This window comes from Vulpes vulpes, chromosome 12, assembly GCF_048418805.1.
Source record: "Vulpes vulpes isolate BD-2025 chromosome 12, VulVul3, whole genome shotgun sequence".
NCBI lineage: Eukaryota > Metazoa > Chordata > Mammalia > Carnivora > Canidae > Vulpes > Vulpes vulpes.
This window is the reverse complement of record NC_132791.1, coordinates 85,225,888-85,297,976: the sequence shown is the minus strand read 5'-3', so window position 1 is coordinate 85,297,976 and position 72,089 is coordinate 85,225,888. Positions and strand designations below refer to the sequence as shown.

The following is a 72,089-nucleotide window of genomic DNA, read 5'->3' as shown; positions in this document are numbered from 1 at the left end:
AACCTCTCTACTTGACATTTTGCAAATGGTGATGACCATGACTGAAGGCATCATTGTCTTTTTATAATACAGGAGTACAATATTGGCATTATTATGTGATGCATGCTGCTTCATTTTAAATGATCATGATGCTTATAAAATAATTATAATAATTATAAATAATATTAAATTACTATATAAACATATATTTATTAATTATGTCATTATTTAAATATAAATTTACTTAATCTGTATTATTCAAATGTAAATATTGTTATTATTTAAAATGATAATGATGATGATGATGACTATAAATAACAAATGTTTGTTACAAGCTCTTAGGATGTCTCGAAGAGTGCTAAGCTTTTTTTTAAAAAATTTTTTTAATTTTAATTTTTTGGCTTTTTAAAAAATATAAATTATCTAATTGAATACCTTAGAAAAGTAATTTTCACCAGAAGGAGTGAGGGAGTACTCTAAAGCTTTGTACTTACCAACCAGGCCACTGGAGATCAGACACGTCAGGCAAGCATCGTGACCTAGTTTGTGTGTGCAAAGAAACTGGATACTAGTGTAGCCTCTTACTGAAGGGGTGTTTGCCACATTCCTGCAGAGTGGTTTAAGGAACTTTAAAATATGTGCTATTAGTGTCTCCACTTCATGGAAGAGGGTGCTGAAGGTCAGATCGAAATCACCTGTGTAGGTCATCCAAGAAACAAATGGCAGAGTCAAAATTCCAGGGCTGGCTGTTAAAGGAACTTCAAACTCAACCCAATTCGTTAGAGACAACAATGATTAAAAACTTAGACTTGGTGACATTGGAACATCTTCATTTTAATGAAGAGTTTTATGGAAAAGGTGAAGGTGAAGAAGCCGACCAGATTCACTCTGTATCAAGGCAGCAGGTTGTGAGCCACGGGGTCAAAGAGCGGCTTTTTCAATACCATTGGACAGGGAACGGGATCTGGACAATTTGGCCAGTGGCCTATCTGACCTATGTAATAATATCACAAGCATACACGGGATTTTATCCCAGTGAAACAATGGAAGTGGCTTCTTCCCCCATATATTTTCCCAGCCTTAATTATGTTTTACTAGTGCATGTCCCTCTCCGGGAAATTGCATATCACCTCCTAATCACATGTGTGATGATTGCTTTAGCTGAAGATAACATTATGCTCCTGTTAATTGCCTGCTTATCTGGGCTGACATTTCTTAGCCCACACAGAAAGCCCATAACTTTCTGCTCAAGAATATTTTAGTACCGCTAAATGAGCATATAACTGTTGACATACTAAATAAAAGGATTGACTCACACGTTACCCTGGAACCAGCGCTGTATTCTTAGATGGTGTCACCTTACAGAGCTCCTGTGTCCTTAAAAAGAATCTGCCTCCTGGACTCTCATGAACTTTTGCATCCCGTCCCTCTGAATCTAGAGGCATGCTAAATGGTAACAACGGAAAATGAGATGTTGTCACGTGGGAAAGCTAGCAGGATAGGCTAAAGAAAGCAGAGAACTTCCTCCCGGATAATTGGATTGAACATCTTCTGCATAGCGCCAACTTGAACGGGAGGGGAAGACAAAATTGATTTTTGTGTGGCTCGCTGGCTGGGCCCGCCGTGAGGTGGTGTGGAGCATCCTGCTGCTCTGATAGCTCTGCTTCTCCTCCTATGACAGTCCTCTCTCCCCTCTTTAGCTCTGGTTGTAGCACAGGCCACAAATAAATTGCTAACATTTAAGTGCATCTGTTGCAAAGACAGAAGCACAGAGGACACTGGGGAAATTTCAAACTAAATTTCAGGATTGAGCTCATAAAAGCATGCACCATCTGTGGGATTCTGCTCAGATGCATCAGTATAATGGAGGGGGCCACGGAAAAGAGAAAAGAGAGAGGGGGGATTGTTGTAGCTGGATTGCAGACTCGAGTTTCTCCGCTCACTTCGGTTCACAGGTGGCACTTGGGCCAGGGAGAATCTCTACGCCTTTCCTCACACCGCGGTCTGGCCCTTGGGGAGTTAACTTCACAGATAGGTAGGTTACTTCAAATTCCACTGTACCCCTGTGTCTCAACCCTGCACCCCCATACTCCACGCCTTTCCTGGCCCTGGGCAAATATCCAAGCATTCCCGTCTTTCTTCCTGTTGGTTTGGCGGAGGAGGCCGGTTGCCGAGTCTAGCTCTTTCTCTTATCATGCCTATGGGAAAACTGAAAGAAAAACAAAAACAAAACAACCCCCCCCAGATCATTTTTCTGATAAGCACTTTACATTTCTATAGTGCAGGAAAAGAGAAGTTCCTTCAGAATCCCTTTATAGATGATCGCTCTCATTGTCTAACAAGCTTTTCATTGTTTGTGGTTCCCATTTCCCTGAACAGTTCAGGGCACTTTGGAAAAAAAATTTCTATTCAGCACTTTTCCACTCATAATTCAAGAAAAAAGAGTCATGCAGTATAATAAGGATAATTAGCTCCAACGGAAAATTATAAGCTTGGCACGGCAGAGCCCCTCCACTGTGCACAGTATCCATTTATCGTTTTGTGTACTCTGTATCAAGGCTAATCGCTACTTCTGTAATTACTAACCTGTTGAAAGAACAAAGGAAAAATGCAATGCAGTACTTAAATAAATAACGCTGTTTCTTCCAATACCATCTCAATAAAACTCTTTTAGAACAGACGCTGTCTTCACCATCTTCCAGTTAAAAACTGCTGTTGTCTGTCCTCAAAAGTATGATCAGCTATTCTAAGAGTGATTTTCAGCGAGCATGTATGGAAGTGGGGCTTGCATTTCTTTCATTTAGATTCTTGTAAAACAAAGATAGCTCGGAGTGATGATCTCATGCTTAATGAGGTTCAACATTTACGCGGTACGCTTCCTTTTTATTAATTTGTTAACCTTGGCACTGAGTGGGAACAGGCACTGTGTGAATGACCATATGCTTCCCCTGTTAATGCGTCTTAATCCAGACCAGCAGACACTTGTCTTCTCCCTCACAGAAGAGATGTTGCTGATTATGCCAAACCCAAGTGGAGAAATACGGAGACAAATATAGTTCTCTCTCTCTTTTCTAGGGGCGTTGCACATTGGGAAGTTTTAAAACACAGGTTCTAATGTTCATTCATTTCATCCCTCATTTACTCGCCTAACCCTCTTGATTCTGCTCATGATTATTTCCTTTCTATGCATGCTGTGGACCCTGTCTACCGGGAAATAATGCATGCTCTTTGGGACCATGCGTGAACCAGGAGGGTTGTGGATTGTGGCTTTTCAAAGCAGTAGAGGACCCTGTCTCAACTCACCAGCCTCTCTGAAGAGAATTCTTGGACCTCAGAAGTAACAGGTTTACACAGAAAGTGCCTACCTCAGACACACACAGTTAGAGGCATTTATTCTTTAATCCAAATGGTGTTCTTCCCTTCGTCTCTTATCAAAAGATAAAAATGAGAGATGTTGTTAAAGAGATGGCTGGAACGTTGTCATTAATCTGGGAGGAGATAAAGAGAACAAGGAATGTCCAAAAACTGAGAACCCATTCTGCTTTCTAGAAAGAGAATGAAAATGAATTCTGGTCAAGATGCTAAAATGGCTTACTTTGAGAAGAAGCGGTGATCACCAGAAACCTGCATGGATTCACTAAGAATAAATCATGTCAAATAAAATTGATTTCTCTCATTGATAATGCACCAGGCTTGCAGATAAGGAAATAAGCTAGACTTTTGGGACTTCATTCTTAGTCTGTATTTGGACCTTCACTAAAAATTTCGCAAAAGCATCCATCAGAATCTTGTTGAGAAGTTGGCAGATTATTAGCTAAATGTCAGTACTGGCCATTATTAGTAGTACAATCAAGCTAGGAAGACTGGAGGTGGGTGTTTTGTTTTGCTTTGTTTTGGAGGTGTTTAAGAGAGAAGAAAACAAGGCAATGCAGAATTAGGCAGTATATCCACGAGAAACAACAGGAAAAAAAAAACAGATTTCTTTTGGGCAGAAAAGAAAATGTCTTTAAATATGTATATAATTATTATGCAGAATGCTGATAAGGTTTCTGTATGGCACCAATGAGTAGCACTTGAACCACACTGGAACCCACATTCCAGTTCAATCATTGGAGCTATCCACAGATGGAATGGTTGCCTCAGAAGGTTCAGCGAACACCCCAGTATTGTATAAACTATAAGGATCTTTTGGATTATCCATGAAAATGACCTTGGCAGTGGCCACTTTACAATAGATTATTGTAGAACTATACAGTCTACAGCACCTTCACATATCAACTGGTCCTAAATCCCTTCCAGGCAAGCTGAAGCCTGAGGCCATGTCCCTGTCAGAGTTTTAGGACAAGGGGTTGAGTATGATTGAACTGGTCTAGTCTAGAACTCTTGAGTGTGGATCAAAAAGGATCCGGACACTACATTTTGGCTGAAGGCCATCTTGGGAAGTTCTAAGTACTTGGAAGAAGATTATGTGGGAAGGGCAAGGGGAGGAGCAGAAGGTCCTCATCAGAGCAGTCTGTAATTGGGGTTGGATGGCAAATAGCAGAATGCAGGGAAGCACAGAGGTTCCATCTGTGAACACAAGGAGGGAGACTTGGGGGAGGTCTCCCTTAGACCTGTCTTATCAATGAGGCAGACACAGAGCTCTTAAGGACACTGAGACAGTTCCAAAATTACCACACATTATCCTCATGGCTACCATCTTGAGTGGAGGCAACACACTTTTGTCCTCATTTTCAGAATAGGAAACCCAGGAAGGGACTCAGAGATGATATAAAATTCCCCCAGCCACACAGCAAGGATAAGGCAAAGCCAGGCATATGATATAGGTCTCCTGACTCCACTGGACAGTATCAGGTAGAGGTAGATGTGAGAACACAGCAGACCAATAATTAGAGATAAATGAGTCTTACTTCTGGGGCATCCTCTTGTCCTGACTTCTATAATTTTTGCAGCTTTAGGTTACTGTAAAACCATATAGGCCTCCCTTTCGATCCACCCACAGGCCTACCTATCTGATATATTTTTGGGATAGAGTTCATTATGCTACCAGTTCTTTATGGGGATTCTTTCTTAATATCCTCCCAGATGGACATTCATTTGCCCCTGTTAATAATTACAGACGGAAGGAAATTGCCCTAGCCTCTGAGGAGTGGGGCATTTGCAACTACTCATTTGCAATTAGACAGCTTACAGCCATCAGTCTAAAAGTAAATTGAGGAGTCTTTCTGCATTTTGCAGCCAGAGTCCCAAGTGGAGGCTAGGCCCAAGTGTTTAGGAGTATCTTGGCTCACTAAGTCACCTGGGCACCGTCATAATTATTTTGGAAAGAAAACTCTCCCCTCACATTTACATTTACATCTTTAAAAGCAAACAATTTGCCAAATCACTTATTGAGGTTAATCAAATATTACCATGAAGAAGCCAGTGCTTATCCTTCTAAAAATGCTTTTTTTACAAAACTGGAAAAGGCATAGCTACAGATAATAGATTACACAAAGATATGAATATGTAAAGAGGGCAAACTAATCACTCCGAGGCATAAATTATTTCAAAGAAAAACCAAATTACTGTTTGTGATAATTAGAAGAGAGTTTCTGACTTTACAACCGTTCTAAGTAGGGCACTGTGCTCTTTGGAACACGAGTCTTAGCTTCCAAAAGATTGTTGAGGCTCATGTTGAGTTAGAGAGATGAGGAAAGAATTTTTGGCAGAGTTTTCTTCTCACCTTAGTTGAGCACTTCATGAGCTGTCAGAGGGGTAGGGAGGCACTAACTCTGAATTTCTGGGATTTAAAAAAAATTGTTTATTTATTTGAGAGAGAGAAAGAGCAGAGGGAGTAGCAGAGGGAAAGAGAGAGAGAGAGAGAAGCAGACTCCCCACTGAGTGCAGAGCCCTATCCAGGGTTCCATCCCATGATCCTGAGATCCTGAGATCCTGAGATCCTGACCTGAGCCAAAATCAAGAGTTGGATGCTCAGCCGACTATGGCATTCAGGTGCCCCTCCTAGGAGTTTTGTTGTGCTTGTTTTAGGGGGGCATTAGGAGCTTTTGGAAGACCCTTGCTGTATAATTTGTCTGGTGTAGGTAATTATGCAAAGAAGAAGATAATTCTGAAAGCCTTGAGGAACAAAGAAGATGGCAATGTTCAACTTAAACCAGACTCGGGAACAGATAGTTGAACTTCCCTTTTACCATTTTCATTCTGCCTCTAAATGTCTTCTTCTTCCTTTTCCATCAATTCTACTCAACACACATGTTCTATCTCAATTTCCAGTTCACTCAAATAGATATCTCATTGCTCCATGTCACACTAATTGGTGGAATTATGGGAATATTTCCTTGTTATTTTATTGTGGGAGATATAAACATTTTTAAGATAACACTTCTCATCTAGTTAGGAAGACTGTCCTGTGTAAAAATAGAGCCAAAGAGACCATCGGATAATCCAGTGAGAGACAATGGTAAGTTCCTGGCAGTGGGTGCAGACAACTGGAGCTATATAAATTTTAAAAAAAGGAAAAAAAAGAAGAGATTCTTTGGGCTCAGGCAGTCAAGAAAGGCTTCCTGAAGATGAGCATTGAGTTGAGCAATCCATGGTGGCTCAAGTTCATATACAAGGCAAGTTCATGAAACTATACCCAAGAGGCTTACACAAGTGTTATACTCAAATGTGGCCATTTGATTGCAAAATGACTCAGTCCAACTGCTATATACTTAGTCTATTTGTACATACTGGACATTCTTTGTTCTCTGCCTATGCCCCCAGCACACCTCAATGGACCTGTTGATATAGTATTTTCTGTAATTGTAGTTGGATTCAGGATGGGAGGCCAGATTTAGGTGAGCCAAGGCAAGATAGAACCAATGATGAGAGGCCATTTCTCTGAAAATAGTTGAGCTGTCAGGAGCACAGCAAAGTTAGAATCAAAACCAAAGCATGAGGATAGAACTCAGGTGGAACTAGGTGGAGCAGGGTGCCAGCAATCATGGAGACATATGGGCATCTCAAAACTAAGTCTGCCTTCCACAGACTTCTGTCTCATGAACTTCATGCTGAAGTAAAACCACAGCAAGAATTAAGTAGTCTAGATTCAGAAACAAGGAGTGATTCCTTAGAAGAGCAGCTATTTAGATTATGCTGATGTAGTGAAGTGTGTGGAGCAAAACATGGAGGCCAAACTTCAAACTCGCTTCTGCTTTTGGGGGTCTTGTAGTTTACTTAGTTCAATTCTAGAATAGTAGAGCCAGAAAATATGTGTTATATTTAAAAATTCGTTGTGGGGATTGGTCCTGACATCTGCTCATGGGAGCTCTCAGAGTGCTGAGGTATGATCTAATGGGCACCTCCCAACCCCCGCCCTCCAGAATCCCCTGTGCCCACTGGAACTTTCCAGATAGGCTAACTGCAGTATTCATGTTCTCAATGTATGCAAACCTTATGATTTTCAATGAAAGTGCTCGTGTAAGACCTTTAAAACCAAGACCTGCGTGTTCTTCATGAAAATGTAAGAGTCCATGACATTTAGGGTAACAGAAGGAGTTGCTCTGATATTCTTTGCTAAATTTACAAGACTTGGCTAAAACCCCAAGCGTCTGTCCCATCACGGTGGCGTATTAGTCACTCGTTAAGAGATTTAATGTACTGTATTCTGCAGTGTGAGTGTGATAAATGCCATGAACTATGGGACTGGTGGGCAGATCCGTTGCCCAGATTCAAGCTTAAGCCAGTTTTTAATTTTTTTTTTTCACTATTGACTATATGGAGTCACTTAGTTTAACTGAGCTGAGACCTAAGCATTCAGATCCTTTGTGAGAGGAACAGCAGAATCCCAGAAGGGAATCCTAGAGTATCCATTATAGTTAGAACAGTCTATTAAAGATTGTCTAGGATGGCATTCTCAAAACATTTTCTTGCTAGTTCTGAAGGCGGCAACATATGATCATAAGAAAGGTTCTCAGATCCCATGACTTGTGGGACATTAAGTTAAGCAGAGCCAAACAAGTTTCTTTGCTGTAGGGCTTCTTAGAACCTTTCATATACTAATACACCTTATGAATCAAGAGAGTCAAAACTTACTTCCCAGACACTTTTTTTTTTCAGTTTATGGACATAGTATTCTGAGAAATGCTGGTTTATTTTCTTTTCAGAAAAGAAAGCAAGAAGGATAAGGATCCTGGGGAGCTCAGTTGGTTAAGCATCCAACCCTTGATTTCGGCTTGGATTATGATCTCAGGGTCATGAGATGGAGCCCCGTGTCCAGCTCTGCGTTCAGCATAAAGTCTGCTTGAGATTCTCTCTTTCTCCCTCTGCCCTTCCCCCTGCCTTGTCTCTTTCTCTCCAAAATAAGTGAATAAATAAAATCTTAAAAAAAAAAGAAAAAGAGCAAGACCCAGGATGGTCCAGGGCCCTAAAGTTACAAAACTACCTACATGACCTAGCTGTAGAATGATTGACTTGAATGATAGACCACTGTGGTGGCGTAACACTGCACGGAGAACAGAAGAAAGGATAGTGGCCATTTCTAAAACGATTAATGGCTGAGGATTTGAAGTTTTGACACATATTTGGAAAGAAGCCAGGGACAGAAGAAGCGTCCCTACGTTGGCCAGACTGGAGCAGTGCATACGATCTATTGTGCCATGCAGAGCTGTTAGGTAAGGGCACAGAAGAGCTCATCATCAGGCATCTTCATACTGACCATGATCTGCATGGATATTTTGGTCCTGACAGTAGGACCGGATGGATACCGGGGAGAATTGTGGATCTTCATTGAAAAGAGAGCATTACTCTCAACCAATGAACATTTGTAGTGGCTTATAAATCTTCTGGAAAATGGATAATATAGTGTATATTAGTAATATATTTTTGTTTGTTTTAAATTTCGCCCTGGAATATATTTCAAAGCATGTCTGGAAACATACTATTAGAGAGGGACTTCATTTTTCATTAATAATTTTAGGAGGAAAAGTTTATAGTAGGATCTGTGACCCACAGATCCTACAAAGTGTTACATAAATAATACAGGAAACTGCAAAATGATCCTATGTGAAGTCACTCCACAAGATGCATGTTTAATTAGCACCTACTAATAAAACAGATGCGTGTGAAATTATTTAGGGTGACATGTACTATTCTGAACAATACGATATCAGCACAGGATGCCAAGGGCATGCAACATAACCTGTTTTTAATTGAGCATTTTATCACCAAACAGAATAAGAGACAGCTTGTGTTTTATATATTTCTGCAGTACATCATTATCCAACAATAAATGCAAAAATAAATTACCAAAAAAAAAAAAAAAAAGACAAACTTTAAGCAGGAAAAAATTTAAAGGCACAGATTTTTTTTTTCGTTTTGGATTTAGCTTCTCAAGGATTTTATATGAAAACTAGGAAGTGGCTCCATACCATACTAGTTATTTTAAAAGCAAAACTTTAGTACTTTGCTTTTAACTCAACTACATTATTTCCAATATATTTTAAGAACTACCTTTGAAGAATAGCCCAGAGCATTCTTAAAGATATGACTCTCAAATTCAGAATTTCTTTTGACTTTGTAAAAACTTAAAAAGGAAGCTTTCTTTTAGCTGAAATAAGTTATTTTTCCCTAAACACACACACACACACACACACACACACACACACACACACACAGAGTCAAAGAAATGACTGGCAAATCAGATGGTAAAAAAAAAATAGCTAAAAGAAAATATATAGCAAGACTGACCTCAGGAGGCTTTAGTATCCAGGACTATCCTGGCAACCTCCAAGTTACGGCTTTTTAATCACTCGTTGGTAACAACTCTGACGTTTATAATTAGAATGAATGTCAAAGGCAGTCCTGAAGGGAGAACAACCCTACAGAGTATTGCTTCTTGAGATATAAATATGGGAAGGTCAAAGGGCAGCTCCTCCCACTTGCCTTGAGACCATTCATGGCAGTGACTATGGTTTCTTGTTCCTATCTGACCCTTTTATCTTTTTTATCTCAGACCAACTGTGTCACCTCTTTCTTACCACATCTCCCTACACTTTCCACCTGTCCCTGCCCTTAGAAGTCACTGCTGAGCTGCTAGCTGTCTCAATCCTGCAGCATCAGAGTGCGGAGCCTGAAATTAATCTACTGCTGGGCTGAAATGTATGCAGGAATCTGAATCTTACTTCCTCTGACTTGTAAAACCTATGGATGCAGAAATGAGTAAGAAATTTGTTCCTTCCTTTCCCCATGCAAAATTCAGGAAATATTTTAGGTGCCTACTGTATTCACAGTGGTGAGCTGGGTGCTCTCAGGTGGATGGGCCTGTTCTCAAGGAAGTCACAACCTTATAAACATTATGATGGGACTCTTTTTTAGAGGATGAGGGAGGAGTTAGGATGAGAACCTACAGATGTGGGATTTCTTCCTGCAGTTGACTGGGGAAGCAGCGTCCTGGCCTTACTGGAGAGGCGTATGCTGTTGCTGGTGGTGGTTGCATACCATGCATGTTTTTTCTTAAGATTTTATTTATTTATTTGAGAGAGAGCACAAGTGAAGGGAGGGGCAGAGAGAGAGGGAGAAGCAGACTCCCCGCTGAGCAGGGAGCCTGATGTGGGGCTCCATCCCAGAACCTTGAGATCATGACCTGAGCTGAAGGCAGACACTTAATTGAGCCACCCAGGCACCCACCATGCATGCTCTGATTAAATAACTCTGAGGTAGTTGTCAGCACCATACCCTGCAATGTTTGTGCACTCACGCCCTTTGCAATAGAAATGATTTACTTATGTCTGTCATAGCAGAAAGGATTCAAAATGCCATATATAGATAAACTGGGGCCTTATTTACAACAATACAAATGAAAAAAAAAACAACACAAATGTATTTTAAATGCAAAATCATCACTAAATAGGAATATACAGGCACACCTCAGAGATACTGCAGGTTCAGTTTCACACTGCTGCAATAAAGAAAATATTGCAATAAAGCAAATCAAATATATTTTTGGCTTCTCAGTGCATATAAAATTATATTTGTACTATAGTCTATTAAGTGTGCAATAATATCTAAAAATGTACATGCCTTCATTAAAAAATGCTTTATTGCTAAAAAATGCTAAGTGTTATTTGAGCTTTCAGCAAGTCCTAGTCTTTCTGCTGGTGGAGGGTCTTGCTTTGGTGATGCTGGCTGCTGAGACTGATCAGGGTGGGGATTGCTGAAGGTGGGGTGGCTATGGCCAATTCTTAAAATAAGAGAATGATGAAGTTTGCCACATTGATTGACTCTTCCTTTTATGAATGATTTCTTTGTAGCATGTGATGCTGTTTGATAGCATTTCACCCACAGCGGAATATCTTTCAGAATTAGAGTCAATCCTCTCAAACCCTGCTGCTGCTTGGTCAACTAAGTTTATGTAATATTCTAAATCCTTCATTGTCATTTCAGCAATCCTCACAGCATCATCACCAGAAGTGGACTCAAATACAGTAAACCACATTCTTTGTTCCCCCATCAGAAGCAACTTCTAATCCATGTAGGTTTGATCATAAGAGAATTTAGCAGCAATTCAGTTCCATCTTCAGGCTCCCCTTCCAACTCTAGCTCTCTTACTGTTTCTATCACATCTGCAGTGACTTCCTCCACTGACATCTTGAACCCCTCAAAGTCATCCAGGAGGGTTGGAGTCAACTTCTTCCAAACTCCTGTTCATGTTGATATTTTGACTTCTTCTCATAAATCACAAACACTCTCAATGACATCTAGAATGGTGAATCCTTTCCAGAAGGTTTTCAATGGACTTTGTCCAGATCCATCAGAGAAATTGCTGTCTTTGGCAGCGGTAGCCTTATGAAATGAATTTCTTAAATAATAAGACTTGAAAGTCGGAATGACTCCTTGATCCATGGGCTGCAGAATGGATGTTGTGTTAATAGGCATGAAAACAACATTCATCTCCTTGTTCTTCCCCATGTGAGCTCTTGGGTGACCAGATGCATTGTCAATGGGCAGTAATATTTTGAAAGGAATCTTTTGTCCTGAGCAGTAGGTCTCAATAGTGGGCTTAAAATATTCAGCAAACCATGTTGTAAACAGATGTGCTGTCATCCAGGCTTTGTTTTTCCATTTATAGAGCATACATAAGCAGAGTAAATTTAGCATCGTTCTTAAGGGCCCTAGGATTTTTACTATGCTAAATGAGCATTGGCTTCAACTTAAAATTGCCAGCTCCTTAGCCCCTAGCGAGAGAGTCAGTTTGTGCTTTGAAGTTTTGAAGCCAGACGATGAGTTTTCCCTAGCTATGAAAGTCCTCACTGGCATCGTCTTCCGATGGACGTCTGTTTTGTCTACGTGGAAAATTTGTTTAGTGCAGCCACCTTTGTTAGTGATCTTAGCTTGATCCTCTGGAGAACTTGCTGTAGGTTCTCCATCAGCACTTGCTGTTTCACCTCATACCTTTGTGTTATGGAGTCAGCTTCTTTCCTTAAACCTCATGAACTAACCCCTTCCAGCTCCAAACTTTCCATCTGCAGCCTCCTCAGCTCTCTCAGCCTTTATAGAACTGAAGAGAATCAGGGCCTTGCTCTGGATTAGGCTTTGGTTTATGGGAATATGATGGCTGGTTTGATCTTCTGTCCAGATCGCTTGAACTATCTCCATATCAGCCTTCTTATCCCTTGTGTGTCCACTGGATTAGCACTTTTAATTTTCTTCAAGAACTTCTCCTCTGCACGCACAACTTGACTAAGTGCTTGGCACAAGGGGCCCAGCTTTTGACCCATCTTGGCTTTCAATGTGCCTTCCTCACTAAGCTTAATCATTTCTAGCTTTTTATTTAAAGTGATAGACATGCAGGACGCCTAGGTGGCTCAGTGGTTGAGCATCTGCCTTTGGCTCAGGTCGTAATGGCTCAGGTCATGACCCCGGGTCCTGGGATTGAGTCCCACATCAGGCTCTCCATGGGAGACCTGCTTCTCCCTCTGCCTATGTCTCTGCCTTTTTCTCTGTGTCTCTCATGAATAAATAAATAAAATCTTAAAAAAATAATTAATTAATTAAAATAAAGTGAGAGACACGTGAGTCTTTCTTTCACTTGAACACTTAGAGGCCACTGTAAAATTATTAATTGGCCTCATTTCAATATTGCTGTATCTCAGAGACTAAGGAGGGTCCAGGAGAGGGAGACAGGAGAATGGCCAGTCAATGAAGCAGTCAGAATATACACACAACCTTTATTAAGCTTGCCATCTTCTATAGGTGGTTCATGGTGCCCCCAAACAATTACAATAGTTAACAGCGAGGATCACTGATCACAGATGACCATAATAGATATAATAATAATGAAAGAGTTTGAAATATTATGATACTGCCCAAATGGGACACAGAGACACAAAATGAGCAAATCCTGTTGGAAAAATGGCATGAAAAGTCTTGCTTGGGACGTCTGGATGGCTCAGCGGTTGGGCGCCTGCCTTAGCTCAGTTTGTGATCCCGGGATCCAGAATCTAGTCCCATATCTGGCTCCCTGCGAGGAACCTGCTTCTCCCTCTGCCTATACCTCTGCCCCCCTCTCTCTCTCTCAGTCTGTGTCTCTCATGAATAAATAAACAGATCTTTAAAAAAAAAAAAAGACTTGCTTGATGTAGTGTTGTCACAAACCTTTAATTTGTAAAAGATTTTAAAAATACACTGTTTAATAACAGGAGGTATGCCTGTAGTGATGAATTCTTTTATAAACTGAAAAATACTTCTGAAATGTAAATATTAGCTTCATAAGTTCTCTTTTAGACTGGATTTGTGTGTGCTTGGTTCTCCGAAAGTAAGCCATACCTATGCATATTTCGTAGGTGAAAAATTCTGGCATTGACTTATGCATCTCAAACTCCATGTGCATTTTATATACTGCCCTCCTTTTCCTTTGGCTTTACTTTTATCACTTACTTCATCTGTTTTACTTTTCTTCTTATCCTGTAAGTCTTTAGGTAAGGTGCCTTAAATCCTTTCTGTGTCTAGATGGGATATTAATAAATAAAATATAACCATATACTTTCCTTCTCCTTATGATATAACATTTTCTTTTTCTAAAGATTTTATTTATTTATTTGAGAAAGGGAGAGCACGAGGGAAGGAAGGGGCAGAGGAAGAGAGAAAAGCAGACTCCCCACTGAGCAGGGAATCCAATGTGGGACTCTAACCCAGAACCCTGAGATCATGGCCTGAGAGGAAGGCAGATGCTTAACTAACTGAGCCACCCAGGGCACCCGATACAGCATATTCTTATGTTGATATGCCAGACCTGATTCAGAGGCAGAGAGAGCTCTACTTGATTCAATAGTACTATTAAAAACAGCCACTAACTGGGCACTGGCAAAGGCCCGTTTGGTTTATTGCTTATTAACAGTCGCTTTCTATTAAAGCCCAGTGCCTTTTGTGGCCAGTAAAAGCAGGCCATGCATTTTTACTCTTGAAGAAATGATTAACTTGTTATGTTGGAAGAGGGTTTCCCATATAGCTTTGCATATGAATCAGAAAAAAAAAAAAAAATCCAGCTAGCTGCCAGCTAGCCTCCCTGAACAGCAGAGGCCGAGAAAACAACATTTTCAAACCTTTTATGTATCAACAGAATAAAATATTTTGAAGACACAAAAGTCACATATGGCTATCCCAGAATATCACAATCCATGAATATGGGTGTTATTGTTTTTTGTTCTGCGAGAAAGCTTCACACGCTCTTTCCCAGATATGCCCAGTATAGCTTGATTCATAATAGATTCATAATAGATGCTGAAAGATAAATACACAAACTGACTGTAAAGTAGTTACCCGTGTTTTATTTGCTGTTGACAAAGCTAGCAGCATTTTCTTTGCCTTGGAGTGGGAATAGGGAGATTTAACTATTAGTCTGAAAAGCAAATGAGACAAGTGTTTGAAACTGAATGGAGCTGTGTGACAAGGTATCTTCACTATTCTTTACCTCAGCGAGTCCTCTGGGAAGCACTTTTAAAATAATAATAATAATTTCTCCCCACTGGAATATGAATGAAAAAAATCCTTTAGTATGCTTTGAAGGAAGGTAGGATAAAACACAGCTATTGTAAAGACAATGTTATATATATATATTTTTGCTTTTGTAATACAGAAAACCCAAGGAATCAAAAAAAAAAAAAAAAAAAAAAAAAAACGGAGTTCTGATTGCCACCCATTGACTAGCTGGGTGATCCTGGACTTTAGTTTGTTTATCTGGCTCATTCCATCCGTCACTATTTAGTAGGATGTTCAAGCACCATTTTGGATAGAGGATTCATAAGACATAGACCCAGTTCTCTTGGAACTTGCCGTCACTAGACTATAAGAGAGAAAGTGAGAAGATATTTACAAAGTCAGAATGTAGAGTTGTAAACCCAAGTACAATTGGAGTTTGGAAGTTTGAACAAAGCCAACTTGTAAGGGCTTTCTGAGCTCTGTGATGCTCCAACAATGTTGTCTTGACTAGGAAGAAAATTTCACTCTTTCTGAACAGGATATGTCTTAAGAAATGATTGACTAATGAATAGATGAATCAATCAGGAATGGATCATGACACTTACAAATGTCTTGATAGAAATGGGTTAACAAGAACTAGACCTGGGCCTCTATGTAGGGCCAGGGAGTGGGGCTGGAAATTGAAGCTCACCATCAAGGCCAGTACTTGGGGGCAGGGAATCAAAAAAGGTGGCAAAGCATCCCAGTTATTGGCCAACTCTGTGAAAAATTCAAGGCAGGAGACACAAATAAGCAGGACAGAGCATACAGAGGAGTCTTTGAGCTGGTTCTTGCCTCTGAATTCTTCCTCTGCCCATAGCATGTCACTCCAGCCCTCCCACTACCTCTCACTTCAGAACCTACCCTATCAGGGCACCTGGTGGCTCAGTGGTTGAGCGTCTGCCTTTGGCTCAGGGCGTGATCCTGGGGTCCTGGGATTGAGTCCCACATCGGGCTCCCGGCATGGAGCCTGCTTCTCCCTCTCCTTGTGTCTCTCCCTCTCTCTCTCTCTCTCTGTGTCTCTCATAAATAAATAAATAAAATCTTAAAAAAAAAAAAAAAAGGAACCTGCCCTATCTTTACTTCCCAAGAGCAATCATTGCTTGGATGGAGTCTTAGATTTTCTGACAAACAGCCTAGTGTTTAACATCACATGGCATTTGCTTTCACTTGCATTTTGCATTTGTTTCTCTCTCTCTTTTTTTTAAGATTTTATTTATTTATTCATGAGAGACACACACACAGAGAGACAGAGACACAGGCAGAGGGAGAAGCAGGATCCATGCAGGGAGCCCGATGTGGGACTTGATCCCAGGTCTCTAGGATCACACCCTGGGCTGAAGGCAGGCGCTAAACTGCTGAGCCACCTGGGCTGCCCCGTATTTGTTTCTCTTTTAAACCAGGCTTTTCCATTTGTTTCTCTTTTAAACCAGGCTTTTCCTCTGACCCTTGCTCCTGACTTCCTGTTGTAGTAAGCTGTCTAGTATTCTACTTGTCCCAGGACTGTGACTCTTTGCTTCTTCCTTCCCCAGGGGCTGTAACCATGGTCATGAATCCCCTCTCAGAAACTGTAAGCCTTCTTTTTTCTGATGATCCTTTTCTATGTCTATTTCTTTTAAATGTGGTAGATTAGAGTTCTCCGGAAAAATAGAACCAATTTGTTCACACACACACACACACACACACAACACACACACACACACACACACACACTCCGGGGTGTAGAGATTGAGAGAGATTATAGGAATTGACAAACTGGAGAACAGGGAAAGCTGGTGGTGTAATTCAGTCCAAGTCCAAAGACCTAACAACCAGGAAAGCCAACATCTGAAAGCAGAAGAAAATAGATGTCCCAGCTCAGGTGGAGAGAGAAAATTTGCAAACCCCCCCCCTTTTTTAGAGATTTTATTTACTTATTTTGAGAAAGAGAGAGAGCATGGGGTGAGAGGCAGAGGGAAAGAGAAAGAAAGACTCTCAAGCAGGCTCCCTGCTGAGCATGGAGTCCAATGCAGGTCTTAATCACGCAATCCTCAGATGATGACCTGAGCTGAAATGAAGACTCAGATGCTTAACCAACTGAGCCACCCAGGTACTCCTAAATTTGCCCCTCTTTCACCTTTTTGTTTTATTTGAGGCCTCAGTGGATTGGATGATGCCCATCCCCATGGATGAAAGTAATGCTCATTACTCAATCTACCAGTTCAAATACTAGCATCTTCTAGAAACACTCTCACAGACAAACTCAGAACTAATATACTGCCAGCTATCTGGACTACCCTTAGCCCATCCAAGTTGACAATAAATTAACCATCACACATGGTAAGAAGAAGTTTATTAAGGGGCTTCAGGTACATTTCCCTGACCTAATAGAGAGAGATACATAGGAAGAGATACCCTTCCCTTCCTTCAATCTTGTAGAGCACTGACAAGAGGCCTAGTACTATTATAACCATTTCACTGCCTGCTTAAGATTAAAGAACAGGGAGCAGAGCCAGAGGATCTCAAGGAAACAGCCTAAGAGCTGCAACATGTCATATGTAAGACCTGACTTACCTCTAGACTTCCAATTAAGTGAGCCAATAAAATTCTTTATTAAGCCAGTTAACTTGGATTTTCTGTCGCTTGCAGCCAAAAGCATTTTATCTAATATAGTGCTCTAAGTGGGGGCCATTTAATCATTTGCAAGCTAGTCTACAAATCACATCTGATCCTATATGATTCTAAAAGCAGAACTAAGTTATTAAAAGAGAGTCAATTTTAAACTATTGAGCCTGCTTCAGTTTTGAGGCTGTGGCATAGAGTTGTGGACCAGATGTGGCTGCTAGCCATGGCTCTGCCACTCACTACCTGTATATCCATGGACAATCCATCTGGTTCTTCTGCTTCTCCTTTGTTGAAGGCGGGGGTGGGGGGGCGGGGGTTGAGTTACATCCTCTGTAGATTCTCTCCAACTCTCCAATTTCTTTTTAAAAATGCATCAAATGCAACAGTACTGGTAAAAGAACTTCTGTTTCAGGCATTTTCTTGGGCACCAGGAATAGAACATTGACACATGGTTCCTGAGGCTATGGAGCTTGAAGTCTGTGGTGGTTCCACTCTGCCAAGGGCAACTAACCTGACAGATGGTTAAGAGAAGTCGGACTGAGCTAGAGGATGTTCTTGATGTTTCTGTGTGAAGTAGACTAAGACCATCAGGACTGTTTTGGTCTGAACAGATGAAGTTAGGGAGAAATAAGATTTACATGAGGAAAGTAAACGCAGACCAATTGCTCGTCTTTTTTTTTTTTTTCCTAAAAACAATTCTTGAAGCTCAAAATAGGAAAACTCAGGACAATTAAACAGAAAAGAAATTTAACTTTCTCCTGTAGCTGAGAATCTGGGGGCTAGGGCACTTTGGAGAGCCTTGTATTTTCCCCCAGCTTAAAATCAGGGTTTCTGGATTTTTGGTTATGGGTTTTCTGGGGGTGAAATTCTTAACCTTTTTGTACCTTCTCTGCATAAGACAGAGAATGAATAGACTGTGGTCACTAATCACCCACCCCACTATCCTTGAAGGGTACAGCATGGTGGGAGGTCTCTGAGAATGTCCCTAGCCAGTTCCTAGTGGGGCTCCAAGGATCTGTGGGGACCCTACATCTCTGCCTACAGCAGAGGACTCCTCTCTACAGCATTCCCTAGACATAATGGCTCTGCCCAGGGAAACTCCACAGGGCAGCTTCTAGATGGAATGCCTTTCTTTTTTGAGTTCTTAACAGTTCTTGCTGCAATTTACCACTCCAGAGGTTGCCTGTGGACAAAGCCAAGTGTGGTAGAAAGAACACAAACCTTGGATTAAGCAGACTGTAGTTTGAATTCCAGATCAATTACTTACACATTATGTGAACTTGAGCAAGTTATCTCACCTCTTTGAACCTCAATTTTTACACCTGCAAATTGGGAATAATATCTTATACTGTTGCTAGTACTACCCTAACGGCATATGCAAAGTATTGGTCATATGCCTGGCAAAGATGTTCAAGGTATACTGCCTCACTTCTCCTTCCCGGGATCCCTCATTAGCTGGTCAACCAGAAACTCTTGACCACCATTGGGGATCAGGAAAGAAAGCTAATAACAAGATTCTCCAGTGGCTACCTTAGCAGCTATTCTGGGATTGCCTGTCTTTTTAAAGAAATGGATCTTCTGAGGAACCCATTAAAGCATCCTGAAAGCTGCAGCTGGAAAGCAAACATGGGTGACATATCACGGTGTTCCATTCTTTGTGTCCTCTTCTTTTTTCTTTTTCTTTTTTTTCTGATTCCAATGTATTGAGTAACTCTTTCAAGTCTTCTTTATAGGGCCTTGCTCCCAGAAGAGAGTTGAATGTGCCTGTAGATCACCTCTCAGGGACAGCCATTTTTCCCAAGACAGGTATAAACTCATATCACTTGCATGGTGGCTGATCTTGGTTTAGGTTACATTTGCATAGGAAATGCTACAAATATGGTAACAGCTTCTTTTAAAAAATATTTTATTTATTTATTTGACAGAGAAAGAGAGAGAGAGCATGCACAAGCAGGAGGAATGTCAGGCAGAGGGAGAGGGAGAAGCAGACTCCCTGCTGAGCAGGGAGCCCGACTTGGGGCTCAATCCCAGGATCTTAGAATCATGACCTGAGCTGAAGGCAGATGTTTAACCAACTGAGCCACCAGGTGCCCCAGTAACAGTTTCATTCAAGAGAAAATACAGGGAAAACTATGATTTTAAGAGATTTAGCTGGATTCACTGAAGATGAAATTTAATAGGTTACTAAAATAATGTTTTGAGAAATAACTTTAACCTTGGAAGTTACAAATACAGCAGTAACTTCTCACCATTTCCTCAGAATGTTATCTCTGTGATATCATTATAACTCTGTGATGATATAGCAAAACTCCTGGTTTCCTGCACTGATTTTTATTCTAGCATTCATCAAAGATATACTACAAAATAGTGTGGTTAGAATTTCCACCTTCTGCTATGAAGACATAAAGATGGGTTAAAAATGGAAACTATTGTTAAGAAATTTCAAGGCAAATGATTTTAAAACATTGGGGTTCCATGACATGACAGGGTGGTTCAGTCAGTTAAGCATCTGCCTTCAGCTCAGGTTGTAATCTCAGGGTCCTGGGATTGAGCCTCACATCTGGCTCCCTGCACAATGGGGAGTCAGCTTCTCCCTCTCCCTCTGCTCCTCCTCACGGCCCTTCCACCCCACTCATGCTCTCTCTTTCTCAAATAAATAAATAAAATCTTTTTAAATCCCTCCCAAAACCAAAAAAACCCATTGGGGTTCCATCAGGTGTTTTGGAGACCTTACCAATGAATAAAAAATTGGATCAGTAATTGTCTTCTTTAACTCGGTAACAGTCTATAAGCTGTAGGAACTTCAGTCTTTCCATATATAAAGTGAAAACAAAGTAGAGAGCTATTGAGTGATAGTTCTTAGGATATAATTCATGTAATACTACTGAGAAATAAAAAAAAATCTTTGCTGTTATTTAATAACAGAGGTGTGTATTTCTTGGGCAGGAATATCATCTTCAGCACCTGTCACCATATGGGACATAGAGGAAGCTCTCCCTCCTGTTTCCAAGAAAAGAAAAATCATTGAACTCAGGCTGAGTGTCAACAGGTTGGCAGGTCTTCAATAAAAATATTGGAAGAAAAATCAACGCAAAAGAAATATGGAAATTATAAAATATTTTTCTATAGCATGGAGTCCTACTGCACCATAAGGTTTGTGTTTCAATAATGCATTGACAAGACAGGAAAAATATTTATTGGATAACATTTTTTTTTTGCAGTGAAAATGACAATTTGCTAGAGCAACAGAAAAACAAAATCACATTTTAGTTGGAAAAAATATATATCTGAAGCTACAATTATCCTCTGGTCTGTAACACCCAGAAATTTCAGGTGAGGTAAGAATAACTAGTCACATCCCATTCTGGAGTCCTGACAAAAAGAAGAAAATGAATTAGGGAGTAGAATAGAGGAAATGAATGAGGTCCACAAAAGACCAAAGCCCAGTGAGCTAGGAGCTGTCTTGAGCAACCTCTGCCAACCTTTCAGTGCTCCATGCTCATGTCATAACTATCTGCACATGGATCATAAGGAAATAAGTAATACCACAGCTGTAAATGTATGCTTAGTCACCAGTGGCCATAAAGAGTGGCATAAGGGTAAATTCTGTCCGCTTCGATCTCCAGCATCCTCCCTAACAGAATTCTAGAAATGCTCAATTGAGATTGTGTTAAAATATGGGTGATTGAGAATCTGCTCTTCCACAGTCTCATTGAAACTTAAAGGTAGCTCAACACCCTACACGTACTTGTCTGGAATTTACAAGGATGAATGTCCCAGGAACAGGTTTCTAAAATAGGGGTATACAGGGGCAACTGGGTGGTGCAGTGGGTTGAGAGTCAGAGTTTAAGTTTCAGCTCAGGTCATGAACTCAGGGTCACAAGACTGAGCCCTGCTTGTGGCTCTGTGCTCAGTGAGGAGTCTACTTGAGATTCCTTCTCCCTCCCCCCTCCTCCTAACCCTCTCACCCTCTCTCTCTCTCAAATAAATAAATAAATCTTCAGAAAAACAAAATAAAATAAAATGGGGGTATCTTCAGGGAGTAATGATGGGCTTAGGAGATACTAGCATCTGAAGGCATAAGATAAACTTCATGGCATTTGTCTTGCCAATTTTACTCAAAGATTTGATTGACAGAATATTTTAATTTTAATACAAACATAGAATGGAGTGTGTGTGTATGTGTGTGTATGTGTGCATGTGTGATAAAAAGTCTTGTAGCAATTTTGAAGATAAAACAAGAAACTAAAAATTTTTCAAGCTTGTCTGTGCCTACTTCAAGCTCTGACCTCAGACCCTAAGATGTATTCTTTTCATCTTTCTTTGCCATTAGGGGATCATTCGTAGAAATATTTTAAAAACCACTTCCCAGGGATACCTGGGTGGCTCAGCGGTTGAGTGTCTTCATTTGGCCCAGGGCATAATCCCAGAGTCTCAGAATTGAGTCCCCCATCAGGGCTGTATGGAGCCTGCTTCTCCCTCTGCCTGTGTCTCTGCCTCTCTCTTTCTCTCTCTCTCTCTCTCTGTCTTTGTCTGTCTGTCTCTCTCTCTGTGAATAAATAAATAAAATCTTTTAAAAATACACTTCCCAAAAGAATATAATTTCCTTTTTACCACCATGTCAGCCCCTGTTATACCCTCAAACACTTGACCCACCCCAATATTAATAAATGGAAAGTTGTTGCTGAGTTGTTTGAGAGCTGCAAGGTGAAAATGAGTTTTCTAAGGTGGATGGTGGTGAAGAGGGGAGGGAGAGGGAGGGATGTGAAATAATGGAGGGAAGTGTGCCCTCTGAGCAGTGAGAATAAAAACTGACCTCCTCACATCATTACAGTGAATAAAATTATATCTTCACTTCTCCGGGAAGAACTTTTGAGGTAGTTGGATAGCATTTTCCAATTCTGGGGAATTAAATTAGCTCCTCAAGTTTAAAACTTCATAGAAATCACTGCAGCGAGTAGAAGATGGAAGGGTGCAATGGGGAGACTTTTGTTCCCTTGATTTATCTGTTCTTTGTTTTGGTTTCTAACTGGGTCATTGTACTGGCAGGGGGCCCTCAGCTTCAAACTGAGTCTTTTCACTGTTTCCAGTCATCTTCATTGAAGGGGAAACCTTCCTCTTTAATGAAGGCTCCCAACAACCTGTTATCTCGAAGAAATCTTACTTAGAAATGGGTCATCCTTAGAAAGAATCTGAAGGAGGGGTGGGTGGGAGGAGGGAAAGTCTTCGTGAAAGGAGGTCAGATCACACTGGTAAAACTAGCAGTGTGTATGGAGATGAGTTGTCTCTCAGAATCTTTCTTTGCTCCCTAACACAACTCCCATCACGTGAGTCCCAGTAAATGTCATGGGGAGAACTGTGAGGCCACCATTTCTTCAATCTGTTTATGCCAGAAACACTTATTGAGCACCTACACATGCTGGCACGCATGCTGGAGATAAACAGATGAATGGAATATTTTTTCAAAAAAGCTCACTGTCTAGAGGGTAGCCAACACATAAACAGATTGTTATAAGGGGATAATAGGGTGATGAAAGAGGCAGACTCGTGCTTACTATGGGAGCTCCAAAAATGGTCACCCACCTGAGCTGGTAGTGATCATGGTGAATGTTTGAGATGGTGGCTTTCAGAAGGAGATAAAGGCTAAGAATGATGACTTCTTCATCTCACTTAATTCCATTCTTTCCCCATTCATTACACTGTAGTCATACTGGCTTCTTTTTTTGTTCCTTGAACATGCTATGCTCTTTCTCTGCTCAGAGCCTTTACTCTTGCTGTTCCCCCCTGCCAGGAGTGCTCCTGCTCTTGTCTTGGCTGTCTTCTTCTCATTCTCTATTTACATCCAACACTAGCTCCTTGGACAGAGGATTTCTGGGCACCATAGCTAAAATGTTCTGCATTTGCTCAAATTTGTTAGGCTATGGACACAAACTCCAAAGCATAGAGTAGCTGAAGTACAATGAAGTTTGTCACTTCTGCAATAGTCCAGTGTGGCCATTCCTAGTTGGCAAGTGGCTCTCTTGATGCAAGAATTCAAACAAAGATCCACCTTGTGGCCATGCCATCTCCTTGGGCCTCACTGTTGCTTACAGATGGGCAGATTGGAGGGGACATAGCCATGTCTTAAAAACTTTGACCCAGGAATTAACCACGTCACTTCCACTCATATTCCATTGGCTAGAATTGCCTTACCTGGATACAAAAAGAGGCTGGGAAAGGTGGTCTAGTTTTGTGCCTAGTAAGAAGAGGAAAGAGACATGTGAAGCCCTGCTAGTGCATTTGTAGGAACACTACCACACCCCCCCCTCCACATTAACCTACCTCCCATCATCCCACCATTCCCTTTGTAGCACTTACTACAGACATGCCATCATCTTGTTTATTGATTTCCTTTCTTGTTACATTGGTTCCCTCCATTAGAATGTATTTCATGAAAGTAAGAATTTTGCCTGTTTAGCTTAATCCTGGATCACTCCTAACATAGATTTGATGCCCAGTAGATAGTGAGTGAAAAACTATTAGCTGAATTAACAATGGGCTGAGTCTGGAGAGATAAGTAGGAGAGGAAAGTAGGGGAGCTTGGGAGTGTGTATGAGGGAAGAGAAGGAAAGAAGGGCCTTGCAGACAGAGGGGATAGTTTTAGCAATATCACAGAGGCAGGAAATAACACAATGTGTGCACATGATTACCTGCATTGGATAATAATACCTGTGTCAAGGAGTGGTTGTTGACAGTGCTAGAGATGTAGGGAGGAGGCCACCTTCTGCTCCTCTCCTTCTTTAAGGACCTTTGATACTTGACTTTAGTTCTATAATTTCCATACGTCACAAGCTTCAAGAGGTTCCTCCTTTCTGTAATAAGCTCCAAAGTTTGCCTTCTGTTATTGACTTTCTATTTTCATTTCTTGTTTCATTCCATTGTGGTGGAAGTAGATACTTTATGCTTTTTGTCAGTCTTTTAACATTTATTAAGACTAGTTTTATGGCCTCAGATATGGCCTATACTGTAGAATGTTGAATGGGCACTTGAGAAAAATGTGTATTCTCCTGTTTGGGGATGGAGTGTTCGATAAATGTCTGTTAACTTGAATTATTTATACTATTATTGATGTCCATGATCTCTTCATTGACCTCCTTCTTGGTTGTTCTATTCATTATTGAAAGTAAGGTTTTGAAGTTTTCAACCATTGCTGTAGAATTGTGTGTTCCTCCCTTCAATTCAGTCAATGTTTGCTTTATATATTTGGGGGCTATGATGTACTGATATGTTTATAATTGTTATATCTTCTTGAGGAATTGACCTTTTTAACCAACATATTATATCTTTTTTTGGCTCTTGTAATATTTTTTTTCCAAAGGAATTAAAGCCCATTTTGGCTCATATTAGTATATCCACCTCAGGTTTCTTTTGGTTACTATTTTCAGTGATTATCTTTTTTTTTAATATTTTATTTTATTTGTTCATGAGAGACACAGAGAGAGAAGCACAGACACAGGCAGAGGGGGAAACAGGCTCCCTGTAGGGAGCCCGATGTGGGACTCGATCCCAGAACCCTGGGATCATGCCCTGAGCTGAAGGCAGGCACTCAACCACTGAGCCACCCAGGCATCCCAGGGACTATCTTTTTCTATCCTTCATTTTCAATCTACTTGTGTCTTTATTTTTAAAAAATATTTATTTTAGAGAAAGTGCATGCACAAGTGGGTGGAGGGCAAAGAGAGAGAATCTCCAAGCAGACTCCTTGCTGAGTGTAGAGCCTGACTTAAGGCTCGATCTCACTACCTATGAGATCATGACCTGAGTTGAAGCCAAAAGTTGGATGCTTAATCCACTGAGCCACCCAGATGCCCCTATTTGTATCTTGAAATTTAAATTGTGTTTCCTATAGATTGCAAAACATTGTATCTTGTATTTTCATCCAGTCTGACAATCTCTGCCTTTGGATTACAATATTTAATTAATTCACATTGAATATTATCATCTGTCCTTTTACTATTTATTTACTATGTTTCTTATATCTTGTCCCTTTTTGTTCCTCTCTTTCTTCTTTCCTGCTTTCTCTTGTATTAAATGATTATTTTCTAATGTATCATTTAATTCTTGTAATGATTTTTTTCACTAAAGTTTTTGAGTTATTTCCTTGTGATTGCTCTAGTATAACTAACTATATGCATCTTACCTTATCAGAATCAGTTTCAGATTTATAATAAATCCCAATGAGATGTACAAATATTACTCCTATATAGCTTTTTTACCTTTCCCTCTTTTGTGGTATTATTGTTATATATGTTACATACATAAGTGTTACAAACCAAAAGAATACATTATTATAATGATTGTTTTTTATAATTTGATGTCTTTTAAAAAAGAAAATAAAGGAGAGCAAATTACATAGTTATAGCTTTAAAAATATTAGCCTTATTATTTATTACTTCTGATTATCTTCATTTGTTCTTGTGAATTCAAATTACCATCTGGACTCACTTCCTTAGTTCAATACAGCTTCATTTCCACCCACTTCCTTTGTGATTTTATTGGCAAAGATATTACATTTGTATGTGTTATAGGGCCAACACTATATTATATACATGTTATGTATAAATCAAAAAATTGCTGTCAAAATCAGTGCAAAAAAGAAAGAAGACATTTGAAGACATTGGAAAGGTGAAGACTGTCTTCTATAATTACATAATGATATTTACTGGTGCTCTTTGTTTATTTATGTGGATTCAAATTACCATCTGGGGTACCTTGCTTTTAGCCTGAAGAATTTATTTCAGTATTTTTATTTTTATTTTTGTATTAATGAAATACTCAGTTTCCCTTCATATTCTTCTGTCAAAAATTTCTTCTTTTGTTTATCTGGGAACTTCTTTCTTTGCACATTCAGTTTTGAAAGATAGCTTTGCTAGATATTGGATTCTCGGTTGACAATTTTTTTTCTTTGAGCACTTTGTATGTATTATTTCATTAACTTTTAACCTCTGTTGTTTCTGGTGAGATGTTCATTATAAGTCTTGTTGAGGTTCCCTTGCAAGTGACAAGACATTTTTCCCTTGCTGCTTTCAAGATTCTGTCCTTGGTCTCAGATTTTCAGCATTTTTACTAATATAATGTGTTTGTCTGTGAATGTTTTCCCATTTAGCCTACTTGGAGTTCATTGAACTTCCTGGATGATAGATTAATGTTTTTCAATAAATTTGGTGAGTGTGGGCCATTATCTCTCCATAATTCTTTCCTCTCCTTGTTCTTCTATCTTCCTCTAGTACTCCTATTGCATGTATGTTGGTGCACTTCATGGTGTCCCATGTTTCTCAGAGGCTCTGTTCCTTTTTCTTCATTTTTTCCTCTCTGTTCTTTGAATTGCATACTCTCTATTGATCTCCTTCAAGTTAGCTAATTCTTTCTTCTGCAAGTCCAAATCTACTGTTGAGTCCCTCTAGTGAAATCTTCACTTTGGTCAATTGTACTTTTCAACTTCCATCATTTTTGCTTGGTTCCTTTTTGTAATTTCTATCTTTTTACTAATAGTCCCTATTTTGTGTGACACTGTCCCCAGACCTTCCTTCATCTTTTAAGATTTTACTTATTTATTAATGAGAGACAGACAGACAGAGAGAGAGAGAGGCAGAGACACAGGCAGAGGGAGAAGCAGGCTCCATGCAGGGAGCCTGATGTGGGACTCGATCCTGGGACTCCAGGATCATGCCCTAGCTGAAGGCAGGTGCTAAACTGCTGAGCCATCCAGGGATCCCTCTTCCTTTATTTCTTTAACTATGGTTTCCTTTAGTTCTGTGAGCACATTTATAATGGTTACTTTGAGGCCTTTGTTCAATCCAACATCTTGTTGCTCTCTTAAGCAGTTTCTGTTCCTGGATGTTTTTCCAGTGCTTGGTGTATACTTTCCTATTTCTCAACAGGTCACATAGTCTTTTGTTAGAAACTGGACATTTTAGGCAATGTATTATGACAACTCTGGATATTGCACTCTTAATCTCCCAGGCTTGTTCTTTCTTACATATTTGTTTAGCAACTACTGGATTATTTTCATGAAGCCCATTTTCCTTTCTGTCCTCAATGTTAAACCTCTGATATTCTTCACAGGATGTAGTTTTGGGTAAGCTTATAGTCACTTTGAAATGACAGTAGTTTCGGCAGAGTGGCAGAGGTTTCTGTAACTGTCTCTTTGCACACCCAGCTTTTATTTAGTTAGTTTTAAATATTTTATTTCTTTATTCATGAGTGACACAGAGAGTGAGAGAGGCAGAAACAGAGGCAGAGGGAGAATCAGGATTCCTACAGGGAGCCCAACGTGGGACTTGATTCTAGGATGCCAGGACCATGCCCAGAGCCGAAGGCAGACACTCAACCACTGAGACACCCAGGTATCCCCACACTCAGCTTTTAAACTCCACCAATTTCTAGGATTCTTTCCACAGGTCTGTTCAGCCAACCAACTTGTCTAGAGTTAACTTTCTATCTCTAAGGAAACTACCAATCTCCTCTCAACTATCTTTCACCACAAATCCATTGTTTTTGAGAGTGTCCTTAGGCTTCGATTTCTCCACACTGTCGCAAATGAAGTCAATTCCTTTAGGAAGTGATTTGGAGCTCTTTGCTTTGTGGTCTCATTCTCCATCTGGTTGGAATCTCTGGAGCTGGAAATTGGAGGAATGGTGTGCTTCATTTTGAGTGCACTTCATTCATTTTTGGAGTAGAGCACTTGGTGAAGGAGGCTGGGGACAGTAGCCTTAGGTCTTTTCAACTTGTCTTTTTTTGGCATAGATCCATCATCTTATGAGTTGTTCCTTATAAGGGATTCACTATACTCAGTTACACTCTACCCAAGTGGAGCCTCCATCCCCAAAATGCATGCTGGCTGGAAGAGAGGACCCCTCCTACCTCTTAGCTACACTTATCTCTTAACTTACATACAGCAACAAGTAGCTGGGGACAGAATGAGAGATGCTAGCATTGCCCTTTGAGTGGGAGTTGGAGAGAGAAGGATCCTTGTGTTCTTGACTGCATCTGTCTACAGCATGGTTTTCATCTAACTGAGCTGGGCAGAGGGACGAAGGGAATGGTGTTGATTCAGATATCACTGTTCTTACTGAGTTTAGAAGATTTTCCTGTATAAATGTTTCTTGATTTGCCATACATCCTTAGAACCCAGCCCAGGGACTTTAAATGGTTCTTTTGTTTTTGTTTTGTGGTTTAAAATAACTTTGGCCAGTTTACTTGGGAGCTCTTTGTGCTCTCATGCCAAAAACAGATTCCACCTTGTTTCTTTTTGTGTCCCTAGTCTCTAGCTCTGAATTCAGCATATAATATGTACTGTATGTTGAACAAATGGATGGGTGGGTGGATGAGTGATGGTAACCAGGAAGTATGACAGTTAATTTTATATGTGAACCTGAAACCTGACTGGGCCATGGAGCGCTCATATATTTGGTCAAGTATTATCCTTTTTGTGTCTGTGTGTTTCTGGATGAGATTAACATTTGAGTCAGTCAACTGAGTAAAGCAGATTGCTCTACCTCATGTGGGTGGGCTTCTTCTAATCAGTTGACATCCTGACTAGAACTAAAAAATCTCACCTGCTATCGAGTAAAAGGGAATTTCCCTGCCTATCTATCTTTGAACTGGGACATTGTTTTTTCTTGCCTTCAAACTCAAACTGAAACATTGGCTCTTCCTGGGTCTTGAGCCTCCAGTCCTCAGACTGGAACATACAGCTTTGGCTATCCTGATTTGCAGGCCTTCAGACTCAAACTGTTGATGATGGTTGGCTTCCTGGATCTCCAGCTTCCTGATTACAGATCTTAGGACTAGTTAGCCTCCATAATTGCATGAGCCAATTCTTTACAATAAATCTATCATCTATCTATCTATCTATCTATCTATCTATCTATCTATCTCCTATTGGTCTGTATCTCTGGAGAACCATGACTAAATTAGGAAGGAAAATGCCAAGAACTAACATTTTTGACATATTTGGATATGCCAAGATTAACATTCTTGGCATTTATGGAATTTCATGACATAGTCTCTTTTGGTTATCATAGTACTAAAAGCAGCATCTTCACTATATGTATTATCTCCTTGGATCATTAAATTAGGATATCTAATTATATTTCTCTTAAAAAAAAAAGGCCCTCTTTCAAATCAATTACTCCTCAGTCACTCAAATGAAATCAGTGATGATCATGTCCAAATCCACTATTGTTTATTTTGAGAGATACCTTCAATGCATTTGCAACTTAAAATAAATAGTGTAGACAAGTATTTATGGGAAACATACTAAGTTCTGTTTTTCAACCTGACTTCTTGAGAGTTAAACTGGTTTTGTTTTTAAAATAATCTTCCCCAAAGCTTTTGAGAAATCACAATAAAATGGCAGTTGAGAGAGTGGCATTTTTATATTATGTGCCTCAGTAAATGAAAGTCTCAGTTGAATAATTTCTAATCTGCATTAGCATGCGCCTCTCTCGCGCTTTTGTATTACATTCACACAGATCCTATTATCTGATCCTACAGAGATCTTGTTTAGAGTACACAAAACTTCCCTGGAGGGTTTTCCATTTAAAGCAAAAGAACCAGATCAACAGAACTCTACTGCAATGCCCCAGAAAGATGCAAAGCCTACAATTGATTTCCATTGTGGGAAATTGTATGGCATTTTTCTGCTCACCAGCTTCAGTTCAAACTCGGCACTAGGCTAAGCCAAGAACTGAGAACTGGCTTCTGAAAACATCAGGGAAACAACAGCCTTTGCTCAACCGTCTATTTTTTGCCCAATTTTAACACTGAGGGGCTTAGGGAGAGAACTGACAACATTTTCAATGTGAAGCTTATTCAATGTTTCTGTGTTGCTACAATTAAGCATTTCAGAAGCATATGTGGTGCCTTTCAGTTCTGACCCAATCGTCCGCTCTGACAGGTCACAGACAAAAACCAGGATAATGAAAATCTATCTTGATCACAGAATCCAGACACACCAGTCTGGTGTAGATCAGAAAAGAAAACAACCACCCAAATGCTGATTTAATTTCCTTTTCCTCAAATATTGAGTTCATATTGAAACTGAGCATACCAAGTGTGAATTTTGCTTAGAATAACCCTCTTAGTGTTATATGAAATCTGCAGAAGTTTCTCCAGGTAATTGTGAAGTCCTAACACATTATGGCCCGTGTTCATTTCTTTTTCTATGCATTCAGATGCTAGCTTGTACATTATCCTATCTATCTAAGTAAAATGAAGGGGATAGTTGAGGACATTAGCTAGGTAATGTAGAAATTTAAGGCAAAATGACTTTCAAAGATCCAGAAAATGGACGGGAGAGTGATATAAATTATTCTAAGCACACAATCTCAATTTAGCTTGACCATCTCCTAGTTCTCTGTCTTCTTTTAGTGCTATTACCATTAAAATTATCAATCATCTAGTTTGCAGAGTTTCATTCAAAATACAGTAAGCACAAGTGATTTTCTCTGGAGCTATGGGTTGAAAAGGAATCTTGTTTTCTCAAGCACCATGGTATAATAATTTCCTCCCATTGCCCAGATCTGGCTCCCATTCAGTAACTTTCCTAAGCATAGAACCTTGGAGAAAGTATAATAATTGCATGGCCATTTTCAATTTCTGGCTAGCTTTTCTGCCCTGAAGCCTGAACATCAAATGGTCTTGTGCAAAGTAAAACATTCAAAGCACCCTGTGGTGGGTTGAATAACAGTCCCCAAAGATGTCCATTCGCTAAACTGTGAATATGTGACCTTCCATCACAAAAGGGTCTTTGCAGATGTAATTCTGTTAAAGATTTTAAAATGAGGAGATGATCTTGAATTAACCCAGTAGGTCTACTGTAATCCCAGGGCCTTTATAAGAGGTGTTATAAGGAGTTAGTGTCAGAGGAGATATAATGATGAAAGATGAGGTAGGAATGAAGTGTGGCTGTGAGTTAAGGGTTTCTAACAGACTCTAGAAACTGGGATAGCCAAGGAAATAGATCCTCCCCTAGAGCCTCCAGAAGGAACACAGCCCTGCTGAGCCATTTCAGGCTTCTGATCTCCGGATAATTAATTTGTATTCTTTTATGGCACCAAGCTTCTGATGATTTGTCCTGGCAGCAATAAGAAAGTAATAGACACTGCCTCCTGACTTTGGTCCTATAGAAAGAATCAACCTAATAAGCCATCACTCCTTGCTATCTTCGATCCCCTTGATTCTACAGAGTAGAGCTCTTAAACTGGGTTAGAAGTGGCAATAAGCCTTCTAAAATTCACAATCTATTTACAATTTTGTGTCACATGCATTTTTCTGGGAAAGGAATCCATAGATTTCATCATTGACTTAGCAAAGTGATCTGTGGGCTCAAAGTTTCAAATTTCACTCTTGATTGGGCATTCCCAACTTCACATCGTAACCCCCAGCAGTCTGCGGGTAGAATAAAGGAAAAAACCTAAGAAAGAGAACTTTTAAAATATCTTTGTTCTTTCATAAGTGGTCCTTCCTCCACTCTGGAGGATGAGGCTGGGTGGGGCTTTTCTCTGGGATGGTGCTCTTGTGTGTCCTTTATGTGCTGTTCTTGTTTCTTACATATGCCAAACCCTAACTAAGGATGACGACACTGTGCATGGAGCTGGGTGATTCTGCAGTGCCCCTCACTGCTCTGCTAGGCATGGTGGCAATGGTGGGGTGGACAGAAGTGTCAATGTGAATATAGCATCACTCAATGATTCTGTGTGCTGTTTGGATTATGTCTTGGCTGCTACATAGAGTCTAAGGGCATCTCTGTGATGTGTAGCCCTTTTCAATGCCTGTAAAGATGTGGGCAGGGAGCAGAAGAAAAACTTTCTCTTCTCTAGCCTTCAAATGATGTATTACTAATATAATCTCATGCACAAAGTGAGAGAAACAAATCATCCTGAAATAGAGACAAAGTATTATCTGAAAAGGATTCTATTTACTGCCAGGGTAAAGCAAAGCAGAGATGAAGTTTCTATTCTTCATTGCATAGCAGTTGTTATTTTGCAAAGGCTATAATGAGTGTAATGCTATTTTATTGTTATTCATTGGTGCCTGCCAGGACATTCAGGTTCTGTTCACTTTACATCTGCTATACCTTTAAGTAGTGACATGTGGGGAAATTGCTGTCTTGTTCGTGTCAGACAGCCATTTACCCCTAGAATACTACTGTTATTCCAAATTTAATAAATGCCCACTGGGTATTGGGCAATGTCCAAGACACATTGACAGTCCCTGCCTACACACGTGCATGTGCCAAAGCAAGTTGGCAATTGGCGCTGTGATATGCTTCTCTGACCATTGTAGATGGCATTCTTCTGAAACAAAGAGTGTCAACAGTAACTCAGCTGCAGATTTCTTCCAAGAAAGCTGTAAAAGAAACTGAATGCATTTTGTTTGCTTAGCATCAAATTATGAAAGAACTCATAACAATGACTTGACAGTACATGCAAAAACATTACAGTTGCCAAGGACTTTTATACTGACTCTGGGTCTTGACTCTTGCCATTTTTTGAGGTACTCATGGCAGATGTTATTATCTTCCCAAGGATACAGATCTCCAAGAGGTTAAGGGACTTGTCCAAGGAGAATATGCCAGCAAATGGCAGAGCCAGGACCAAAACCAACTCAGCTATTTTGACTCTGATCTCAGCAATTTCCCATTCTCATCCCAGATATGACAATATCTCCCATCATCTAAGGAGCTTCCAAGTAGAAATTAGGAAATCTTTTATTTTAATTCTGCTTCCTTTCATACAATAGGAGAACCTGGGGAAAAAGTCGTTTATATTGTCTTTTTCATCAGTAAAGAGTTTACTCCACACATTCTTTATGTACATATCAGTAACTACTGAAGTTTCGGGACACATAAGGCAACTAGATAAATACTCAGTTAAATAGAATTAAAATTCTCTTTGGCTGTGCATATCTTTGAAAATGGAAACATTTTGAAAAATAGAGTTTTGCTGTTAGGCATTCATTTGATTTAAACATTTAGAATCACCTTTAGTTACATAGTCTGTGTGCGTGTGTATGTGTGTGTGTAAAATCACTGAGTTCCCTAGAGCTCCACAGAACATGAATAAACATATGGACTGTTCTCTTACACCTACCCCACAAGTCTGAGTATTGAGGATTTATATAGTTAGAGACTATGTGGTGTAAATATGTATAAATTTATATTGTGTTAATTTATGGCATGCAGTACAGAAGGCTGTTTGCAAGTTGCAGTGTACTTCTTCCCACGTTTCTGCTGAAATATTCATATCTGGGTTCCTTCCCCATGTTTTCCTTTGTCTCCCCACAGATGTTTAGGCAGCTTGTTTTCAGGGGAGCGAATATGTCTTAGAAGTGTGCTTACTGAATTCAATTCAGGTGAGGAATACACTATCTCTATCAGGTTTTGGCGAAAGGATACTCACTTTCCCTTCAGTCCTGCTCACTTCTGTTATGAAGGCAATTGCTCCAGAGTGGCCACACTCTGGATGAATCTTCTTCCCTGACCTGATGTCCTTAAATGTCCAAAGAGCCCTAAGTAGATGAGTAGCCTTTCATTACAGAAAAAAGAAAAGCCACTTTAAAAAGCAAGCAAGCAAGCAAACAAACAAACAAACAAACAAAAAACAGGGATGTCTGAGTGGCTCAGCAGTTGAGCATCTGCCTTTGGGCATCTGCCTTTGGCTCAGGGCATGACCCCCAGGTCCTGGGATCGAGTCCTGCATGGGGAACCTTGCATGGAGCCTGCTTCTCCTCCCTCTGCCTGTGTCTCTGCCTCTCTTTCTGTGTATCTCATGAATAAATAAATAGAATCTTAAAAAAAGAAAAAACCACCCAAACCATCCCTACATTTCATGGCTCTTTGCCAAAGAAGCTGAATTTATATCAAAGGGGCTCCAGTACAGCCCACCTCTAGTTTTTGTGGTTATGATAAGAGGGAAGAATGGTCATAGATGAATGAAGTTCACAGAGTGCTCACAAACCACATCTTACTTGACTTGCTCCTTCGCCAGCTTAACCTACTAAAAAGTTATGCACATTTACTTATTTGAGTTAATCAATGGTTTCTTTCCTGATCCTCCCATGGGAAGGTGTGCTAATGGGTAGGGGACGATTGAGAAGGAGGCAGTGGGCAGGAAGAGGAAGAAAAAGCCCCAAACTGAGTGAACAGTCCCTGAATGATCAAAAGCCGGCTGTAAATGGAAAGAGGTTTGAATCACCCATGAGTTCTCTGAGACAAGGCAACTGCCTGTGCAGATAATATCTGTTTCTCTGAGTTTAAGAAAAATTAGTATTTTTAGGTTGTTTAGCTGCTTTCCTTCTGCCCTTAGAATTCCACTGCTTATGGAATTTGAGGATGGACCTCTTGAGGGAAGAATGGAATTATCTACCATAGGGATTACATGAGGATTTGTTGATCAAAACAACTTCTCTGCAAGTGTCTTGTCAAGCACTAAGAATTCACTAGTCCTCAAAATGACCCGTTATGGCAAACAACATTGCATAATCCTTCACCATTCTGAATCTTTCTTTTCTTTCTTTCTTTCTTTCTTCCTTCCTTCCTTCCTTCCTTCCTTCCTTCCTTCCTTCCTTATGTACATTGTCTCATCCACTCCTCCCAACAATCTGGTAAAGTTCAAACTTTTTAACAGGGAAAGAAAGGAAACCTTAAGAAAGTCAAAATAACCTTCCTAAGGCCACACACTTGGAAAATATCATAGCCAGAAATCAAACCTTGGTCATTTTTGCCAAGTTAAGGGCACTGAGTTACTGCACTCTCCCATTCTGATTTGAGTAAAAAAAAAAAAAAAAAAAAAAAAAAAAAAAAAAACTATGTCTAAAATGTTTATTTAAATCTAAGTTTTACCAGCTCATCTGGTGTTTCTGTCACGTTTCCTCAATGTTCTGAATTTCTCCAGACTTGATTATTCCACATCAGGCACATCGAGTGAGGACGTGGGTACACATGTCTAGCTTGGAAAGAAGATTCATATCTGAGAGTAATAGAAGGTAAAAACAATATAAAGGTGTCTGGGTGGATTGGGGTCTTAGAGTTGTTTAAATGCCAGAGTGGAGTTTGAACTTTAGGTAATGAGAAACCATAGAAAGGTTTTGAGAAATAATGAATACCTGCTAAGACTTTACAATTCACAAAGCACTTCATGTACAGTCTCTCAGTGAATGCTCTTAATAAGCCTTCAATGAGGGTACAACACTATTATCCCATTGTTATATTTCAGAAAGATGAGTCTCAGAAAAGAGGTGATGCTACTAGATCAGTGATAAAATTGGATCCCTAGGCCAAGTAGTAAAAGGTATTGTTAGCAGCTTGATCAAAGAGTAGCTTGTAGAATGTAGAATATATTAAAAGGTGGGAAACATTTAGAAGCTATTGCAGACTCATGCAGTAACCATGCAGGCAAAGGGGTGGTCTCCAGATCTAAAAGCAGGTTCTACTCATCCATGTGTCTTTCTCTTCATCTGACAGATATATGAGTAATTGACTTCATTTACCAAACAGTCTGAGCAACGTAAAATCATGCTACTCATCCGAGCTGAAAAATATTCTCTATTTTCCAGAAAAGTCTCTGAACACCATGTGTGAGAGAACACGACAGAATAGAAACTGATTATGCAAAATGTGCAAGGGAGAACTGCAGTGCTTGGTGACATGTGGCAGCTTAGCTGGGAAGGGAGAGCCGTGGAACTTGGTGCTATCTCAAAACGACTGCTGTGTGTCGTAAGCTGAATGGCAGGAAAGGGTTAAAATATGAGTTTGTGGGCTCTTGGATCATAGCCCTCTGAGGCATTCACATACTGCACATACATGCAGGAAGATGTCCCGAGAGACTACACTCAGCTGCCACATTCACACTGAAGTAAAAGGGAAATGCTATGAATTTTGTTTGTGTATTTGTTTAATGCTATGTTCCAGGGTCTTTATTCTGGGTTTTGTAGATCTAAAGCTATGAATGTTCCATTAGAGTCCCTCCACTCAATGTAAAAATTGCAAAAACTCTTAAGAGGATTGCTTTAGTTTGTGTTCTCCAGAGAAATAGAACCAGTAGGCTATATCTATCTATCTATCTATCTATCTATCTATCTATCTATCATCTACTTATTATCTATCTTCTATCTATCTATTATCTATCATCTATCTTTTTATTTACCTATCTATGGATTTATTATAAGGAATTGCCTCATGTAGCCATAGGGAGAAAGAAGTCCCAAGATTTACAGTCAGCAAGCTGGAGACTCAGCAGAGCCAATGGCATAAGTTCTAGTCCAAAAGCTGGTGGCTCAACACCCAAGAAGAGCTAATGCTTCAATTTGAGTCTGAAGGCAGGGAAAAAACTGATGTCTCAGCTGAAGGCTGTTAGTTGAGTCTTTTTGTTCTTATTGAGGTCCCCAACTGGCTGAATGAGGTTCACTCACATTGAAAAGGGCAATCTGATTTACTCAGTATACTGATTCAAATGTTAATTTCATCCAGAAACATCCTCACAGAAACACCTGAATGATGCTTGACTTAAGTAGTTGGGCACTCTGTGGCCCAGTCAAGTTGACACATAAAATCAACCATCGCAAGAATGAAAACCATGAAAAGGTTGGGCATATGGGGAGTGGGAACATGCAGGTATAAACATTTTTAATGTTTCAAGCTTGAGAATTTCAAAGAGAGCAGAGAATCAAAATGGCATTCTAAAGATAAGCCTCAGTTTGCCCAGCAAACTTGTCTTGTTCTGGGAGCTCTCCAGGGTACTGGGCTTCCACCTCTGCTTCTCCCTGACTTGGAGGCCAGAGCCTTACATCAAGCCTCTACTTTGGACTTGGCTTTAACTCTAATTTCAGCTTCCTCCCTCATCTACATTTTGCTGGACTTCACTGATCCCTGTAGCAGCTACTTGCAATTATCAAGCTTAGTCTGGTTTTGATAACCAACTGTACACAATGCTATGTTCGCTGTGGTTTTAAAAAAGTGACAGCCTGTTCCTAGGGTAGTTTTTAACAACACTGGACACACACACATATACCATCATCATCATCAGACTACGTAGCCATGAGGTTTATACATTTAGATGGATTCTTGCATAAGTACACTTGAACTTATGTAGAATATTTCACATCTTGTCTTGCAGTTGTCTAATGAACCAACCAGAGTTGTATCTACAGATTTCTTTATTTTTAAGATTTACTTATTTATTTGAGAGAGAGACAGCAGAGGAAGGGCAGAAAGGGAGAGGGAGAAAATATTAAGCAGACTCCCCACTGAGCAGCAGAGCCTGATTGGAGGGCTTAATCTTATGACACTGAGATCATGACCTGAGCAGAAACCAAGAGCGGGATGTTTAATTGACAGAGTCACCCAGGCACCCCTCTACAGATTTCTTTAATTCAGACACATTTGTATATACGTATATACACACACAGAAACTTGTAGCAATCAGTATACAAAAGAATATATCATCAGGAAAGATTTGAAAAAATATAGAATGAACTCAGTAGATTGATGCCTAATGCCTATCCTAGTTATAGGGAAATGTACAATGAGAAAATAATCGTAGTTTTTAGGACAGGCTAGTGATTTGATCTTAGGAATCTTACTTCCTGCATCTTAATCTTGTTGGAAATAAGAATTGACTGTCAGGAGATGTGTCTCAAATTGAAGGGGCTCTCAAAGGCCTAGTCTGGGAAAATCTAAACACACACACAAATAATAATAATAATAATAATAATAATAATAATAATAATAATATAAAAATAATGAACCATAGTAATGAAATGTAAATCATTGAAAAAATAAGAAATAATGCATTCATGCTAATAATAATAGACAAACAAGTAATTCAGAGAGAAGAGAGGGTTCTTGCTTACAGTTGAATGCCAGAGACCAACTAGTAAAATTTCAAATATCATTTTGCAAGCATCAAGGTAAAAATTGAATCAGGCAAGAAGCATTGCTGAATGATAAATTTCATAGAAAAATTTGAAAAGCAGGATTTTTCTGTGGTCTTAAAGTGTTAGGTGTGTGTGTGTGTGTGTGTGTGTGTGTGTGTGTGAAAGGGAAAGACAGAATAGAGGGAAAGGAGAAAGAGAGAGAAAGATGCAGATATGTACATAGAGATCTTCTCAATTTTTTGGCAGGAAAGTTTGAGAAAAAGCCATCAAAGAGAATGCTGAAAAATTCCCAAGATCACATATGACTGAGAATAGATCACTCTCCCACAAGTTAGAAAGAACCCTTGTATAAAAATGGGCATTGGGTACAGAGCTCAGAGATTGCTGTTCCTAGAAGTGGAGCTAAATTAGCCCTAGACTAACAGCCTCTCTGCATTTGCCCTAGTAAAGGCTAAAAGCAAGCCTTAAGTGGATCAAACTGATTGGTAGCTACTTAATTACATGCCAGAACAATGTTTCACACTAAGTGAATACAACACAATCCAGCACTCAATAATGTAAAGTTCACAATGTCCAGTATCCAATAAAAATATTAACAGACATTCAAAGTAACAGGGAAATATGGCTAGTAACAAAAAATTAATCAATAGAACCAACCCAGGAATAATGGAGATGATGGAGTTAGGAGACAAGAATATCAAGCAGCTGTTATAAATCTTATAAATATGGTCAGGGATATTAAGGAAAATATGCACATGAGGAGTGAGAAAGGAAAGACTAAAAAAAAGAACAAAATGGAAATTTTAGAAATGAAAAACACTATACTTGAAATAAAAATTATAGTGAATAGGATTAACAGCAGATTGGATATTGCAGTGAACTTGGAAACACAGCAATAGAAACTCCTAAAATAAAACAGACATTTTTTTAAAGCCTAGAAAAAGTGAAAAGAAAATCAATGCCCTGTGAGAAATATCAAGACATTTGACAAACACATGATTGGAATCCCAAAAGAGAGGAGAAAAAGAAAGAATAGGAAAATATTTGAAGAAATGTTGCCTAAATGTTTTTTAAACTTGATGAAAAGTACAAACTTACAGATCCAAGAAGGCTACTGACCCCAAGCATGAAGAAACCACATGGAAGCACATTATAAACAAATTGTTTAAAATCAGTAATAAAATAAAATAAAAAAGAAAACCCTGAAAGCAGCTGGGGGAAGGAGGACAGACATATTATGTAGAAGAACAAAATAAAGATGCCAACAGACTTCTTGTCAGAAATGATGCAAGCTAGACAAGAGTGGAGCAGCATCTTTAAAGTACTGAGAAAACCTGTCAACCCAGAATTCTATACTCAGAAAATTACCTTTCAAAAATAAAGGCAAAATAAAGAATTTTCAGACAAATAAAAGCTGAGTGACTGTGTTGCCAACAGAACTAGCTAGAGGACATTAATTAGATGGAAATTTGGATCTATATACAAAAATGAAGGAACACGGAATGCAAGAAATGAAAAATATGTGGGTAATTATAAAGGACAACATCTTATTATTTTAAAGTGTCTTTAAGAGATGATTGATTTTTTTAAAAAAGATTTTATTTATTTGAGAGAGAGACAGCACAAGCATTGGGGGGAGGAGGAGAGGAAGAGGAAGAAGCAAACCCCATGCTGAGCAGGGAGCCTGACTTGGGGCTTGATCCCAGGACCCTGGGATCATGACCTGAGCTGAAGGCAAGTACTTAATCTAGTAAGCCACCTTAAATCAGTTCAATCACCTCAATCATGCTCCAAGACATGACTGATTTTTAAAAGAAAATTAGTAAAAATATATTTTGGGGTTGATAACATATATCAAAGTCAAACAGTATTATAAAAGACAGGAGAAGAGAAATAGAAGTATACTATTTTGAGGCTCTTACATTAAACATGAAGCAATATAATACTATGTGAAGATGGACTATAGTAAGTTAAAGATATATATATTATAAACCTTGGGACAAACACTGGAAAATAAAACAAAGGAGGATAGCAATAGTTATGATGAATTGGAATCCTCAAAATATTCAGTTAATCCAAAAGACATCAGAAAAAGGAAAAAGATAACCAAGAATACATGGAACAAATAGAAAATAACAAGGTGATAGATTTAGTCACAATAAAGTAAAAAATTATGTCAAATTTAAATGGTCTACATACTCCAAATAATAGGCAGAGATTGTCAGACTGGATCACAAAGGAAGACCTGACTATATGCTACAGATAAAAGACTAATTTTAAATGTAAAAATGCATATAGATTAAATGTGAAAGCATGGGACAGATTATGAAAATACCAATTAATGAAAGCTACACTGATGAGCTATATTAATATCCAAACTAGACTTTGGAACAAGGAATATTATGAAGGGTAAAGAGAAATATTTCATCATGGCAAATGGATGATTTCATGGAGGAACTGGAAGAGGAAATAAGCAAATCCACAATTACAGTCGGGGCTTCCAATACCTCTCTTTTGATAACTGGTAGAACAAGTAAGTAGAAAATCTGTAGTATAGAAAACTTGAACAACCCCATGGACCAGTTTGACATTTATAGAACATGCCATCCTACACCAGCAGAATCAACATTCCTTTCAAGAGCACAGAGAACATTCCTCAAGATATACCATAGCCTGCACTATCACACAACTCTTATTAAATCTTAAAAGGATTGGAATTATACAAAATATGTTCTCTGACTACAAAACAGGTTTTTGGAATTCACTGAAATAAAATTTAACCTTTATATACTGACATATTTTCTAATATAACCAGAAGTGCTCATTTAGTTGTCAAAAGAATCAGAAACACAATTCAAACTAACTGAAGCAAAAAGGGAATGAATTGGCTTATGCGGCTGAAAAGAAGTTTGGGGTAGCTCACACAGTTGAAGAGAAATCTATGGGATAGGAACATATGGATTAACAGTCAGTACTTGATGCCATAGGTCTTTGTCCCATTCCTTCTCTCATATACACTAGGCTCTCCTTAGAGCTGTTCTAAGGACAGTCTCAACCAATGTGGTAGGAAGATAACCCCAGATTAGTATTGTCTTTCTCAGCAATTCCAATGTCTGTGTATCAGTCCCAGTGAGGACTCTGATTAGCCAAGCTTGGAAAGTTAGAAACCAGTAACTACCATTGTGTACTGCAAGAGAATTGTCTAAAAAAGAAGCTATAATTGATGTGCTTTCTTTCTTTCTTTCTTTCTTTCTTTCTTTCTTTCTTTCTTTCTTTCTTTCTTTCTTTCTTCTTTCTTTCTTTCTTTCTTTCTTCTTTCTTTTTCTTCTTTTCTTTTTCTTTCTTTCCTTCTTTCTTTCTTTCTTTCTTTCTTTCTTTCTTTCTTTCTTCTTTCTTCTTTCTTTCTTTCCTCCTTACTTTTCTCAACTTGCAAAGCTTGGATGCCTAGAAGCCAAAAAATTCCAATAGGTCAGACAAAAGTTATAAAAGATAGTAATGATGTCTTCTCCAAGCATGGGCTCTACCAACAACTGGGTGTCAAGAATTGAATTTTTTCATTAAGGAGAGAAAGAGATAAAGACAGGACTAGTAACCTATATGTGCACTAGAAAAGTGGTTAAAGAGCTCAAGAAGAGAGCTTTGTTTATTCTAGATGGTTGATACACCTGGTTAAGAAGTCATGTCTTCCTCTAAACCCACTTATAAAAAAAGAATGACCTCTATGAGACCTACTTCTCTTCCTGACTCAGTCTTTTTGGAATTGCAGATAAAGACCTACTCTTACCTTCCTGCATAAGCCACCCCTCCAATCTGTTTTTGAAAGAGCATTTGGTAAGGAAGCATCCTCTTCTTCCTCCATACAACGCCAGGAAAAGTAGGGGGCATTCTTTTATACTTTTGCTGAGCTCATTCTAAAATAATATGCAAGGAACTATTTACTAGCTATGTTAGTTTCCACTGGTGCTACAAAAAAAATTACCACAGATTTAGTTGCTTAAGACAACACAAATTTAATCTCTTATATTTCTCAAGGTCAGAAATCTGAGATGGGTCTTAAGTCCTATCTCTGTCTCATTCTTTGATCCTCCTGTCTCCTTCTCATAAAGACTTTGATAATTGTATGGGGCCCACCCAGATAATACAGAATAACCTCCCAGTCTCAAGATCCTTAATTTAATCACATCTGCAAAGTCCCTTTTGCCATATAAAGTAGGATTCACATGCTTGAGAGTTAAGATGCATACATATTTGGGGGCCAGTTTTTGTTTACCACACTAGCAATGCATACATAGTCATGAAAAACATTCTAGGCTTTTCATCTCTGTCCTTGAAGAACACTTTTCAGAGAATCCATGATTTCACATTATCTGGTTTTCCACACCATCCAAAGAAAGCTCACTAGACTTGGCATTTGGCTTGCAACTAACTGGCGCTGTGCTCGACTTTGCCTTTTATCTTTCTGTGCCATCACTGGAATTTCTGAAGGTTTGGGCATAGAAAGGGTCCTATTTCTGGGGTGTAGTAATAAATCCCATGGATGGGCTTTACTTCACAGTTATACTCCATTATTGTCATCAGGGAGATAAAGTTCTGCAGCCAAGTAGAAAAGAGTTTTACAGACTAATTGACTACAAGGAACTAAACTCATCCAAATTAGCTCTAACTCAATGGTAGAGTTTGGAAAGACACTTTTGGAAACTGCTAACCTGACGGAACCAGGAACTGGTGTTAAGATTCAGGATTATTGTGTCTCAGTCTCTCATTTTCTCTGTGCCACCCCTGATCGACTCTCTCTCTCTCTCTCTCTCTCTCTCTCTCTCTCTCTCTCTAAGATTTTATTTATTTATTTATTTGAGAGAGAGAGAGAGAGAGAGAGAGAGAGAGCGAGCATGAGCAGAGGGAGGGGCAGAGGAAGAAGGAGAGGGAGAAGCAAACTCCCTGCTGAGCAGGGAGCCCGACACAGGGCTTGATCCCAGGACCCTGTGATCATGACCCAAGCTGAAGTTTAGGCTTAACCAACTGAGCCCCCAGGTGCCCTCCAGATCTACTTTCTGAGCTGTTGCAACACAGGCTGAAACAGAAATGGCCAGTACCAGTTTTTTCTCACCTAGGAGTTTAACACAGACCAATTAAGTATCTTTGAATCCCAACTCTCAGTTTCTGAGAGATGGTACCTGATTGGCTTGGCTTGGGTTGGTGTCTAACCTTGTTCTATTCACCTATGACCAAGAGCGAAAGGAACAAGACATGGGATCCATTGGCCTCAGCAGAGTCTATATGGTGAGACCATTAGAACAAAGGGGTGGATTGTTCTCTAAGAAGAAAGTGTGGGTACAGGAAGAAAATGACTGATATTTCTACTATATGCCTTCCATATCTTGGGAGGTGGGAACATCTGGACTTCCCACTCAAATGAGAGATAACCGTAACAGCATCAGGACTTGTGATATAGACTAAAAGGAGAGGGTGATGAGGATATCTCTCACATTCCTGTATTCACGTTCAGCTCGTGCCTCTTTCCTCTGAGTGAATTCTACTGGGGATTAGATCCTCTGTGCCCATGCTTCCTATGGCAGAGTCAGCTTGCTGCTCAGAGAGAAATCTGGGGTCTTTTCTCCCAGTGGATGTTGTGATTGGGAAATAGCTACCCAACTGGGGCCCAAGGTTTTTAGCTTCTTTGGATTTAGGTAGAGCCACATGGCCGAGCTCTCCAAAATGAAATCTGAACAGCTCTCATAGGACATTCTCCATACTCTTCTCCAGGTGGCTTTTGGTTTCCAAGGACTCACGCCCTACTGCATGGAAGAGCTCTGATATGGAAGGAGTTGGGTCCCTGCATCACTGCATGAGGAAATCTGCCCATCTATCAGAAACCCTTCACTGGATTGTTAAATGAGTATAAATTAACTCCTATTGTATTAAGCCATTGATGTTTTATAATTCACTTAAAGCTACTAATACTTTAACATTCTTCTCATTCAACAGGGAATAGTTTCAGAGAATTTTTAGAATTCCCTGTGTCTCTACCTAAGACAGAGCGAACATCCATTTCTGCTGAACTCTACAACCAAAGGAGTGGCAAATGATTGTGCATAGATTATTCAGCCTCCCGAGGGTTAATTACTCTGATACTTGTGCCTGGGGAAAACACACAAAAATCAGGAAAGAAGTTGCTTCCATTCTCTCCCTTCAAAACTGTGCATTGCAAAGAGTAATAAAGGCCATTTCGAAAATTTGCTCGTGACTTTAAAATTCTTAGGTTTACCACTGAGTCACCAAATCACTATGTAATAAATCATCAGAGTGAGGAAAAAAAAACCCTCAGATTTCCCCGTGGTTATAGAAACTGTTAATTCTCCTGTGTAGACATGCAGGTTGGAGGAGTAGAGGGGATGTATCGTGATCCATGTGCTTGTAGGTGAGGATTTGAAAACGGCAAACTTCTTTTTATATTGGTAAAAAAGCAGCCTTCATGCCATAGGAAGGGAAAGAACAGCTTACCATGGAATTCGGGGCCATTTTACTGGCTGCTAAACAATTTCAAAGGATTGCAACATATAATAGATAAGAAGTAGCCTGGAAAGATGTAAGGGCAGGACCATTTATAGGAAGAAGAGAAGAATCTTCTGTGCCACTTGAGGGACATTAGCTTCAGTAGTTAACAATTTACAATGAGTTACATTTCAAATTGCATTGCTATTTATTCATTCATTCCTTTAATAAATGCTTATGGTACTGTGTTCACCAGCATGGTTATAGCTTTGGAGATAAAATGATAAATAAGATAAAGGTCCTGCTGGAGAACAGGTATACCACTCTGGATATATAAACAAATACTTGTGAGATAGGAGAAATCTCATAACAAAAGTATGAAAGTCAGTTGTTTGGAACAAAGTATATGTTTTCTTTTTTCTTTAATAAATAAAGTTATTAAAAATGGCTGGAGTATATAACCAAAGGACCCAAATCCTTTTTTCCCCCAAATCTATTTGATCCATAATGTATCTAAAACACAGTGAAAAAGGATTATTTCAGCTACTTCTTATCGTCTTTCATCTGACTGTCTTGTTTTCACAAAAGATTAAGACAAAGTAGGCAGTCCCAAGCATGAGTAACCTGTTATCATTCTATATTTAGATAAAACAAAATCCTTACACGTCAGTTGCTTCTTCAGCACTTCCATATTGGATAACTCGATCATAATAAATAAGCCCTACAAATTCTTCATTTTCAAGGTGATGCCAAGCCTCCTCTTGCATGAAGGAGACAGGCCCTTGTTGAGCAAACCTAGATCCATGAGTGAGAGTGTTTGGAGGCCGGCGGTTTGGGAAGTGGGTGTTAATGTACCTCTGAACTCAGGGGACATGAACTCCAGTGTCATCCCAGCTGGGATAGTAAACAAGAAGATGGTTATGGGAAACTGCTTCAGGCAGCCTTCTGGCAGGAGACAGATGGCACACTCAACTGGGGTTTTGAGAAACTTTATAGAAGGGACTATTTACAGAAGTGTGAGCAGGGCTGTAGGAACCGAGAAGCAATGTTGAGGCCCTGAGAGGCTGACAGTAATGGGAAGCTGTTACATCTCTGGGTCTTAAAGGGAGTTTTAGGGCTCTCCAGGGGAAAAGAACCAATAAGGTAAGTATGTTTGTATGTATGTACGTATTTATTTATTATAAGGGATTGGATCATGCAGTTATGGAGGCCAAGAAGTCCCAAGAGCTGCAGTTGGCAACCTGGAGACCCAGAAAAACCAATGGGTTTGAGCTGCAGCCTGAGACTCAAGGGCTGAGAAACAGGAGAACTGATGGTATTGCTCTAGTCCTAGTCTGAGTCCAACAGCAGGAAGACTGATCTCTCAGCTCTAAGATAGTCAGGTCGAGAGAAAGGATTGTTTTTTAGCCAGTCTTCTATTTTGCTTAGGTCTTCAACAGATTGGGTGAGACTCACCCACACACTGGACTGAGCAATCTTCTTTACCCAGTCTACTGAGTCAAATGTTAATCTCATCCATACGCATCCTCATAGACACACTCAGAAATAATGTTAACCAGATATCTGGGCACCCCATGGCCCAGGAAAGTTGGTATATGAAATTAACCATCACAAGGGCAAAGGTGAATAGTGTCACTGATGTGAGCTGGAGTAGCAGGTCTCTAGAAAGGATCCATCATTGAGAGACATCCAGCTGCTATCAGAACAACTCCCAGGCAGGGAGGAAGAGAGGTGAACAAACACTCCAATCTTTCTCTCTCTACCTCTCATCTCCTGCCAGTGCCTCCCAGTGGCCCAACCCAACCAAAAGCAAGTAGACCGTGGAGTCTGAGTGATGTGGTCAGTGGTATGGAGAGAGGTCAGCCTCCTGAGGCTCAGAGCAAGCAGACAAAAGAGAATAGTTTGGGGAAGGGGAATATGGAGACTGCTATACTCAGCAACTTCACAGCTGTTTTTGGAAGTATGAGTATCCCCCACTATCTGAAAGTAGAGCATTCCTATAAAATCTTCTGTAAGCCCAAATGGCGTTAACACGAAGAACCAATTACCATTCATTTGTAAAAAACTTTTGAGCATTTCCAGAACCCCCAATAATGTCTCTTATCCTTTTCTGACACCTTAGGACACATCTTGCTAATAGATGCACAAAATAAATTGACGTAAAGCATCGATGTTCACAGACACATTTCACAGCTATGGAGGCTGGATGCTGAGATGCTGAGTGTGGTGGGAGGAGTTTGGCGGGGCCACTCATGCTGCTCAGGGTGGGTGCATACTGTCTCTATCATGGCTCATTGCAAAACACACTGAATGCTATTTTCACTTTTTCCCTTTTTTAATATAAGTGAAATGTTCTTGAGATTTCTTTTGGTTAGTGAAAGCAGATACCAGTGTAGGTCTCTCCAAAAAGCAAAGTGGTGTAATGCAAGCTTTTGAAAAGTGGGGAATACCTGTACCTGGTAAGGAAAACCTTGAAAGTAAGACTGTTACTCCTGGCCAGGGATGGCTCAGAGTTATTTAGTCTCAACATTCAACAATACTAAGCATTCACAGGAGGGGGGCTTATTTTGTATCCCATATAGAATACTTGAGACATACCAATAGCATATGGATGCATTTATTAGTTAGAAATCTGTAATTCTGAGAATGTATTTGTGTGTGTGTGTGTGTGTATATATACATATATATATATATATATATATATATATATATATATATATCTTACTTCTTCTTTGAGGCTTTAAGCTATTGTAGGGGAAACATTGCCTTTGAGTTTTATTTCCCCAACAGTGCCTTGAACATGGTAGGTGTTCCATAAATATTTGCTGAAGTACTATTCAACTTTTTTCTTTGAACCTAATAGAAATGAAATATAAAAAAACAAGAAAGGTCTCCTAAGTATCATATAGAATCAGCCAAGGAGATTTTTAGCACAGCAGGTAGCTAGGAGAGAACTAAACTGCTTAGTCTAAGGCTTCTTAGAGCTCATTCATTCAACAAATATTTATGGAGCACTCACGCTGTGCCAAACACTGTGTTAGCCTCTTGAGATACAAAGACAACATTCTCAATGAAGAAATCTGTTAAGCACACAAACTGCTTGGTTTCTTATGGCATGCAACCAGCCAATGGACACTATTAAAAAGAAAACCATAGGCCCAAAATGGTGTCACTTAGGCCGAGTTTCTAAACTGAGGCTTCCTACCTAACCTAACCGCACTTTCAACCTCCCCCAGAGATGGACTCTTAGCTGGTCCGTCAGGAATTTTCCTCATAATGTAATCAGTCACATGGGCCTTTTTCATCTCCCAAAGGAAGATGAGATAATCCACCTACTGATCTTCAAATTAAATTTATTTATTTTTTTCTAGAGACAGCACAGCTGATTGGATCAGCCTTATAGAGGTCTGAAGCAGTTAAGCCAATGAAATGGGCTGTTATGATCTATGTATTTCTGGTGTGCAGGAATACCCCTTTTTTGACTGTCCACAGCCCTACTACAGGTTTATTCCTCAACAGAATGTGGTTTGCTATAACAGAGACACAGTGTGAAAGATCACGACCAAACCGCTTAATAATGTGCCATATCACTTACTCACAGCCACTCCCAAAACATGGACCCAGTGATGATGGGTCCTTGAAACTGAAAAATCTGAGTAAGAATAATAGTCACAGAACAGTTAGGCTTTCTTTAGCAATCTCAAATGCCAGCACATCCCTTGGGGAAGCTTCTTTTGTATCTGCAGACAAAATAATGTCCCCATCCACCAATTTCACTTCTGGACCCTAGGGCATGAAAAGATGTTATTTAGGAGCCAAGAGTGTTCAATTGAGGAAAGGATAGTCTCTTCAATAAACGGTTTTGGGAAAATAGGATAACTTCATGCAAAAGAAACAAATGTGACCCTTATCTTACACCATTCACGAAAATGAACTTGAAATGGATTGAAGACTGATATTGTGACTTGCAATAAAGAATACATGTTTGGTCTTTGTCCTGTTTTTGGCATAGAACTCCCAAAACCCTTGGAATTTCCTAAGCAATGAGAGACATAAAAGTGTCTATTTTTATGCAAATGGTGGCTTTTGGAAAACCCCACAGCTAGCCTAAGGATGAAGGCTGGTTGCCAAGGGGCCCAACCCTGTGGTTAGAGGGTTGGAATTTTCAGTCCCACTCTTAGATCTGGGATGGGGTGCTGGGGCCACAGACTGAGTACAGTCTTGAATAGATGATGATTTAATCAATTATGCTGTGTGATAAACTCTCCATGAAAACCTAAAAAGAGAGGATTCAGAGAACTTCCAGGTCAGTGAACATGTGGAAGTGCTCAGAGAGTGGCATTCCTGGAGACAAAATGGAAGCTTTGAGCCATACCTTGCTCTAAGCATCTCTTCCATAGAGCTTTTCCCGCGTTATACCTTTTTATAATAAACCAGTAGTCTAGTAAATATATATATATATATATATATATATCTGATAAGATATATATATATATATCTTTCAGTTCTGGGAGCTGTTTTAGCAAATTAATGTAACCCGAGGAGGGGGGTGCCAGAACCTTTGATCTATAGCCAGAGGGTCAGAATCTCAGAGGACAACGTGGATTTGGGATTGGCACCTGAAGTGTGTGGTGGTGGGGAGGGCAGTGTTGGAGGGCTGAGCCTGTAACATAACTTGTGAGTTATCTTCAGGTACTCCAGGTAGAGAGTGTCTGAACTAAATGGAATTGAATTGTAAGACACCCAGCTGGTGTCAGAGATTCACTTGGTGGTGTGGAGCACACATGTGCACACACACGCACACAGGAAAAATTACATCAAACTAAAAAGCTTGTGCACAGCTAAAGAAACAATCAATAAAATGAAAAGGCAATCTATGGAATGGGAGAAAATGGCTGAAAATCATATCTCTGATAAGGGGTTAATATCCAAAATACAAAAAGAGCTTTCAGAACTCAATAGCAAAAAAACCCAAATAATCCAATTTAAAAATGGGCAAAAGACCTGAATAGACATTTTTCCACAGAAGGCATACAAATGTCCAACATGCATATGAAAAGGTACTCAAAATCACTAATCATCAGAGAAATTCAAATCCAAACCACAGTGAAATATCACGTCACACCTGTTAGAAGATCTATCATCAAAAAGACAGAAGAGGACAAGTGCTGACAAGGATGGGGATTAAAGGGTACCCTTATGCACTATTGATAGGAATGTAAACTGGTGCAGCAACAGTGGAAAACACCATGGAGGTTGCTCAAAAAATTGAAAATAGAACTACCATATGACCCACCAATCCTACCTCTGAGTATATATCCAAAGGAAATGAAAATGGGGTATTGAAGTGATATGTGTATTCTTATGCTCATTGCAGCACTATTCACAATAACCAAGATATGGAAACAACCTAAGTGTCCATTAGTGGATGATTGAATAAAGAAGATATATATGTTGTATATTATATTATATTATATTATATTATATTATATTATATTATATTATTATACTATATATTTGAATATTACTATATTCAGTATATTATTATATTATTTTTTAAATATTATTATTATTATTTGAATTTATTGAGAAAGAAGGAAATCTTGCCATTTGTGACAACATGGATAGGATGTGATGTCATTATGTTGAATGAATTAAGTCAGAGAAAGACAAATACTATATAATTTATATACATATGGGATCTAAAATGCTGAACTCATAGAATTAGAAAGTAGAATGGTGGTGACCAGGGGCTAGTGAGGAGTGCGGGAAATGGGGAGATGTTGGTCAGTGGATGAATTTCCAGTTTTAAGATGAATAAGTTCTGGGGATCTAATGTATGGTATGGTGATTATAATTAATAATATCATATTATATACCTGAAAGTTGTTAAAAGTGTAAATCTTAAATGTTCTCACCACAAAAAAAAGAAATGATAATTATGTGACAGGATGGAGGTGTTAACCACTCTATGGTGGTAATCATTTTGCAATATATAAGTGTATTAAATTAACACACTGTACATCTTAAACTTACACAACGTTATATGTCAATTATATCTCAGTAAAGCTGGGAGTAGGATGAAGAAAAGCCACTGTTTATTTGAGTGGGTTCTCTCAAAGCAATACAGCTCTGACTTCTAACTTCCTTTTCTAGAACCCTGTCTTGCTTCCATAATGCTGGGAAAGTGGATTAGAGTCCCCTGCTGCTTGTGTCAAATAGCAATTCTTTCATGTTGCTCTATTATAAATGCTGCTCAGACATTTTGAGTCAAAACTGTGAAATATTGCTTCTTGCCTCCCCATTATCCATTCTATTACTAGATTTAAGACTTGTGAATAATCCCATATGTGACCCTGGTTAGAGGATTCTTTTTTTAACCAGGACAAAAACCAATTGAGTGATCTCTTCATGTAGGGTGTGCCAGTAGTTGAATATCCTACATACTTTTAAAGAGCTTTATTATTTGATCTCAAAATATTCTGTAACAGGATGGGATATATTTTCTTCTGAATTTAGCTTTATGTTCATTATATCTGTCATGGGCTATGAGACATATTTTAGAATTACTGAACTAATGTCAATCAAAGTATTCTTTTTTTTAAATTTTATTTATTTATGATAGTCACACAGAGAGAGAGAGAGAGAGAGAGAGAGGCAGAGACACAGGCAGAGGGAGAAGCAGGCTCCATGCACCAGGAGCCCGACATGGGATTCGATCCCAGGTCTCCAGGATCACACCCTGGGCCAAAGGCAGGCGCCAAACTGCTGCGCCACCCAGGGATCCCCTCAAAGTATTATCTTAAGTAGTGTCCATCTGAAAGGAAAATTTGTCAGGTTTCTTAGTGTGGGGGATCATATAGCCATATATTTTAAGTGACTTGCTGTTGTGCTCATTAGTTGCAGTTCTGGTTTAGAAATGAGAACAATATTGATGATATTTCTTCCTTCTCCACTTCAGATTTGTTGAATCAAATTACTGTAGCTTTTATTTTATATATACTTGTATATATCTTTATAGATTACAAGCTCTTTGAATTGAGAGATATTTTTGTTTTTCCCCCCATAACCAGCCCCCAATACAGTAACTTATAAAAGGAAATACTCCACAAATATTAATGGATTGTAATCAATATAATTTTTTGAAAACTATAATATGGAATAACATAAATTAAATATTCAATATAAGACTTGGAAGGTCAATTTGAGGAAATCTCTCAGGAAGTGTAATAAGGAGACATTGATATGGAGATTAGAAGAGAAAAGTAAGTTAGGAGATCTAAATAGATTAATAAAAGTCCTAGTAATAAAATATAGAGAAATGAAAGGAGGGTATTATCAAATAAATTACACAAGAAAAATGTCAAGAACTGAAAAACATATATTTACAGACTTAAAGGGCCCATTGAGGGCTGAAACAAATGAAAAAAATGAAAAAAATCGACTCCTAGAATAGTGAAATTTTAGAACCTGGAATAGAAAGTAGGCCTAAAGTCTGCTAGGGGAAAGAGAAGGTCAAAGACTAATGATTATTAATCATATGGAGCTGGATTTTTGAACTGCAAAATCAGTAGTTATAACAAAATGGTACTTTGAAAATTCTGAGGAAAAATCAGTCCAAGGTATTCTTGGAACAAGGTATTATTAATCAAGTATCAGAAGGAAATAAAATCTTTTGTGACATACAAGAGCTCAAGAGTCTACTTTCCGTATATATGCTTTCTCATGAAGTGACAAAAGAATGTGTTCCACCCAAGCAAGAGAATAAACCAAAAAAGAGGAAGACACTAGTAAATCCAAGCAACAGGAGATCAAAACAGGGTCAAAAGGACTTCCTAGTGTTGCAATGAAAAGATGATCCAGGATGAAAACTATGTTTGAGGCTTAGGGACCCAGGATTCACATTATATCAGGTGGTTAGAGAGTTCCAGGAGAGATACTGATGAGGAAAAAATAAAATTGTTACAATTCCTTATGGTTGCTCATGCTAAGAGAATTTATTTTATATCTATGCAGGAATGCTAAAAGGAAAAACTGATGGTATATGAAAAAGCACATGAAAACACTAAGGCAATTATAAACTCTAGAAAAACAAAAATTTGTATAAGAAAGTAAATATATCACATTTTGTATCTCAATTTGAATAATGTAAACATAATCATAATGATTATTTGGAATATGAAGAAAAAGAAAGTATGTATGCCTATAAGAGAGAGAGTGAAAAAGAGTTAAATTTTCATCTCCAAAAAAAAAGGGACAAGAGTTAGTGGTTAGATGTAAAAATCATAAAATAGTAGTATAAGTCTATTGTTTAAAAATACTGTGGGACCCCTGGATGGCTCAGCAGTTGAGCCTCTGCCTTCGGCTCAGGGCGTGATCTCGGACTCCCAAGATCAAGTCCCACATCAGGCTTCCTACATGGAGCCTGCTTCTCCCTCTGCCTATGTCTCTGCCTCTCTCTCTGTGTCTCTAATGAATAAATAAATAAATAAATAAATAAATAAATAAATAAATACATCTTAAATAAATAAATACATATATTGTGATACATATAAAAAGAAATAGAAAAGTTGAAAGTAGTTATATCCACAAGCGAGGAGAACTGTACATATAGTTTGAAAGAACTGCTAAATTATGACTCTTAGTAACAGAAATATTTGAAGCTAATATCTACACTTTGGATTGTGTGTGTACGTACACACACACATATACATATATACTCACCAAGATATGTACTGTTTAAAATTAGAGGCACTAGTCACCTGTGTTCTTGAGCACTGGAAATGTATTAGTCCAAATTGAGATGTGCTATAAATATAAAATATACACTGGATTTTGAAGACCTGGTACCAAAAAAAATGTAAAATGTCTCATAACTATTATTTTCCATTTTTAAAAATTTTGATAAGAATATTTGAGATGAGATCTACCTTTTGACAAGTTTTTAAGTGTACAACACCATATCATTCCCTTTAGGCAAGATATTGTGCAGCAGTTTTCCAGAAGTTATTCATCTTGAATAACTGAAACTTTATACCTGTTGAACAAAATCCCATTTCCCCATCCCTGCAACCCCTTGCAACCAACATTCTACTCCTTGCTTCTATAAGTCTGAGTAATTTAGGCACCATATATAAGTGGAATCATGCAGTTTTTGTCCCTTCACTGGCCTATTTCATTTAGCATAATGTCCTTTAGTTGCATTCATTTTGTCACATATGGTAGGAGTTCCTTCTTTTTAAAGGTTAAATAATATTTCGTGTGTGTGTGTGTATATATATATATATATATATATATATATATATATATATATTTGTGTGTGTGTGAGTGGTAACGTTTCTTAATTAATGACTATAGGTTACAAAATAGATACGATGGGTGTTAGATTTCAGTAAAACATTTAATACAGTACCTTCCAAAGGTCTAATTTAAAAATCCATTCAAACTGACTTTGATAGGATGGTCCTGCAAAGATTGCAAACTGTCAAGAGGAATGCAAACAACAGGCATGAATGATAAATAACAGTCTGTCACATAATAAGGAAGGGATCCACTGTAGTCCCCAGGGATTGGTGTTGAGCCAATTCTTAACATGTTATTAATGATCTTATTTCCTTTGGGTCTCACCACCATCCACAAAACAAGATCAAATATATACACACATGTATGTATATATATGTAAAGTAAACTCATACACATATACGTGTGTGTACATATATATGTATACTATATATATCATATTTTCTTTTTTCATTTATCAATTGCTGTGCATTTGGATTATTTCCCTATCTTGGCTATTGTGAAGAATGTTGCAGTAAACATCTATTCTATTTTTTTTTTGAACTTTACAAATTTTTTAAAGTTTTTTTTTTTGAAAAAACTTTATACTATTTTCCATAATGGTTGCACCATTTTACATTCCCACTAGCAGTGTACAAGAGTGAAAAATATTTTTTAAAACACAAATAAATGGAAAGACATTCTATGTTCTTTAATAGGAAGACTTAATATCTTTAAAAATATTCATACTACCCAAAGCAATTTATAGATGCAATGCAATCCCTATCAAAATACCTATGGCATTTTTTACAGAAATAGTCAGAACGAGCCTAAAATTCATATGGAACCACTAAAGATCCCAAATCATCAAAGCAATCTTAAGAAAAATAAAGCTAAAAGCAACACACTTCTTCATTTCAAAATATATTACAAAGCTACAGTAATTAAACCAGTATGGTAGTGACATTAAGACAGACACATGGACCAATGAAGTAAAGTCTAGAAGTAAATTCATGTACAACTGACCTTCAAAAAGTGTGCTAAACACAAAATGGAGAGAGGATAGTCTAACAAGCAATGGAAAAACTGGATATCCATATGCAAAAGAATGAAATTGGACCTTTATCTTATGCTACACACAAAAACCAATTGAAATGGATTAAAGTCTTATACTTAAGACTGATAACTGTAAAACTCTTAGAAGAAAACAGAGGGAAATCTTTGATATTAGCCTTAGCAATTATTTCTTAGGTATGACATCAAAACCACAGGCAACAAAAGCAAAAGTAGACAAAGGGGACCACAGCAAAATAAAAATCATCTGCATATCAAAGGAAACCGTTGACAAAGTGAAGACAACCCTTTGAATGGTTCTCCCATTTCACAAACCCTGCAATTGATAAGGGTAATATCACTGCTATATTTTTTTATTGATTTAAGGTAATAAATTGTGGATATATTGGGTTAAGGAAAATAAATAATTAAACCTGTTTCACCTGTTATTTTCACTTTTCTGCTAAATGTAGCTACTAGAAAATTTAAAATCACACATATGATGCTCTTACCCCAATCTTGGAGCCTGGAGAGCCCTGTTGGGAAGAGAACTCCTAAAACAACAAATATATGTGGAAGGCTGTGGTGCAAGGTCCTTTTTGCTGACTATAAGCAGTGTCCCCAGAACCAGAGGGAACATACAGATCTTAAAATTGAAGGTGAAACTGAATTCTATCTAGACAAGAGGTGCCCTTATGTGTACAAAGCAAAGAACAACACAGTGACTCCTGGTGGCAAGCTGAGTAATCCGGGGAAAAGTAACTCATGCCCATGGAAACAGCCATATGCTTCATGCTAGATTCCAAAGGAACCTTCCTGCCAAAGTCATTGGCCACAGAATATGTGTGCTGCTCTACTCCTCAACAACTTCACTGAAAAGTAACTAAATAAAGATATAGATATAAAATAAATAAATAAATATAATTACATATGTGGCTTGCATTATATATATTTTTGATTCCTTATTCCTTCAGTGTAGGGACCATACTTTATCCACTTATTTATATTTAGAATGGTGCCTGGTAGGTATATTTGCAATGATAAAAAATACTTGTTTAGTGAAGTAATGAGCACCACAGTGATTTTTAAGATTGCGATTGGTCAGGACTCTCACTGCACATGACAGAAATATCTCGAAGTAACCGTGGTTTGAATAATTTAGATGTTTATTTTTCACAAAAAAAGAAGCCGGGAGCTAGGCAACTGAGAACCATACCATGACTCCACAGATTCATGAGGGACAGAGAATCTCCTCCAGCTTTCTGCAACCTCATCTTTGCTTTCAAATATGCTCATCAGATATAGAATTGCAAGTGATGCCAAGATTAACTACAAGTAAATCTGTGTTTCTCTCCATTATAATCCATCTTAGTGCAAGAGCTTCTATGGGGGGGTAGATCACAGAGAGCATCCAGATACATTGTTTTTGAAATATTTACACTTAAAAGGGAAATGTTTTAACTGAGGTACCTAGAGGAATGTGTAGCTAGCATGTCTTATAGTCTCTTCTTCAAATATCAGATGTTTCAAGCAAGCTATTGCCAAGGGCTGGATCAAAAGCAGGACTGAAATCTCCCAGGAATGCATGTAGAGTCTATGTTTTGTGCTGTTGATTAAAGAGAGAGCCATATGCTTTAGGTAACAGGTGTGCAGGTGGCAAAGCTGACATTCTGTTGTGCAAATTTAGTATCCTGACTGGTATGCTAGCCCAGATGGGGGGCTACCTTATTTGTGCACAACAGCTGATGACAGGGTGTCTGTGCAAAGCCAGCCCTTACTCAAAAAAGAGCCTTGAGTCAAGTCAAGCACTTGAACAAGAATCTGGTTGAAAATGTTTGCCCAAATTGTAGATGAGTAAATTTTGGAATGGCAAAAGACAGGTGGAACAATATGGTACTTTCAACCATAAAATAACCTAAGAAGAATCTGGGTAGAGAATGAGTTTTTGAAGGGTGAACCCTAAAGAGTTACCTGCAAAATATATTCCAAGATTCTGAATAAGTCAACCTGAGGCTAAGAGTTTCATCTCTTTGAACTTTGGAAACAATCTAATATCTTCAGTGATTATAGTTTTTGTTCATTTAATGTGCAGGTAGCCTGATAGCAAATTTCACTCACACTATAACTTGAATGCGTGATACAAATTCAACTTTTTATTTTATTTTATTTTGTTTTATTTTATTTTATTTTATTTTATTTCTGTTTTTTCCCCTCCAAGGCTTCCCAAGTTGTGTCATTTTACATCGAGCTTCTGGCCTGGTTGGAAAGGATGGAAGCAATATCCTCTCTCCACTTAGAACAACTCCACGTACCAGGTTCTTCAAACTTGGCCAGTGCCACACTAAAGGACAAAATAAAGATTTGAAAAATCTTCCCCCTCAAGATAATAGCTTGAGTTGCTTGGCTTATGCTGCATAATCCCTTTGAATGTCAGAAATGGAATGTTCCTGCAGTATTTCTCTTTGAATCCTATTAATAATATATTGTCTTATTTCTTTAGGTAGATGGATTTCCAGGGAAGCCAGATGAAGGTCATTTATTTGTTAAGGCAAATGCATTGAACTTTTAAAAACACGTCCACCCTTTTAGCTAATCCCTACCTACTTGATTCTAGCAGTTCATTGTTGGCATGATCTGGGATACCTAGATTATAAGTCTTCTGAGAGCAGAGATTCCGTTTGTTGTTTCCCACTGCACACCAAGCTCCTTGGATACTGCTTTAAGGACTCAGTAATCAACCAGTAAATATTTTTCGAATGAATGAATAAACCATGAAGAATTTGGAATCTATACCCAGATGGAACAGATTAACCCAAAGATGATTCATGTTCATCTAAGTCCAAGAAAATTCATTTCCTGTAATGCTGAGAAGAAAGTAGATGTAGACCATTGAACAGATGAATTGTAAACCAATGAGTCTCTAATTTGGGGCAGATGAAAAACACTTCAGATTAAATGTTGTGTCGATTGTACTTTGAAAATATCCTGAATGAACTATGTCTGAAGAAAACATTAGGGGAAGTAATTTGGCAAAAATTGGAGGCCATCCATAAAATGGCATAGAACTTAACACACATGAGCTTGCACATATACACACAAAATCTGAATTAGATTGATGGATTTTATCAAAGACAATATCCTGATTGTGCTGTTATACTATAGTTTTTAAAAATGTTACCACTGGGAGAAACTAAGCAAGGTGTACAGGAATCTCTCTTACCATCTCTCACAATTGCATGTAAACCTCTATTTCAATAAAATTCCAGTAATAGCAAAAAATAATAATACTAAAAAGAGAGAAGAGACAATCGTGAGAGGGCTCATCAAAACTGTCAAGGGCATCAAAATTGGGGACCATAAATCCACATGGAAGCAAAGCAAGTCTGACTATATGTGTGGGAGCTTTATCAGCTTTAGATGATGGAGCAGATGCTTAAAATATGTATTTCCTCCAGGCTCAAACCTAGGACCCACAAAATGTTAAGAGATCACAGAAGAGTTAAAGTTAAGAGAAAGAATTCATGAAGTCAAGGAAGTCTGATGTTCCTGGTATCCTTTTTGCAGGGGTCACACCAGTAGGGACTACTCTTCATATTTCCTTGATGTTGGCCCTGAAAGTTAAACTTAATACTCACTTTTGAGGTTTATATAATCCTGTTTTGGAAAAGGATGTTTTTCTTTTTAACCTTGCCAGTTTTTCCTTGTCCTTATTTAAAGTCTTTATTGGGGTGCCTGGGTGGCCCAGTTAGCTGAATGTCGACTCTTGGTTTCGGCTCAGGTCATAATCTCAGGACTGTGAAATCAAGCCCCGCCTCTGGCTCTGCACTCAATGGGGAGTCTGCTTGATATGCTGTCTCTCCCCCTCCCTCTGCCCTGCTCCCTGCCCATTCTCTCTCATAAATAAATAAATAAATAAATAAATAAATAAATAAATAAATAAATAAAAATTTAAAAATCAATGTCTTTATTCAACTAAAATTAGGATTATCCAAAGACTGCCATCAAGAGGGGGTTATCTATAGTTTATAATTTTTGGTTAGGTGGATTGGAGTAGATACTTTGAGACCATGCTTTAAATCTTTTGCTCATCTCCTGTAATATTATTAGCTTCCTTATTTCATAGCTCCTCATATGTAGTTTTGTGTACGATCAGATTTATTTTATTTTAGTGTTGTTTTGTTGCAATGTGTTAGATATGACAAGATGGAAAATTCTTTTAATTTGATCACATAACAAAATCAATATTTTCATATGTCCTGTTGTCTTTTAAAGCTGTCCATATGTATAGTCAATTTTTATATATTTGCAGCAGTATTCTAACTCTAATTTTAAGTTATTCATTTTTACTTAGCATTATACCACAATTGATTCTCCATTTTTGTTCTATGGAGTCACTCATTCATCATTTATTCATTTAGTTAACATTTTAAACTATTAATAAGCACCTGTCATTGTGGTTAGAGTAAGTTTAAGAGGGGGAAATTAATGTCTTTTAACCCAATTTAAAATACCCATTTTGAAAATAGAAGGGGGAGAAGAAAATAGAGAAATGCAAAGAAGTAGGTTACTTCATAGTCAGTGATATCCACTCTTGATTAGAGATATATGCAATGTTCATCCCACATTCACCAAATATGCCATCAGTGAGTCACCAGGATATCCATTTAGTCTTTGTTGATTCATGCAGACATGTCTGGTGAAACGACCAAGAGGGATGAATCTTCACTCTCCCTGTTTTCTGTAGATGAAATTTTAAAGAACCATTGCCAAACCTGTCATTCAATTTTCCAATAAGTGTTCAGTCAGCTAATGTATGATGAGAACTGTCAGAGTGATGCCACACATTAAAGGAAACTGTGTGCCCATTAGTAGAGAGGGTTGATATATAATGATAGAGCAAGTTGATCCCATCAGGAAGCTGGACCAGAATGGGGAGTCCATTCTTGCCATCTGAATAAAATGGATTATGTTCATCTGAGATTCTGCAAGCTGACCCTCTCGTTAGAGTAAAAATCAAAGTTGCTAAAGCCTTTGCTTCCACCAGAATTCTTTGGCCTGGAAACTTGCAAAGAATACAAGGAGAAGCAGAGATTCAGAAAAGGAAGAATATTCCAAAACATGGAACATTCTGTAAGTAGGTAACATTAAAGTCTAAAGGAAACATCAAGTCAGACTGTTTCTCAGTTTGAGAAAATTGAGAATGTTTCTTATTTGAGAAAAAACATGAATGGTCACCAGAAGACACTTGCTTAGCTACTGCCAGTGTCAGAAAACAAAGGCAATGTTTCTCTTGGAGGACTTGACCTTAAATGGCTCTATAGTTGTTGACCCATCGTCAGGTGAGGCCTGGCTTCCCGGGGCCATGCAGAGCAGTGAAGGGAAGAGCATAGGCCCATGAATCCATCTTCAGAGGGAGGTCTTGCAAAGAAGTGCAGATGCTGGGCAAGGGAGGGCTCTGTGACCACTGAGAAAAAGATTGGCTGAGGATTTGGGTTGAGCTTCCCAGGGAGAGATGAACAGAACAATTTGCCCAAGAGTCTGTACTGATGAAAATGTTATCACACAACATTCAACCTCATGAGGAGATTCTTGGTTAAAACCTTGACCCTTTTAATTCAGTTTCCTTCTGGTATGATAGCCTCTTGCTCATCCCCGGAAAGGCCTGTAGAAGACCCTGAACTTTCTTACCTGGACAATTTGACTCAATTTCCTCTCCTGGGAGGTGAGCTTAGCATTATTTGGCTGTGTGCAGCATCTGAGTCCTTGGAGGGCTGCAGATCTCTGGACAGGTTCTGGTGGTGAAAGAAAGGAACAGGTCTTTTGCAGACAGGTGTCAGCATACTTTGTCTGCTTCATCTTAAGGATGCCACTGGAGCTGACTATGTCTTTGGTTACTTTCTTGTTGCTTTTTATGTCGAGAAAGGAGGGTGGAGAAATTGGTATACAAGACATTGGAAGTCTAGGTTTTGGGAGAAGGGGTTCAATTTACCCAGGTTTTTGTTTGAAAGGCTGGCAGTTGTTAAGAGAATTTGAATAGTATTATAAACTTCACTCTTTCTCTGAGGCTGAGGACTATAGATTTGTTTCTAAAATAAAGTCTGTGGAATGCTATTACTGAGGGGTGCTTTCTGGGGGTGAATGCTTATTTCTTTCTCAATTCATGACATAGGCTTACTGAGAAGCATAGATGATGCTAGAGAAGTATATAGAGAGAATTTTGAGTTTCAGTGTATACTTTCTGGTAAGGTAAGGGCTGATAGTCCTAGGTTATACAATATTTTCCCGAGAGCTCATCTGAATGACTGTTGCCTCTGGGCCCTTTTTCTCCTTGTGGAATATTTTTGGCCTGTAATTTTCTTGCCAGGAACTATGATTTTAGATGCGGAGATATCAGCCTTCCTCAGGGGACTGTCTCTGTGATCAGGGATCTTTTAGACCAGTTACAAATGACCTGATTCCTTGTAGTTGCTGCAATTACCAAACAAGTCTTATATTCATTATATTCACTAGAACAGCTAAGAGTTCATAAGAAATAGCCCTACCACTAATGTGAGAAGTTCTATTTGATTTAAAATCAACCAACCAATCAATCAACCAACCAACCAACCGATCAATGATACTGCAAAGGACAGATTTAAGCCATAAACCAAAGTCTTTGGCTGAGATTTCCAATGAAGATCTCCAAGGCGCCTGGCGATTCAGCTGATGGGAACTGATTTAAAGCTACAATGTAGTAAACCTGCAAGAGAAAGGTAAGTTACAGTCTGGAGTGAGATCCCTCATGGGCAGTTAATTCAGCTAATTTCTCTGTAAGGCCAGCTGCACTCAAAATTTGGACCAAGCAAACAGGTACTTCTTTCCTTCTCACTGAGATCCTTGTTCTCCTTTCCTCTTTACTGCATAGGACCATGAAGTGCTTTGATTGGCTTTATAGACTAAAGGTTATAAACTGAAGGTTTATTGATCTTACTTCCAACAAAATGTCTTTCATTTCTATTAAACAATATGTCTAGGATCTGGTATATTGCAAGTAATACACTTGTACTTTGCATCTTTACAATGTGCTAAACATGAAGTTTAAGAATGAAACTAACTTTTCAAGCTCCATTAGAGGCTACATGAGGTATTAGAATCAAACTACAACACAAATTCAGACATCAAAAAAAAAATCCACAGAAGAATCCATATCTAGGATTCTCAAATCTTCATGAGGCTGAAACTTTTTTCATATTCTTTCTCATTATAAGAGTATTAGGTCATCATTATAAGTAATTTTAAAATTTAGGGAACTATAAAGAAGGAGATTTTAAACACAATTTGAATCCATTTACAATAATAGCATCAAAAAGAATAAATACCTAGGAGTAAATTCAATAAAAGAAGTGTGAGACTTATGTACTGAAGACTAAAAAGTATTGTTAAAAGAAATTAAAGGAAATCTAACTTAATGAAAAACATCCTCTGTCATGGATCAGACCTTAGTATTATTATGTATTAAGTATTAACCTACAGATTCAATGTAATCTGTATCAGAATCCCAGCTGCCTTTTTCTGGGTAGAAAGAGATAAACTGAACCTAGAATTCAGATAGAAATTTAAGAAACCCAAAATAGCCAAATCAGCCTTGAGAAAGAAAAACAAAGTTAAAGGACTCATACTTCCCAAGTTCAAAATTTAATACAAAGCTATAGTAATACAGATGGTGAGGTACTGGTGTAAGTCTAGACATACAGATCAACGGAATAGCGTTGAGAGTTCAGAATTAAACCCTTACATTCATGAATTAGTGATCAACTGATTTTTGACAAGGGTTCCAAGGACCTTTCAATGGGGAAAAAAACATTCTTTTCAACAAATGGTGCTTGGACAACTGGATATCCATGAAAAAGGATGAAATGTGACTCCTTCCCCAAACAAAATACAAACCTCTACTCAAAATGGATTATAGACCATATATAGGAGCTAAATGGTAAAACTCCTTGAAAAAAACATGGGCATAAATTTTGTGATCTTAGATTAGAGAATGAACTCTAGATATCACACCTAAACCACAGGCAACAAAATAAAACATAATGGAACTTAATCAAAATTTAAAACTTTAGTGCTTCAAAGGACACTATCAAGAGAATGAAACGGGGGAAATATTTGAAATCATATATATGATAAGGAACTTGTATATAGAATACATAAAGAACACCTATAACTCAATAATAAAAAGACAACCTAACTAAAAAATAGGCAAAAGATCTGAATAGACATTTAGGGATACATAGGATACATGGCGGGTTCAGTTCCAGACCACTTCAATAAAGCAACAATTACCAAAATGTGACACAAAAACATGAAGCAAGCCAATGCTATAGGAAAAAAAGGCACTGATAGATTTGCTTGCTGCAGGGTTTCCACAAATCTTCAACTTATAAAAAATACAGTCTCTGTGAAGTGCAATAAAGCAAAGCCTGTACAAATGGCTAATAAACACATGAAAGGATACTCAACATCCTTAGTCATCTGGGAATGTAAATGAAAACCACAATGAGGTACCATTTCACATCTCCTAGGATGGCGGATACAAAAATGACAGACAAGTACAGATGTTGGTGAGGTTGTGGAGATATTGGAACCCTCCTACACTGCTGGTGGGATTTTTATATGGTGTAGCCATTTTGGAAAACTGTTTGGTAGTTCTTTAAACTGTTAAACCTAGAGTTATTATGTAATTCAGCAATTCTACTCCTGGGTATAGACTCAAGAAAATTGAAAATATATGTCCCTGTGTAACTTGTACACAAATGTTCACAGAAGAATTATTTATAATAGCCAAAAAGTAGAAGTAGCAAAAAATGTCTATCAACTAATGAATGGATAAATAACAATGTGGTATATTCAAGTGGCAGAAAGCTATTCTATAATAAGAAGAATAGAAGTACTACTAATGCTACAACATAGAGGAAACTTGAAATGAAAGAAGCTAGTCACAAAAATCCATATTATTGTGTGATCCTATTTCTATGCCATTTCCAGAAAAGGCAAGTCTGTAGAGATGGAAAGTAGATTAGTGATTGCCAGGAACTAGATTTAGAGGACAATGGGAGAGTGACAGTAATGTGTACAGAGTTTCTTTTTGGGGTGATGAAATGTCCTAGATTTAGGTATAGTCTATGGTATACAACTTTGTGAATATACTAAAAAACACCAAATTTTATACCTCAAAAAGATGAATTTTCTAGTATTCAAATTATATCTCAATAAAACTATTTTTTAAAAATGAGTTAATCATCACTTTTAAATAAAGGAGACACCCGTGAAAAAAAAAAACCCATAAGTCAATCTGAGACTAGATTACATACTAATAGAGCTAACCACTATTAACAATGGGGTTCATATGCATCTTTTTCATACACATATGCACACACACATGAACAGACATTATTTCCACAAAATTTTGATCTGTTTGCTTGTTTTCAAGTAACAGCATAGTCTTTGCTCCAGGGACACCAGGTAGTCTTCTTTTTTATTATTATTATTATTATTTATGATAGTCACACATAGAGAGAGAGAGAGAGAGAGGCAGAGACACAGGCAGAGGGAGAAGCAGGCTCCATGCACCGGGAGCCCGACGTGGGACTCAATCCCGGGTCTCCAGGATCGCGCCCTGGGCCAAAGGCAGGCGCCAAACCGCTGCACCACCCAGGGATCCCACCAGGTAGTCTTCTAAAGCAGGGTTTCTCCTAACAGTGGGAAGAGTACCACTGGGGATACTGATTTTAAGCTGATTTTAGCCAAACTTAATTGAACATTTTAAATTTTAATACTTACCTGTTAAGTACTAACAGGTAAGTATTTAAACTTACCTGTTTAGGTTAGTGTGTACTGAAAAATACAACTAGCACATCAAACTCATGTCGTAGATATCATCACTTAGGATGAGGATGGGTGGGAATATGTATGTTTTAAAAACTAAGTCCATTTAAAGAAATGTATTAAGTATAAAATAGGAGAGCCAAACATAGGGCAGAAGCCCTGAAGGAGTACTGAAATAACCAGTTTGAAAAAAAAAAAAAAACTATTCCAAAATATGATTTTTAACTATATCATAGTATTGTGCTGCATGGATATAACATCACTCAATCTCTATTGATAGGCCACTGGGTTGTTTACAACTAGGAGTTATTACTCTCGAGAGTCTCTCCATGGCCCAGTTGCTATGCTGTTTGTCACGGCTGGCCAGGGGTGGGTCAATGAGGAAGAAGAAGTCAGTGAAAGCCTTCCTAGTGACCCTAAAAGCAGACTCCCTTGGTAAAGGTTTGTATGTGTAGATTCAGAATGTAAATTTACCCAATGGATGCACTGAGGATATTTGCAAGCCACGTATTCTCATGGTAAGGAAGCAGAAAAGACAGGTGGCAGAGAGCCATGATGGGTTAAACTACTCCCTTCCCCTGCCCTCTCTCCAGGATTCATAGCCTGATGGGTCTCGAAACACTCATCAGGAAAACCTGGGGCTGTTCCCACAAGAGACCCTGTCTGTCTGTCTCACTGCAATCTTTTCCTGCCTCTCCCTCCCCGAGCAAATGGGCTCAGAATGGCAAGCCCACTTTGTAAAACCAGCTCTTAGAAGGACAAAATGCCTGATCTGTGTTTAAAAGGCAACACCATGTATTTAGAAATAACCTGCTTTCAGGAAATTCAGAACAATCTTCTTAAAGTTATGCTGGAGCTAGCCAATTTCTCTTTTAGGGTCACTTGTTTGTATTAATAGAAATCCATCTGCATAAAGTGACAGCCTATGTTCCTGTTCTCCCGCCTCTCACCAGATGGAGACTTGGTCAATGTGGGATGCTGTCTTTCACACAGATGCCAGCATATATAAAAAGACAAGTTATTGGTGGAAATTATAATAGATGGAGATTAGGACCATTCTAAAACAGACTTGGATCTCTGCTTTTGACACAGGAAATGTTGTTTACACCATTTCAGTAGGATTGCCTAAAATATACCAGTTCCACGCTAAAGATAATTGCTTACACTACTTACTAACAGATAATGCATTCTTCCGAGTAAGTTTAAAAAAAAAAAAAAAAAAGAAAAAGAAAAAAAAAAAGAAACTCTTCCAGTTAGCACTTATTTATTTATCTTTTTTTTACTCACCTTTCCTTGATTATGGAATTTTGTTTCTGTTTCTTTCTTTTCTTTTCTTTTCTTTTTCTTTAGTTAATAAAAGTAACAGAAGGGAGCAGGAGATGGTATGCCACTCCAAGGAGCCAGGTGACTGGAAAGTGCAACTCTTTCTTTCTTGCTCTCTGCACCCAACCCCAGGCTACTGGCTCTGCTAAGTCAAACAGCTTCTGATACCCATGGGCAGCTGGATGCAAATGAAGCCTGAAGCTCTACTAGAGTCCTGGCAGAGAAATGAAGGAAATGGTGCATAGATTTCATCACCGTGGCCTAGCCAAGGATCTGGGAAAATGGATCTAGTCTACAGGCTGAGCACCAGAAAGCAGCTGATCCTGGGAAGAGTGAACTCTATTTTATACAACAGCCAGAAGCCACCTTGTATTCTGTTTCCTGGAGGATCCCACTCTACAAACAGATTAATGATTTCCAAGTGAAATCATTAATCATACAGCCTCCCTGGGTTTTCCCAGGCCATTGCCCTGGTTTCTAGAGTTCTTGGTTCATTTTTCAGACTCCCCTACTTTGCCTGACCACAGCCCACTTGTCCAGAGCTCTCGTGATCCATCCAGAATCGTGACTGCCCTTTTGTTGGAGGATCCAGAATTGGCTAGGATTATCTTTGACCATAGAGATGATTATGGCAGCTTTCCCGGACAGAGGGCTATTTTTCTTTATAACTGAAACTCTAGAGGAGGCAGCAGCCTCAGACCTCTGAATCTTCCCTAGGTCATCAAAGCTGAGCTCCTTCACCATTCTCAGTATTTGGTTTTCATCTTTGTGGTTACAAGATGGCTTTTCCACCCCCGAACATTGAATCTGTTCCCAGGCCAGTTGAGAGATGAAGGGATAAAGGCACAAGTCAGCTGAGTTCTGTCCTTATCTTATCAAGAAAAGAGTAATTTTCAGAAAGTGTCACCCGAAGCACTCTTTGCTTTCAACCTATTGGCCAATACTGAGTAACACAGCCACTTCTGTATTAAGAGAGTTTGAAGAAGTGAGTGTTTTGACCTGCATACTTTGTAGCCCCAAACAAAATTTGGATTCTATTATGAGGAGGACAAAGAGAATAGGTATTGGGTTACACTGCAACTAGCCATGTCCACCACAAACCAAGTCCAAGGAAAACATTGGACAACTTGAATGGCGATGCTCCCACGTGCTTGACTTCCTGTGTTACCTCCACCTGGAAGCCCCTATACCCAACTCTGATCAGAACATCGTTGATATTCCTGGTGACTGGAATACTTAATCCCTCTAGACACAACATTCGCCTGTTGGCTGCAGCCCTCAGCAGTCAAACCCATTGCTAGTTTAAGATCTGTGACATTTCTTTTCTTTTCTCTTCCAACCATTTCACACCGGTCTTATGCAAGCTCACATCTTGTGGCCAGGACTGCAGGACTTTATGACAATACAGGGTCTGATACATAGTGGGAAGCAATGAGAATTAGAGGCATCAGGGGGAGTTTAATTAATAGAAGGTGGCATAGAAATACTGGGAGCTAGGATATATGAATGATGAGTAAAAGTGTTCCATTTTTTCATTAACCCTCCATCCCAACCCCAGAGATGATCTTTTGCTTTGCTTCTTGTATATCCATCAGAAAATTTCTAGCCCTTTACAAACATATATGGTAGAATTTTTCTGTGTATGACACAGTTGGGTATATTTTAAACACCTGTTCTGTGACCTGATATTTTCCAATGAACAATATATATTGGATATTTTTCCATGACAGTTCATAGAGATCTGCCTGAATCTGCTTGGTGTTGGATGAAATTTCTTAAACTGTTCTGCTACTGAAGGGCATTTAACTTGCTTCCAGTTGTTACCCATAATGCTGCAGTGAACAGTTTTCCACAATGGACTTTAATCACCTCTGTGAGTATGAGTGTTGGATAATTTCCTACAAGCGTAATTGAAATGCACATTTATTGAAAAGAATGAAATTGGGATTGTCCCAGAAAATCTTGGTTGCATAGGCACAATAACTAAAACTATTTTCTGCTCACAAACAGCCATGTAGATCTAAGTGAGAACTGATTTTTCCCATTCACTATAAGCTACAATCGAAAGCCCAAGAAAATTCCTCTCCCTTTTGGTTTCTCTTTAGGGAATATTTAAATGATATTCCTCCTCCAGAAAAATCCGCAAGTTAATACAAAATAATATAAGATTTCTTAGTATTATACTTTTGCAAAGTGCAGAGCATTAGTGGGCATGCAGATTTTAATAATTCAAAAGAGGAAACAAAACACAGCCCTTAGCCTGAAAATAGAAGACTGAACCAGAGTGTTATGAGCTTTCTATGTTTGCTATACTGAAGGATGCCCTTCTACTAGAAAATTTGGGGGAAATATAATTTTCATATTAAGAGAAACCTGCATATATCATTTAAATAATTTCAAATTCATATTCCTTCTTAAACAGGAGAGTTTGAAGATATTTTATTCTTGCTACAGGTCAGTCTGTGACCCTGGTCTCTTATGCATTGACCTCTGCAACTAGGAGTACATCTGAATCAAGATTTCACTGGACAAACACAGTGATTTTTCTTTCCATTCCTCCTTTTGTAAGAATGTGTGCCTGTGTGTACATAAACAGATTTAAAAGAACATGACAAGGGCAGTTATAGTCAAGTGGCAAACTCAGAGCTCGTGGAGTTGGTAATGTTAACCATCATTAGAGTAAAGCCTTACTCCACGTCGAGGTTAAGAAATATTAAAGTCTGAGATAGCAAAATTAGATGCAAGCCTCTAAAGGTGTGGATTGCCTGACTGACTGATTTTAGGTCAAGATAGAGAGGAGACTGTCAAATTTTGGGAAAAAAAAATATTTTTTTAAGTATTTGAAAGAAATGATGAACAAAATTTTCTGTCCCTTTCAAAAGGACTTTCATGATGTCTCCAAGCATTTGTTGAAACCAGAAGTACAGCATTTCATAGGATATTTCTTAAAGCTTTAAATTTCTCTGTCATGCTTGAGGCCTACGGAATTACAGCTATTTCTTCTACCTGGCCTGATGTTATGTAAAAGCAAAACCTTTACCTTGTTTGTCTTTGTTCAGCATCCCTTTTTATAAAGATGAATGATGACCTTGTGACTTCTGAACACCAGTAATAGGTTATTTCAGGACTTTTTTCCTCAATAGAGCAGACTTTTTTTTTTTTTTAACCTTTTATCTATTTTGGAGTTAAGCATTGACAGTATTACCCTGGCCCTCTTACTTTGGGAATCACACACACACACACACACACACACACACACACTCGGTGTCTTAAGGGGATTATCTTTTTAGTTTTGTCTTTCTTTTATACCTAAAACTCTTCATACTTCTCCAGCTTTTTGTTACTATTTGCATCTGAAATCTGTCTTATTTGGTGGCCAGCTAATATGCACACCATTTCTGTTTGCAGAATTACTGGTATTTTCAACAGCCTTTCACAAGTGGGGACACTGAGGCACCGAAGGCAGTACAGGGTTCTTCGGTGTCCTCTACTCAGTTTTTGATGGAAGTGAGATCAGATGCAGAGCTTTTCTTTCCAACCATGCTTTCCACCCTGTTTCAGGAGTGGCTCCCTCTGAGCGCCCTCCTACTTCAAGTGATGGGGATATAAATGGTGAGTAGAATAACTGCCGGAGAGGCAGGAGTCGTGGTTGTATTCAGCCTTAGTCACTCAGGAAGGCCTAGGCAAACACTGAGTTAACGTTCACAGTAGATCCTTAATCCCCTGAGAGGAGATGACCAGCCTCTTCAATGCTTTAACCAACCATCCAGGCTCATCCAACCAAACTCTGGTCTTTTCTTATCTCAGTAAATCTGTATCTCACAGCCCTGAATTAGAGGAAGCATGAACTTCAGAGGAGGGAGCCGGAAAGATCTGGATTCCAGTCCGATTCAATTACTGTGAGAGTTAAAGCAGACTCTTCACCTCTCTGTTTTCTACTTTGTAAAATAAGGGTTTGGTCTTTCACACATAAGTTCTTTTCCAGCTCTGTGTACATGCTGTGAGTCTTTTGAGGATGAGTGAATGCCAAAGAATTATGAGAGATAATTCTAAGAAACAGCAGTGTTCTTTTTGCCTTCCACTTTTTTTATCATTTGCTAGAGTAAATAATTATCTTATCAAGCAATTTTTTTAAAGATAGAAGTGATTCATGCTTTTCTTAACGACTGGTAGCTTTTTAATTAGCTTAGGAGAAAAAAGGTATCCACTCACTTCGCTCATGAAAAGTCCTGAACAATAAGTACCTTTCAGCTACCATGACAGACCCTGCTGGTAACACAAAGCTGAGTAATACTCAGCCTCTATCCTTAGGTAATACACAACGTACATGCTAGCTGTAATATGGCTAGCTCTAACACAAGGTGTAAAATGAGTATGATGAATAGATATGAAAATTGGGGCGTGGGGGAAATTGCTATCAGTAGGAAGATCTGGAAAGATGTTATGGAGAGGTTCAACTCCTGGTACACAAGAAGTATTTGGTAAATTTTTGCTATGGCATAAATGAGGTTGCATGTGAACCAGGCCACTGAGGATGAGTAGAAATTAGTCATATTGAGATGAGAAAGTAGGGGATCGAGGCAGAGGGCATTGTGTGGATAACGGTGAGACATTTTGGACAGCTAATATCTAGCCAGATCTGACATCCCCATGAGCCCTTTCCTGCAGCTTCTGCTCCTAGCTTGTTGAGAAGCTCTTGGACTCTGTACACACACACACCGTGTGTGTGTGTGTGTGTGTGAGTCTCAGATCTGACATTCTAGTTGTCAGACAAGCCTTGATTGTCAAGCAGGTCTTTTCTTGTTTGAGTCCCACCAACACACTAATCTCTAGATTTCTGTCCCATTTCCAAGACCTGAAACCAGACTTAGTAATCATCCTGCATTCCAGCCTCTCTCAGTTATAAGCCCTGTCTCATTCTTGGTTTTTCAGCACTTTGAAGACATTGATCCACTGTCTTCTGGCCTCTGGTTTCTGAGATTTCACAGTCCTTTGAATCATTGTTCCTCCACATGTCATGTGCCATTTTTCCTGAGCAGCTTTCAAGATTTTCTTTTTCATCTTTGGCTTTCGGTAGTTTGATTATGATATGTCAGGTGTGGTTTACTTTGAGTTAATCATGCTTGGGGTTTACTGAGCTGCTCTAATCTATAGATTTATGTGTTTCTCCAGTTTTGGAAGTTTTCAGCTCTAATTTCTTTTTCATCTCTTTCTGGAATTCCCATGACATATATATTTGACCTTTTGATATGGTTCTATAGGTCCCTGAGGCTCTATTTTCATTTTATTTTTTCCCTCTCTGTTCTTTAGATTGGATAATTCTTATTGATCTATCTTCAAACTCACGGATTCTTTTTTTCTGAGATGATAATCTCCATTCTGCTGTTGAATTTACCGGATGAATCTTTGAATTTTGAGCTCTTTCATTTTTCAGTTGTATAGTTTCTGATTAATTCCTTTTTGTGGTGCATATTTTTCTGCTGAGGAGTTGTTTTGTTCGATTCATTGTACATATTTTTACCTTTATGTCATGGATCATAGTTCTAGTAGCTGCTTTAAAATCTCAGTTTGGGAATGGT

General features: G+C 38.7%; 1 long non-coding RNA gene across 1 annotated transcript; it reads left to right on the top strand.

Annotated features, from left to right (window-relative positions):
- Window positions 1-20,529: 20,529 nt before the first annotated feature.
- On the top strand, window positions 20,530-44,716 carry LOC140594636 (uncharacterized). The gene is made up of 3 exons (XR_011995680.1): window positions 20,530-20,733; window positions 44,263-44,395; window positions 44,485-44,716. It is a non-coding gene; the product is annotated as an uncharacterized lncRNA (long non-coding RNA).
- The last annotated feature ends 27,373 nt before the right edge of the window (window positions 44,717-72,089 follow it).